This window comes from Sabethes cyaneus, chromosome 2 (assembly GCF_943734655.1).
Source record: "Sabethes cyaneus chromosome 2, idSabCyanKW18_F2, whole genome shotgun sequence".
In the NCBI taxonomy this organism is placed as follows: Eukaryota; Metazoa; Arthropoda; class Insecta; order Diptera; family Culicidae; genus Sabethes; species Sabethes cyaneus.
The window spans coordinates 171,146,158-171,203,674 of NC_071354.1; the positions used below are offsets into that span (position 1 = coordinate 171,146,158).

General features: G+C 38.9%; 1 protein-coding gene across 2 annotated transcripts; it reads left to right on the forward strand.

Moving 5' to 3' along the window:
- The first annotated feature begins 15,138 nt into the window (after positions 1 to 15,138).
- Positions 15,139 to 55,981, forward strand: LOC128733563 (protein FAM13A). 2 transcript variants are annotated; one of them, XM_053827222.1, is made up of 3 exons: positions 15,139 to 15,404; positions 43,061 to 44,731; positions 53,938 to 55,981. In XM_053827222.1, the coding sequence occupies exons 2-3, from the start codon at positions 43,067 to 43,069 to the stop codon at positions 54,595 to 54,597; spliced, it is 2,325 nt and encodes a 774-aa protein (XP_053683197.1). In that variant the 5' UTR covers positions 15,139 to 15,404; positions 43,061 to 43,066; the 3' UTR covers positions 54,598 to 55,981. The 2 variants fall into 2 exon arrangements, with proteins under 2 accessions (XP_053683197.1, XP_053683196.1); XM_053827221.1 differs by lacking the exon at positions 15,139 to 15,404 and adding an exon at positions 33,691 to 34,279.
- Positions 55,982 to 57,517: the final 1,536 nt, after the last annotated feature.

Sequence of the window (57,517 nt, forward strand, 5' to 3'; positions counted from 1 at the left end):
GCTTCCTTATGCGATGGGCTCTTTGGCACAAAGCCCGCGAAATAAGCTCTCCGAGAACCTACAGCTTTGCAGTGGGAAACAGAATGAGACTGACTGGGTACAGGTGCACCCTACAGAAGCCTGTGAGAAAATTTTTCGATTCACTCTGATCGCGCGACGTACGTGGTGAAGTTATAATCCATCTTTTCTACTTTCATTTTCAATCTAGTCCAGTGGAAAATGGTGATTAATAGCTAATCATATTAGTGGCATCAAATATTTATCGAACCATTGTATGTCGTGTTATTGCGGTAATGTTGACGTAGACCAAACAGCTGCAGATCATTGGAATGAGGTAACTTTTTTCTCTTATATTGACTGATGGATGGCGGTCGATAGAACTGGCTGGGTTGAATGTTTTTTCTTGTGCGAATCCGGAAAGTCGGATTAATTATTTTGTACGTTGATGAATGTCTCCGGCTAAACTAGCAATTACTAGCTTCGCTATGTTTATGGCATTTTAGAATGATGTAAGCAAAAGTGAAAATTTTACAGTCGGGAGCAACTCCCGTTTCAAATATTAGATTAAATTTGTAACACAAGAAAAAGTGTCGGATACATGTAAGGAAAAAAATATTTTCAATAAGTATGCAAAATCTCGAACAACTCGAACCACTGAGATGAAGATAGTCTCTGTAAACTTACGTGTAGTGCGTTTTTACTGACACCAGCAACTTTTTCAAAAATCAATAAATTGCGTGTTGCTTAGTGATTAAAACTATGAGCTAGATATAACTGTTTGACTTGAAGCAGTAAAAGTAATAAAAAAATATAATGAAATAATTTCGTTTAAATGAAATGAAATTATATTACAATGACAAAAACTAATTGCTGTCGTTTAGATAGTTGATTAAAAGTTTTTATTTATTCACGCCAGTCATTTATATTAACTGTTCTGTGAATTTGTATTGTGCTGATAGTTTTGATATAGCAAAGGAGATGCATAGTGTTTTAAGTGTTTTGTTTTCAACTGCTCAGAGAAAACCAGATAACTCCATTCTTTTGCCAATGTTCGTTTCCTTGCAGTTAAGAAAAACACAATGCGTCTCCATTGTCAATACAAAACCAATTTACAAAAAAAATTTAATTGTATCCCAAAAAATAAGAAATATACCTTTCTGAATTTTTGATGTACAGTGGTTCACCGATTTTATCTACCTTCCCGAAAATTTTTGGTTGCTTGATATATTTGAAAAGTAGACAAATTATGAAAAAAAACAAAATGCTCTAAAATAATTGAAAAAATATTGTTGATAATGATTGTTTTCTTCAAATATGTGTTACGTATTTCAGTGTAATTTCACGTTACTTTTCATTTTAATTATATCGGTCATAAACCATAATGCATGTCAATTTAGCAATTCCATGAAAAAATCTGCACCAACTTTTCAAAAGGGCCAATCTGCAAAATTTGAACAAACCGAGTGAGGGTTATTTTTTGCCGGACGAGCATAGGGAAAGCAACCCTCACTTGGTTTGTTTACATTTTGCAGAATGGCCGTTTTGAAAAGTTGGTGCCGAAATGATATCAAATTTTGTGTACTTATTCCTTTTCAGTAAATTTTAGATCCGTATTTTACTTTGGTGCTTAAAGTTCCCCTTTCTGAATCAGAATTTTCAAAAAGGAAAATATGGCGTAGAGAATCGTGCGAAAAAAAACCAAAGAGATTTTTTTAATCGAGCAAAAAAATATGCGTTTTAAGCATTTTTACTTAAACTTTAATCGTGCAAACCAAATCAATTCTTTCTTTTCACATACGCATTATTATTTTATAAAATTTCCATTATTTGCAAAATCCTACAAAAATTAAGACAAAAATGATTGAAAATTTTTTTCTGCCGATCTTCGGAAATTCTATTGTTCGAATTTCCACTTCTGTTTCGTGTTAGAAGCGTTAACTCGAACACTTATTTTTGGAGCTTTTTAGGCTCCAAAAACGAACACTCATTCCACTGGCAAGTGATTTCTTAAAAAAAATTGACGAATATCATACATATTATTTTTTGCCCCCCGATTTTTCAAGTCAAAAAACTTTAAAAATAATTTACAATGGCCTAACTATAAATGTTACATATGTGATACCGTGGACCCCCGTTCGTTTGACCGTTTTTAATCTGAACACTTTTTAATTTGAACCCCGTTGGTTTGCACGACGTGCAAATTAAAAATGGTTCAAACGTCATTCTCAATATGACATCATTTGCTTATGCAGACAATGCACATAAACATGATTCGTTTGTGCTGATCTACGTGCTTAATCTGTTTCACATTGCGTTTTCCCAACGATTATGGTAGAAATCCGATCGGAGAATGAAATATTCGCTGCTTGCAATTGCCAACTGAATCAAACCACCAAACAATAACAAAGAGTAGGGCAGCCAGATTACACAAGTTCCAGCATATTTAAGGCTACCAGTTGTTCAAATTAAAAACTAACCCCGTTAGTTTGCATGAGGAATCGTTCAAACGAACGGGGGTCCACTGTATTTTGAAAAGGTATTCCGGGGCAAGAGGGATCGCGAATCTGCCTATCAGGGTAATATAATTTTTTTTTAAATGCGTCCAAAAATTTTTGTTCCATCGGAAAAGTTGTAGAACACATCAAAATCAGTAACTTGGCCGAATAAAGTAACTATCTATCTCTTACTGTTTGCGAAATAAAATAATTTCTTTGAAAAGAGTAGGCGGGAAGTCCTGTATGGCCGGACAGGCCTCTATGCCCGGACACTAGCGATTTCTCAAAACCAAGGAATGATAACATTATTTGGAAAGAATAGGACAATTCATTATAGAAAAAAATCCTGCTACCAAAAACACCCACATACCAAATTTGATTCCATTTGCTCGATTAGTGCTCTAGTTATGCAGAAATTGGGGTTTCATTTGTATTGCAGCTTCCCTCTTAGTGGGGGAGGGGTCTCTTACCGTCCTAAGAACCTTCTTCGGCCACAAAAACCCCTTCATGCAAATTTTTACGCCGATCGGTTTAGTAGTTTTCAATTGTATAAGGAACATAGAACAGACAGGCAGATATTTGTGTTTCATTTGTATAGCAGCCCCCCCTCTTAGTGGGGGGAGGGGTCTCTAACCATCATAGGAAGCGTCCTCGGCCCCGAAAACCCCTACAAGCAAATTTTTACGCCGATCGGTTCAGTAGTTTTCGATTCTATAAGAAACATACGGGTAGAGAGACAGAAATCCCTCCCTTAGTGGGGGGAGGTGTCTCTAACCATCATAAAAATCTTCCCTGACCCCAAAAACCCATACATGCAAATTTTCACGCCGATCGGTTCAGTAGTTTTCGATTCTATAAGGAGCATACGGTTAGAGAAACAGAAATTCATTTTTATAGGTATAGATTAAAATCTTTACAATTTTTTAACTTTTGAACCACTAACAAAAGTTAAAAAATTGTAAAGAAAGAAAAATTCACTGGAAGAATAAAAGTGGACAATAGACTCATAAGTACTTGAACTATGCCATTGTACAAAATTTCATGAAATTTTGCAACCCCTTACCATAAACTGTACGATAATATTAAAAAATACTCAAATACTTATTCAATGATTTAAGATCATCATCAGATCAGATCAAGCATCATCAACTCTTTTTGGAAACGAACATATGGTAATGCAATGATTTGTTTACGTTCTTGTTGTTTTCAAAATATAATTCGTTGTCAATAACATTCGTTATCCATCTCATGACGTCCATTTCATTCAATCAGTTAGCCTTTTTGAATCGATTGACTTAGTACGTAGCAACCCTGCGCCCAATTTTGTTTTAAAAATTAATCTCTCATTGATGCCCTTTAGGTTTTAATAGTATAGTAATTTCGGATACATAATAAAACACATGGTATCTAGAGCACCGTATCTTATTGCGTCTCCGCCCACCATCCATGACATTGCGGTACGGATGGATAAGGAAAAGCATAACGAATGGCGTCGAGACCTACGTCACGTAGGCAACTCCCATTCTGTGGCGCCGCTGTTTGTTCGGTGATGTAAACACCATGATGCGATGATACCATTCTTGTTTATAGCAGCTAAGACCAAGTCCTTTACGATGAAAATGTTGTACGTTTTAGTTGACTAGACTTCCTAATTCATAATGATGTTTAAAAACTTACGTACAGTACATCAATAAATGTGCATTACTTTCCAATTCCTTTTTAAAATATGTTATATATGTAATATGTATGGCACGCACTAGAATAAATTATTATTTAGTTTTGTCAACAAACACATTCGCTAATCTTTTTTACAGATATGTTTATTTCCCTTACTGGTTACAACAATCCCCAGTTCCCCAGTATATAGGGAGTCCAAAGGCAGTTCCGTTTCTCTCACCCAGAAGGACAATCTTTGCGGTTTGGTAGACCTAGGAGATGACGCAATAACATGTATATAATTTCTATTCATCATAGCAATGATGTGGTTGTGCAAGCTCAAACCTCAAGCTTTTTCAATGCTATGGTTAAGCTTTTGAATATTTATCGACTATATTTTTTATGTAAACATATCATCATGCATTCGCAAAACTTTGAATATTTGAATATATTGCCTAAATAGGGTATTATTATACCTTTTAGTTAAAATTGGCTGAAATTATTTGGATAATGCTTTTTATTGACAAATCATAATCGGTTTTAGTGATCTTTTAAATATTTGGCGATTTTTAATCATGTGAATTTTTAGAGCATTGACTAACTAAGGAAAATTTGCTGAGTGTCAAAAAAATATGAACCTATTTAGTGCCCGCAATAATCAACGCTCGATATAGTTTGTCTCAGCAAAAGTTGCGGTGTTTGGAGCGGTAAGCGTTTGGTTTCATTTCCGCTTTCATTATTATTTATCAGTTCTTTTGCGAACGTAAACAAGCTGGTCTAACGCGATCATGTTGATTTCACTGTTTGGAAAGACCTCACGGGAAACGCTATCGTAAACATTCGAATCGCAGTGAATGAAATAAGCGATAACAGTCACCGATTAGAATGGGTTATGTATTTGTTTATAAAATAAACGGTTTAATAAATTCCTTACGATATATGTATGTAGATATACGTTTCAAAATGAAAATGAAGTGTTATTGATTTAATAATATTTTTATTTAGTGTTTAAATAAGTACAGTAATACCTCGATATAAAGCAACCTCCATTCAAAGTAACGTAATTCGATTCGATATAACGTAACTCGACATTACATAACTTTTACCTCAATATAACTAACATTCTTTTTTTAAATCATTAAAAACAACTGCATTAACTTTCATTATTGTGTAACCAGGCATTGCTACTGTTTAACAAAATCTTTTAACGCTCTTCGCTTGTTTGCCTTTCTTGATGTATCTTTCAAACTACAAAAGTAACCATCACATAATTTGAAAGTTAACGGGTTGAAAGGTTCCCCTTTCATTTGCAATCAATTCAAATAATGTTAATCAATTTCGTTCGAATAGAAATAAATTTCGGTTTTGCCTCGATATAACGTAACTTAGGTATAAACAAGTAATATCACGATAAAACTTTAGGTACGGGAATGTCCTAAGAGTCGGGTAGGGTTTTTAGTTTTGGTAACTTGTACTATTTACATATATACAAGCATTATAAATTTTTAATCAGTGACAGCTAGTTCTTCCTGACATGATGAGTTTGGATTGTGTGTCCAAAAAAAACAATTTTTGTATCCAAACCATATACAAATAGTTTGTCAGGCGTAGCAAACTTTTCCTCAAGAAATAATTTTAAAAATATAATTAGGTATTAATATAAGCAACTAGTCAACCCGGCAAACTTCGTATTCGTAACCTTCGTATTCGTAACCTTAGACGATTAATTTGGGCAGTAACGTAACTATGGAACCATCGCTACTTTGATATACAAATTTTAAATTTTAATAAACAACTCCCCCCATTCCTTAGCCAGATAAAATAAAGCGGTTAGCATTTAAATATTCGTCGTGATTGTATAATATTTCGCCGAATACCATTTTGTGGAAAACCAATTCTCGGTTGACCGTTGCGCGGAATATAGTGTTTCGCGAAATACTGTTTCGTGAAAAAACTTTTCATAGAAAGTACCTAATATTTCGCGAAAAATCTTTTTGAGGAAAGTATCATTTCGCGGACGTAACCCTTCCTCGCTCGCTGTTTCTCGTTCGGACCCAACTGAAGGAATAGAGGTCAGTTGACCTAGAGATAAACCTAGACAGAGGAGATTTCCACGAGGGGATTCCCCCCCAGTAGGGGCCGGAGCTTCCGATGGTGGGTTACCGGCAATACTCGAGGTCTGAGGCCGTCTCGCTCTGAATCATCTAGTGTTACTATAGGTAGTTTATGGTGGTATTGTTATTGACTGATATTTTATGGAAGAGTCTAAAATTTCTTGAGTTCGATTACTCTTTGAATTATGCAAAAAAAATATTTGTATAAGAGCCCGTCCCCACGTTCAAAGGGTAAGAGGTCTCAAACTTCCATAGAAAAAAAATCTTGCCTCCTAAAACCCCCACATGCCACATTTGGTTCCATTTGCTTGATTGATTCTCGAGTTATGACGTACGTTATGAGTTACGGGAGCCCCCCTTCTCAGAGGGAGGAGTCTCAATCCACCATAGAAAAAATTGCTGCCTCCGAAAACTCCCACATTTGTTTATTTGTTTATTGTATTCATCTAACATACTGTCTTAATGAATAAAAATATCACAATTTTCATATTCAGTTGGATTTCGAATTTGGCATGGTTCGATTTTGGCAACAAAAGTATTCGTTTTTGGCAACACAAGATATTTCACTTCCGAAAATATGCTTAAATATCAATCAGTTTCTGCATACATGCTTTAAATGACGAAAACATGATGCCCTCAAAAAAGTTATGTGGTTTCGAACAATAATATTTTTGTTGCCGTAGGACTACGTCTTACCGCAGGGTGTCAATAACTTATTTGCACCGAACGGATAGCTCTTGGCGGACCTTTTAAACATAAAATGATTGCTATCGTTGATTAATGATATTTAGTCAATTTCTAGAGCATTTACATTCAAGTTTTTCATATCGAAAAAAGGTCTCGATTTTGGCAACATAGGCGACACGCATTTGTTGCCAAATTCGAAATCTTACTGTAGTAAAAACGTCAGATTTAGTTATTCTACGCGAGAATGTGCTGGAACTTTCAGCAAACTCGAACGAGTCTTCAACAGAAGCGAACGCACGTATCATCGATGACATAGGCTCATTGTATCCAAACGTTGTGCGATGGAATTTTGGTTGAAGTAACGTAGCATTCCTAAGCGACCGCGTTGGAATTCTGAAATCAAGTAGCGATAGCAATCGTGGACAGTCGATCTCGTTCTTTAGAAGCTTGGCAACAAAAGTTACCTGTTGAATTTTCCGGCGTCTGGTCAAAGTGTCAAGGTTGATTAGTTTGCAGCGATCGTGATAAGGTTCAGACGGTCACGCCATGGCAAATTACGCAGAGCAACGCGAAGAGACCATTTTTGTACTCCCTCTATTCGTATGTCCCATGTTATTTGATGAGGTAGCCATATAAGTGCTGCAATCTCCAAAATGGGACGAACCAATGAGCAATATAAAGCTTTAAGGCTGTAAGGATCGTTAAAATCTTTCGCTATTTTCATTATGAAGCCTAACTGTCGGTTAGCTTTAGCGATGATAGCTTCTCGATGATTGGCAAAGGAAAGTTTCTTATCCATCGAAACTCCAAGGTCACTAATCTCTTCGACTCTGTCGAGTTTAATGCCTTCTATGCGGTAGTCGAAAATAATTGGCTGTGCAGTGCGATGAAATGTCATGACGGAGCATTTAGGAACGCTGACAATCAGTTTGTTGCGTTGACACCAATCAACGAAAGTATTTAGCAATCCTTGTAAACGATAGTAGTCGTCGATACATCTCACCAAAGAGTTTTAAATCGTCAGCATAAACGAGTTTACAGTCACCATCGAGCAAAGATGCAACATCGTTGAAAAATATTCTGAACAGCAAAGGTCCCAGGTTGCTCCCCTGAGGTACTCCACTCAAGTTACCAAACGATGACGAAATACATGTTCACGCCTAGTGTTCTATGGCTAAGGTAAGAGCTAAGCCATTCGGTCAAATTATCTGAGGCTCCTAGATGACGTAGTTATTATGCAAAAGTATGCGATGGTCAATTCTCTCAAAGGTTGCTTTGAGGTTAGTATAAACCACGTCAACCAGAGCTTTCGATTAGATTTGTGTGAAACAAGTGAACGTGAAATTCAGTAAATTCGTGGTGACGGATAGGCCAGGTATAAATATAGCATTTCACGATTGCATCCAGATTTTTGGAAACTTCCGCTGTTCGAAAGAGCTGTTAAATATCAGGCTGAGTGGATAAGCAAGCGATGTAGCGCAACGGTGATAAACGACAGCAGGGATTCCATCAGGACCAGGGGAAAAAGAATTCTTCATTTTGTTAATTGCAACCAAGATCGCGGGTTGAGTAATTTCGAATGTGTTCAAATCAACGGTGTTAGCGGGAACATCAACAATCGGTTGTCAAATTTGGTTTCATTTACTCGATTAGTTCTCAAGTTATGAGGTAATTCGTGTTTTATTTGAACGGGAGCCCGCCCCCCTCGCCCCTTAGAGTGAGGAGCGGTCTTAATCCGCCTTAGAAACTCTCGCTACACTGTGAGAAACTGATAAAAATGATATACAGAGCACAGACATTTAGGCAATTTAAATTGGACTGGCATTTATTGCAATACAGTAAATTATAAGCTTGCGCAACAAACTGCTGACAATTTTCGAACTGTCAAGATTGTCGAATTGTACCTAGATTTGTAGTTCTATGTAAACCCCCCTTTCGTGCCCCTAGGCACAGAGCTTCATTTATGTTGGTTACTGTTTTCAAGTCCTGTTTTAAGTGTGGTTCCTCGCTGTAAGAATTACTACGGCAAATTACACACAATGTTCCAATCTGTCGGCTTCGTTTACAAAGACTTCAGATTTAGTTAAATTCCAGTAATATATCGATAAAATTTGTCGAAAAGAAAGGGTGATCATGCGCTTTTACAACCCAGTTTACTTTTAGAACATCAACTTTGTTTAGGTTTAATCGAAACAATTAGTCCATGACCTGTTGGGACGAGGAGAATGTGACACTTTTTTCTGATGTTGAAGTGAATAAAATTCCACCTGTATAAACTTAACACGTGTTGATGGAGAGAAAAGTGCGCTTACATGGGATTTTTGTTATTCTATATTAGAGAGGTTTTCAGCCTGTGGCTGGTTCGCCTCTTTTAGATGGGATTGGTTGAAATATAAAAACTGCGCACTTAAAAAATTTTATCGAATACCGCAATTTTTTGACGAAATTAGTTGACTGCTCAACTTTCGGTAAAAATCTCTAATTTCTAATTTCGGTTCTAATTTCATCAAAAAATAGCGGTGTTCGGTAAAAAAATTTTAGTGTGTGAACACGGAAAATTTAGACGTTTTTCATTTTTCTATCTTTTAAACGACGAACATCAAAATTTATGGGTTTTATTGAAGCTGTTTGCGAAATAAATGAAATGGTCGTTTAGGTCGTAAACAAACAGTTACATTGTAGGTAAATAGGTTTCACCATTTCGATGGACGATGCGCATGCAATCGTTAGTGGATTGGATGATTCCCTCAACCTTTTTGTTCAATGTCAACTGTCACGTGGATAGCTGTAGAGTAGATCGATTCCATTGATTTTTCATTGTCGCTACTTTTATGATACCAATTCTAAGCATGCAATTTTTATGTCTTTGCTTAGCTGATTTTTTAGCAGGTTATAGGGTATTTTTATCTGCTAGATTTGTGATTTATCAGCAAAATAATGTACTTTTTATGGTCAAAAATATATTTTAAAGATTTTTCGTCATTAGGTATCATTATTTTTTCGCAATCAAAATATAAAACGTTTCTGAAAAGTATCAAATGCAGTTAATAATCGATAAGTTCAAATGTCGCCAATAGAAAAAGCTTCACACATAAATTTCAATTCATATTGCTGAGCCGGTTCGACCGTGCATTCTTCGCTGATGCTCTAGCGCGCAAAACTCGCTACGGTGTACCTCAGTCTAGTCTTGACTGGTTTTAGGTCACTAGCGTCACCAATCAGAAACATCCTTTTTTATAAATAACTACTCTTTAGCAACCAAAGCGAATAAATTCATTTCCTACCCTTAAAGATGTGTTTCAATTTATTCCCATTACATCCTGTAGGAGTAGTCTGCATAGTTTGCCAAAGGAAGGCCGGTCTGGTCAGTAGAATGCACAGTGCGTCCAATTCAATTGATACTGTTGTCAATTTATTTTAATATCGTGAGCTCGAACTCGTTCAATTAGTGCCAATTTCAGCGAGTTCTATTTCGATCGCAGAACCGAACTCTGCTGACTGTCAGTTTACAATCAGAAAAAGTCTTCAAACAACAGCCGTCCCACGAATCTTCACGCGTTTTGTCCCTCAGTTTGTGTGATTCCGGCGCTCTGTTCTGAGATGAGACAATGGTGTTTGTTTTTTTTCTCTTGCAGCTTCGCGGCAACGAGATCGACAGCAGACAACAGCAAAATCTCGAGCAATGGCGTCATTTTTCATTTCCTTTGGGTAAACAAGTTTTTATGTGTTTATATTTTTTTTGTTCAACTCTGGCATATTGCCGGCCGGTTTGCCAAAAAAGAAAAGATCAACCCGTGTATGCGAATCATTAAATGCTACGGTTTCAGAAAATTTTTTGTTTTGGCAGCACGTTATATTATGTGTCGGCTTTTAGATTTACAATAGTGGAGTAATTCTCGTTGAAACGGGGCCACTACTGACATGAGGTCTCCAAATATTGGAACTTTTGTACTTCGTTGGTTGAAAATGGTTTAAAAATGAGAAATACACTCTTAATATCTCAAGATAGTGGACCCCTTGTTCGCCAGGGGGCCCAACAATTTAAAAAAAGTTGAATTTTTAGCAAACGTTAAGATTTATGTCATGTGTTTTTTCCCAAATTTGCAATGAAATAATTGACAAATGACCCGGTTCTGTAAAGAAGAAGAATCGAGCTTTCAAATGCAGTAATTTTTTTTGTGGCCTTGGATTTGGTCACCATCTTGGATTTCATCAATAAATCGCCGTTTTCGCCATGAGCCCCCCAAACCGATTTTCATTTCAAGACCATCACTGGAAAGCTGACAAAAATAGCTACAGAGATACCTCGATATAAGACAACCTCGTTATAGAGCAATCTCGATATAAAACAATTTTTAGCTCGATATAAGACAAATTCCTTTGACATGGTTGGTAACGACATAAGAGTGCCGACTGTCGATCAAAACGTGGTCGATCTGCGATTCTGTCTGATTTGGTGACCTCCAGGTGTACTTGTGATGGATTCTTTGCTGGAAAAAGGTACTAGGGTACGGGAAGGTATTTTCAGCAGGTTTCTAAAGTCAGCCTATTTTCCTCTTCTTTCGCCAATAACAATACTTTGCCGGCATACAATTTTAATATGCTATAACTATTTTCTCAAGACTGTAAGTAATCTACTATTTTTTTCAAAGAACGTCAAAACCACCTGTTTTTCCACTAGAATTAGGCCATAGGCCGAAAAAATAGATGCCATCGCTTAATGGGCTGAAAATACCCTCCCGTGCCCTACGTACGGCCATGTTCTTGGAGGCGGCAAAGTCGATAGATCTTAGGCCCATTTCATTGGTCCGCTGGTGTGCATTGAACCTTCCAATCACGGGTTTGTATTCCTCCTTCTTGCCGACCTGAGCATTGAGATCCCCAATGACGATCTTGATATCATGTTTTGGGCAGCGATCGTATTCGCTCTCCAACTGCGCATAGAATTCGTCCTTGTCGTCATCGGTACTTCTGAGGTGAAGGCTGTGCACGATGATAATGCTTATATTGCAGAATTGGCCCTTGATTCTCAACCTGCACATTCGAGGATCGATTATCCACCACCCAATTACCCGTTTCCGCATCTCGCCTATCACTATGAAAGCTGTACCCAGCTCGTGTGTCTTGCCGCAGCTCTGGTAGATGGTATGTCCATCTCTGAACGTACGTACCGTTGAGCTCTTCCAGCACACCTCCTGCAGCGCTACGACGTCGAACTTGCGGCTCTTCAATACGTCGGAGAGCACTCGAGTGCTCCCTTGGAAGTTGAGAGATCGGCAGTTCCACGTCCCGAGTTTCCAATCAATAGTCCTTTTTCGTCGCGCGGGTCTATTCCGATTGTTCCAGTAAGAATATATTTGTTCTTCGTTCCATGCTTTAGTATTTTTCGTGGTGACGGCTTGCAAAGCATGCTACACCAACCCCCTGTTTCGCCGGAGGGCCAACGAAGCTCGAAAGAGCCCTCCTTTCCTGTCGCCATACTACCTTGGCTTGGCGTATTATCCGTTTACCAGCCAAAGTAGGAAGAATAGGGCTTTAAAATGAAGTAAAAACTGGTATTTTACATAAAATTTCGGTTATAGTACGCGCAAATTAGACCGTCATTGCAAAGAAAAACCACACCGTGACAATTTAATCTAATAGACAGGAAAACAGATATGCAACAAAAATAACTTAGGACATGTTATTTTAACAAAATAAAGACAATTGACAAAGGACAGACTGCATTAAATCCTTGATAAACACTACAAAATATAGTCGAATCGTCGGAGAAAGTATAAAATCTGTTTTGATTTAATGAGACTAACAGCCGGTAAAAATAACACATCAAAAAAGTGTATTTTCGCCGAAATTACAAAAAAAATGCGCAGGTACCTCCCATTCCTTTTCAGCTAATTGCGAGGAGCAGCACGCGGGCTACAGCTAGTAAAAGAATAATGGTTATTTCTGTGATGGTCTTATGCGAAAAAGAAAGGTTGCTGGAGGTTGCGAAATACTTCGGCTCTACAAAAAAAAATAAATAGGTATCGTTGAGCACCTTAAAACTAATCAAATACAAACCGGTACCACTTGTTAGTGACACAAAAACATTAAATCAAGTGGTTTTCAACAAGTTGGTGTCGTAAAACACTCGACTCACAAAGGAATCTAGAATCTAGTTCTTCTAAATCTACTTAATTGTGGGCATTAGTTCAAATCTAACGTTTAGATTTGTGGCATTTTTAACACTAGTTTAAAAATAATCACAATTTCTTAACCTGCAGCAGCCGTTGTTTTATATCATTTCCATCGGATCTAAATATTTGTATGAAAATGCGCATTTAAAAAACGCTTGTCGTAAAACAGCTCTCTTTATGTATTAACCTTCCATGCGTGATGACCTTTTGTTACACATATTTATAATATCTTTGCTGGTAGCTCGCCTGAAAATGGCTCGTTAGACTGCATTTAAATTAAATTATCTACCACCTGTGAAGCGTGAGTACAACGCAATAAAGGCGGACGTATGCTCACACGAAACATCAACCCAGGCGCCTCTTATACCAACCCATAAAATGCCGGAAAAGCCTCCAAGATAGCAATCTATTTAGCCAACGGTACAGACAACAATGGCAGTAAGTCAATTAGGAATCGATTTTTACGTTTCCATTGTTGGATTAGATTTTCGCACTGCGAGGCACGTTTTTTCGCAGGAGACAACAACCATTTCCGCCTCAAGGTCACCTAGCTTGAAAGCACCTCAAATATTATAACATGTATTTCAGCTTGATTGATTGATTTTTCCTCCTTTCTTTCTCTTTATGCTCTTTCACAGAAATATAAGCAACAATAAAGGACAACCTTCCTGAAGCATCGGAGAAGGTTCACACTAATGTCGTGCCGTGCCGTCAAGAAGACGCCGGCTATATTTACAAAGCAGTTGAACATATACGTGTACTGGAGAAGTGATTCAATGAAGGAAAACACTTTGTGTTACAGTATGTGAAAGTGTAGAACTACATTCGTGAAAATCGGCAATTTAACGACGTGACTTGAAATTCAATCTGCAAACTCTCTGCGGACATAAGTATCCGGAAGAGAGCGTGAGATTCGTTTGCTAGGTTACAAGAGAGTGCGAGAGCGAGAGGAACTGTGTACTGTTGTGATTTTTGCGATCACCCACCACCCACAAGAGTGGCGACTTGTTAAAATTCTGTTTGGTCGCGTCAACCACGAAGGCAGCGTCTGCCACTAGCCGGGAAAATCTCTCGTCGAATGTAATACTGCGTAATAAGCGTCTGGTAGTACTAGTAGTTGGCAACTCTTTACTTGGTGGCCCGTTGCTACCAATTCAGATTAGCTGCCTACGTCAGGATACAGTTTCGTGAATTCGGATATCGAGCAGCTGGTAGATTTACTTGAACAAACACCAAATAAGTCTCAGTCATCGGTCAACTGAGCGACAAAGCGGTAGAAAAGCTTTGGTTGGCCGCTGTTTTTTTGTTCAGTTCGTCGTAAGCAAACGTAGACAGATCAGAGTGGCTAATATCCGGTAGGATCTGTAATCGCAGCACCGCCCCAGAGGAAAACTTCAATCCTGGGGAATTTTAGGCGGTTCCCATGCTAAACTACCGCCTCGTGTCAACACACTTTCTGAAACAACCGTAGATTGTTTGAGGACCGGTCGTAAAAATGTGCAGAGATAGAGATATGCCACTTCGATGAATTAATTACAAATTGTTCTGTCAAAGTTTCCCAACGCACGAGCGCGTTCGAATGTGTATATGAGCATAACGCGTCAACGGATGCGTGTGTGATTTTTATGCTTGTCATCGCTGAAAAGAAAAGTGCCGTAATTTTTCATCATTATCGCTGTGTTAGTCTTGGTTCGCGCGGGAGAAAGTTTCGGTAGGCAGGGCAAGTGTTCGAGGTTAACAACGGACGATTTGTTCGCCGCTACTAACCAAACAACTGGTGCTGTCCTAATCACCCGGCAATCCGAAAGGGAGATCTCATTTTTGTATCGACAACACGTCCTCTAACCACTCATCACACCATTGCATCGATTTTCTCCACGGCCGGTCAACCTTTGATTGTTATTATTGTCGACCGTCGAGAGTAGCTCGAATAATAATTAAATAAAAAGGAAAAAATAGCCGGCTGATTAATAATTCATCGTTGTTCGGAGTGAACGAAAATTGTGTTCGGTATCGCGTGCGCCCTCCCATCACCGCTTGCCGGTTCAAAAGCGGGAAGGCTTCTTGCTGAGCTGAATAATCAGAAGTGGGTATTTTTGTGTATACCGAGTATATCAACAAGTAGTGAGGAAATCAACACACAGTCAAACAACACCGGTAGCAGCAGCGGCAGCGGCTACAACTCGGGCGCCATATCTTCGGTCCAGTTTGCGAAAATTCCACCCAAAATTGAAGTATTTGCTAAAAACGTTTGGGAAACAGTTACAGCTTGTGTGGTAAGTAGACCATCATGTTCGTTGCTATTTTTAGGTGTTATTCATTTGCGTTCTGTTGTGGTACTGGTCAGTTATTCGGTTCCCGAATAAGACATTTAAACTCTCGATTTCAAACAATAAACTGCGCTTATTGTGAGAATATGAATGAAGTCCTCTATGTTATATTTCTCATGCATTACATGTTACTTTGTGTACTTTAGGCATTTTATGAATAATGCATTGAAACTGTTTTTGTTCAAAGCGGCTCAGTCCCTGTCAAGCTTTTTCTTTACTCGAAACGACATGGTGAAGCAGCTATATTCTGCGGCTATGAGGCGAAAAATAAATAAATAACTTGGCACTTTTGCTAATGTTTTTATATGAACGCCGGATTGCCATATATGAAACTGAACTAGGATTTGTATTTCTTTTGAATTCGTTAAATGCAACAAAAATTAGCTCGGTATGTACAAAAAGCAGCAAAATTCGCGAAAAAAGTGAAGCAATAAGGAGTTAAATAATCAGTGAAAATTATTGTACTCGAAATATCCACGAACGCAAAATTTTTTCGGGAAATTTCAAATGAAATTTTCGGACATCGAACATCGATTTTTCGTCTTTTCTTTTAATTTTTAGATTAAAACAATCGATGAATTTTAAATTAATTAATGAATAGCAATTGGCGAACAAGAATAGGTTAAGAAGTTTCGGAATTTATGTAGTTGTGCTTTACGCGTCTTTTTTAACGCATAGTTTTGGAATTTGCAAGGTTTTTACGCGAATTCCGGCGTTCAAAAGCAACTTGAGTGTATTTCAAAGGAGATTCGTAAGATATAGACCCCTACAGGGCTTCGACCGATCCTTTTTTTCTACCGCAGTCACGCCAACGCGCATTCAAGTTCACACCGTCCGTTCAGAGGTGGAATACGAACGCTATGCATATCACAACTGGCAGTTTGCTCAGTCAAACGCCGATAGCACGCAGCAGAACGAACGCGTTCTAAAACTTTTTGACATTTTTGTTTCGATCAAGTTGCCTTTACCGTTTGGAGCAGCGAATGACTGCAAAACAGTCAAGTGACTGGCAATCACCACGCTAACGAAAACCAACCGCACAATCGTATGATTCAATACTACAAAAAAACAACCACTACATGTGCATGGAAGAAGTCGGTCGGACTCCGTCCAATACAAACGAATATTTTGCTTGCGTCCGACCGACGTCCGGGTGACAAACTATTACTGTGAGCAGCCGATTTGGAGACAAAAAGAGAAACGAAAAAATACGTCACCGTATGCTTCCAGTCAGTTTGCAGTTTATATTCTCAAAGCGCAAAGCAAAACGGGAGATCGACTGTTTGCTTTTGCTGAGATGCCGCATGAATTGTACGACGGCAGCAGCGCAAGCGGCAGATTGACTGGTTTAAAAAAAAACAGTCAAATGATCGTTCAAAAAGCGGAGTTTGAATGCGGAAAGTTCGCATTCACGGCAGTCACATTCAACTTGCGATCGCTTTTCAAGCCCTGGACCCCTATTCTGTATTTCGAACGAATTGGTTTTTCGAACGAAAGTGGCTGGTATTCTTCATTCCGCCGGCAACATCAGATAGGCAAAAAATTCGTTCGAAACAAAGATCCGTTCGAAATGCAGATTGGTGGTAATAATATAGGTTTTCTGACTTTTCCGTCAATTCGAAAATTTTCTACGGTGTCATTCTAAGTCTGCATAAAATTGGAAAATAAAAAACAAAAGATAAGCGTCACTGCAAAGGGGATTGATCAATCTGTATAAAACTTTTGGGAAAATTGGATTTGACGTCGGAATGAGCAATTACACTAAATTTGGTTGAAATTGGAGATATTAGATTGCAACCGGTGTGGTCACTTGAGATGGAATGAATGACCCATACCTACGTGGTTTGAAAATTGAATTCTGAAAAAATGCTAGCTTTTTCAAATTTTGAATACGGTCGGATAATGTGTGTACTATAAATTGTTCAATACATCCAATCATCATAAAAAATCATGAAAAATTTTGTAGACAGCTAAGAAAATTTACTTATATTTTTAGAGAATAGAGAGAATATTTACTCTGTAGTAAATAGTAGATAGAGATGTGACTTACTTTTTACTTCTACCAGCTTAAAGCCGGGTGGGTCTTGCTGTATCAAGAATTCTTCTCCACTATTCTCGGTCCTGGGCTATTCTTTGCCAATTCGTTGCGTGGGTTTCGACACACGCAAGTCGGCTTCAGCCTGGTCGAGCCGTCTAGCCCGTTGCGTTGGCCCCCTCTATTTTTTGTGCCTGTGGGCTTCTTGAAGAGAACGGATTTCAGTGCAGAATCGTCCGGCGTCCTTGTCGATATGACTGTAGTCGCTCAACTTTTGACAGAAGGGAATCTCTAGAAGTAGTGCCAGCAACTCGTGGTTCGCACTCCTACGCCAATCTCCGCTATCTGTTTGACCTCCGTCAAAAATAGGCCGCAACACTTTTAGTTCAAATACGGCAAGTACACGTATGTCTTCTGTAAACAGATTTACAGAATGTCTCTAATCCGTAGAGGACTACCGGGCTGATTAGTGTTTTGTACATCGTCAGCTTTGTGCGGCGGTATATGTTCCTTGATCGAAGCGTCTTGCGGAGGGAAAAGTAGCTATTTCGCAGACCTGCAAAGGCACCTTTGGCCTTCCTATTCCGTGTGACTATATCAGTCTTGGTATCACCATTAGAAATTGAAAGGCATTCACGTGCTCAACCTGTTGTCCCGCTACCTTGAAGTTGGTGAGATTGTCGGTGTTCACTACCATAGACCGCTGCTCGAGAGCTCTTCTAAGTTGCTCTGTATCTGGTCGTCGGCGTTGTGCGAGTAAGCCAATGTCGACTAGGTCGAGGTCATATAGCTACTCCATCGCTAGAGGACTCCAAGGTAATCTTCGATCTATAGTCTACTGTCAATTGCCCCAAGTAGTATCTCAACCATAATAATGAGAAACATAACGATGAGATGAACAAGCTTATCTGGAATTCCTCTACATCTACGTGCACTCCTAAGACTTTTCTTGGTTGTGTCGGCCAAACGCGTTTTTAAAGTCAACGAACACCAGCAGAAGAGAGCTCTAGGATTCAGTGATCTGCTTCAATATTCTTGGCGAAAGCTGTATTTTATATTTTTGATCGCTGCTTCAAGTTCATCTAGTGAAGATGCCTCAGAGTTGACGCGAGTAATGCGACGAACCATTGGCGTCATGCGCTGCTGGTTTTGTTGGTTGTTCAAAATGCTCGATCCATTGCCTAAATTGTACTGTACGGTTAGTCAGAAACTGACCAGCTCTGTCCTTTAGCAACATCTTAGTATTCACCCTGGTATTACTAAAGCGGCGAAATATATCGTGCAACAAACGGTTATCACCATTGGTGGCGATGGTTTTTCCTTCGGAGGCTAGGAAGTTAGTCTAGACTCTCTTGTCCCGTCTACCTTGTTTAACAACCCTCTCCAGTTCAGCGTATCGTTAAAGAGCAGCTGTCTTAGCCGCCTTGGTTCGCACTCGGTCAATGCCGGCTTTCGTCTCTTTCCGCTCGTCGATCTTTCTCCTAGGGTTATCCGAGATTCACATCCTCCGCCCGCTGCGAACTTTGCAAGGATTTCATCACTGGCCGTGAAGAAGGCATTCTTGATACCGGTCCATTGCTCTTCGCCGGCTACTCCGAGGCTCGGGATTCAAGTTGTTCGACAAAGGACCTTTTCATCTCGGCATTCTCCAATAGGCGGATGTCGTAACGACACTTCTCTCGTCGCTGAACACGTGCGAATGAAATATCGGTGCTGCGCTTCTTGCGTACATCAAAATATGGTCCATTTGGTTTTCTGTTCGGCCGTCGTGGAAAATCCACGTGACCTTATGTGCTGGTTTATGGGGAAAGAGCAATCCATCAATGATCGTGTTGTTATGTTATGACCACAAAACTCTGTAAACAGCTCTCCGTTTGCGCTCATCTCTCCTAGGTCATGACGTCCCATAACGCGTTCAAGGTACACGTTGAGCTAATCTTCGCGTTGAAGTCGCCCAAGTGGATTTGAATGTTCCGCTTCGGAATGTTCATAACCACACTGTTCAGGTGGCTACCCCTTTTCTCCTGCAAGTCGGCTGCCTCGGCAGTGGTTGATATTCGGGTACAGTAGGCCTAAGGTATAGTTAGCCTAAGGTCCCTATCCCGCTAATGGGGCTGCCGTCTTAGAGCGGGTGGAAGCCACTGGTGGTATAGCTGTGTTTGCGTACGACAACCAAGACATCTGTTCACGACCGGTTTTTGTGTGACCGATAGTATTCGCCACTTGAAGGATGAACAATCATTACCGATGAAAACCACCATTTGTAACACTGATCGGAATTTTTTCTTATCTGTACTACACTGAAGTCTTGAAAACTGCCAACTCCATGTTCCAGCAGGTCCTAGCAGTCAGACTGGGCTTAATGCACCATGATGCACTACGGCCAATTTTACTATAAAAACAAATACCTATTACACCAAATTTTAGGCATACAACTGACAAAAAGGCAGTGCTTGTGAAGATACAGAGCTTTTCCTGATCTTTAGTAGCAACAAGTATTAGGCTAGCATTCATCCCATGAGGACTGTATTCGGACGAGACTGGCGTCGGTTGATTGATTATCATTCAGGGATCTGATAAGGATGCACAATAAGAAATAGCGCGCTGTTCCAACTTCCAAGTATGCTTTTTTCAGTCATCATTTTGCAATTGCATACGAGTAGCATCCTATGCTTTTGCTTATGCTAAAAATCTCTCAAACATCATAATAATAAATAAATTAACATCAGCTGCGTTAGTTAGTAGGCATTTTAATTACTCTCAGGATTCATTTAATGAAATCAAAGCAAACAACGTAACGGAAAAACTGAATTTCGCATAATATTGCCCCAATATTTAACAGATTATTTTGATCTTCCACTTTTCTTTTGTTTTAAATGGATAGCCAAAGCAATGATATTGCTCCAAAACTTATAACCAATTTGCTTCAGCCAGCCTGATTTGCTTCAGCAACAAGATCGATTTGGGTGCTCTGTCTGGATTGCACCTGAAAAGTGCTTATAGTCTAGTTAGTTGCTATAAAAGTGTTATTTTTTGTGAAGGCGCATGGTACATAGTATAATTCTGCGAATGGAAACTCGCATAACTTTGGTCCTAAAAGATTCTAAAACGTAACAATGAGAGATTCTCTTCGCGTTTGCTCTCTTGCGCTTATTTTGGAGGTGCAATAGCACTTGAATTCGTTTGCACTAAATGCTGGCATCATTAGCTAACTAATCCATAAGAAATCTTGCGCTGAAATTCGTTCATGACGCCGTGATAATCGGAAGAGAGGGACATTGAAGAGAGTATCTCAATGTTTCATTGAACGTTTTGAAAAGTTACTCGAGAAAAGCTCATTTTGGATGATTTTCTGATAGTTTCAGTTCAATCAATTCTATTCTAAGAATAAATATTGTTGATGTAAAAAATCTTGAATAGTTTATAAAAACAGTTATTTAGTTACATCTTATTTATTCGTGTGAACATTTACTGTTAAATTACGTTCGTGTTTTTTCGAAATGTAGAGGCAGAAAAATGTTTTATTGACATTTATCTACTAAATCAGCACAGCTTGCTGATATTTCTGGCACACAACCTAAGTAGAACACAGAACTAATCTCTTTGTTTTTCATTTACAACCTGCGGCAAAATGAACCGGTTGATAATACAGTGAAGCTTTCAAGGTTATTTTTACATTTTCGCTGTACCGCACCGGTGTGAAGTAATCGCTGTTCAACCGCGCCTACGTCTGTGCGTACGTCAATGATCAAACGAGCAAAAAATGGCACGCCGACTATTTTTAGTTTTGAGCAAATTGCTAACGAATTATTCGCGCCAATTTCCTTCATCCCTCTTTTCCACCTGTTCACCAGTAGTAGTAGCAAACATGACGGGCCATATTATTATGAGCAATAACTGAGAAATGTCTGTATATCAACACTTTTTTGCCGGTTTTGTATAACTATCACCCAACCTGTTGGAACTGGAACTGTCGTCGTTGTTCAAATTAATTGACTGTTCCGTTTGTTTTTCCGTCTGACGAGCAAGCATAACTTTGAACGCAAAAATATCCAAATTGATAAATAAAAGAGCTTTTGCTTACGCTTTGTATTTGCAACATGTTTTCACAGAGGCAGTAAGTGTTAGCAAAACAGTGACAGTACTAAGCATCAATCGTCAAAACGAGTTAACGTCAGTCTTTGTATTCAAAGTTCAATCAACTAGTACAGCGTATGGTGCAGGGGCATGTGTTTGAAACGCCTACGGCAGCGGTATGGAGGGTGTCACGGCCTCATTTACCGGCCATATTTTAACATCAGCCAACAAGAGGTGTGGTTATTACTGTATGAGGGTGTGTTGTATGTGTGATGAATTCATTGTCTCGATGACTACTAGGCAACTCGTTCCGTTCGCACTCGCAGCTAAGCTAACACAGCTAAAGTTTGATTGGACTGGCGTGTTAATCGGGTGTTCTGAACAACCTTGAAGTATCCTCATCCACTTGTGTGCTGTGACAGGCGTAGTAATGTAGTATACGAGAGCGATGATTCAGAATTTACTTATTTTATGTATTCTCACCTTTTTTTCACCGAAAAAAGGCAACGATTTTGCGGTAGAAACGGGAGCGGGATATTTAGGGACCAGTTTCATTTCGTCTAGAAATGTGATATAGCTTGTTTTATTTTCTTTTGGAAATTGTGTACTAATGCATTAGTTTCCAGTGTCTTCTTTATTCAGTTATCTGTTCAAGCCTGATAACAGATATTAGGTATTCTCTTTTTTACCGTAAAATAATCCTTTTCAAAATATAGTATGGTACTGGTAAAAATAAATGTCGAATGAATTTTGGAATTCAAAATAGTCAGCCGAAATGTAACAAGTTTACGTCGTTGTATGACTTGTTTTGCTGAATAGGCTAATTCTACATTTTTGAGCGTTACAGTAAATCTATGAAATGTATAGTATGATATAGACCATATTTATAGTTCAATATTTATGATTGCACAATGTGTGATATGTGTGCTTTCCTTACTCGCTGCCGCTTATTTACGTTGAAAACCGACAGATCAGGCTTATGCAAGCAAAAGGTCACCACTTCAAACAGCGAAACTTTTCTCTAGAACTCACAAGTAATTTTTTCATCAGCTTCGAACCGTGCTCGTAAATTGAGAAAGCCTGTGCTATGCTGTGTGTGCTCTGTGGAAGAGGTTAACCTAGCAATTAAGACAATTTCCGGAAATCCTAATCCGGCCCAATAGCCTTTCGGTGTGCTGGTGGCCAACCAAATAAAACAAAAAAAATCCTAATCACCCTGCTGGATACAATAGCTAGTGAACTCAATCAAGCATCATTAACGACTGCGAACAGAAAAGCTTTTCAATGGCTATTTTTGAAAAGTAATCTCTTAATTTGTCACATTTATACTGTATTCACATTATTTAGTAAACAATTACTGCAATCTAACGTTGCTGCAAGTCAAGATTGTCTAAATTCTATCTTGACTGATTCGTTTTCTTGTTCATCAATCCCGAATTGAAATGTATTATAGATAGCGCTTGTCAAGACCATAGTAACAATCAGAACATGGTATAATATCAACATCTTGTGATGTTTTTGGAGCCTGTAGTCTTAGCTAATTTTATTGTTTTTAACCTATTTACAAACTTGTGATACAATCTAAACCCTTTTTAAATACAAATGCGTGAAAATCTTTGAGCATTTTTTATTTAATTGCGAGCTATTTTTGATCGCTTTGCCAGCTAAGAAAATATAGCTAAATACTTGACAACATCCGTTTCGTGCAATGAAATTTTCCAGTTTAACCTTTTTTTAAGATTAAAAATATACATTTTTACATCGTATATTTTTTATGTCCTCCATGCACCTCACGACTCGTGCTTGCAATTAATGTTTTTTGTATTGTCTAGTATAGAATACGAAGCTCACATTAATGTCTGGAGAACGTCATTCCGTTTTTGTTTATTAAACAGCACCAGGCTAAATTGTAGCTTCTGTCACGTTGCACAAATCGTAATTGCAGGATCCAACCGGGTTCACTTGATGCATGCAATGACGTCTACCAGATGCAGCGCTTGAAAACCAACCGTATCAGGATGAGTCAGTTCGGTTCAGATCGAGGCAGATTTTTCTCACGTATGGGGTATTATTACAAGTGCGGAACAATAATGTTTATCAGGATTTAATTTGCAAACAACAATCGTCATCTCCCAAAATGCCAGTGACCGTCTGCGAATGTTTGGAGCCGACTTGATACAGTTCTCGCTCATCCACTCCTATCTGCTGCTTTGCAGTAATGTCTTGAAATTTCTGGCAAGGTGTCCACCGCATTATGAAGATTAAATAGAAGCGTCTTCACTGACTAGTGACATTGCTACTACCTACCTACTACGTTATCTCGTTAGACCGCCAGACGAGCTCCGTTCGGTGTGAATCAGTTTGGTTCAGTTTGAGTCGGACTGTCGCCACCGGTATACAGTTTCAAGAATACGAAATACGTACGATGTAATCTATAGCTACGTTTTAAGATGATAACACATACTGTGCTAATGTGATGATCACATGCATCACCGAGAAGAATTATTTAAATTGTAAATCTAGCTGCCCATGCGGGGGATAAGAATACTCATGTTTGTCAAAGAGATTTCACGCAGTGGGATGGGCTGACTACTGACTGAAAGGCTTAATATTTTGTCTTCCATCGCTTTTAACGATTCTAGACTACATGATTAAATGGAAAACTGCTGATTTTCTGCATATCAACTAAAGGATAGACGAAAAACAAGCGTTCAATTTATGCGAGTTTCGCTCGGTACCGGCATACAATGAAATAGAGGAAACGAAACTAAAATAGAAGAAAAAAGCACCGCTCTTGATCAAAGTGTTCGTGTACTTTCCTTATATCAACATCCCGAGCAAGCATAATTTTGCTTTTTTCCTTTCTTTATCGCCACCATGCATGTTCTGCGAAAGGACTGAATTGATGTATTGTGAAATCCATTCAGTATCGTACTGGATAGATACATTCATTTCTGGTTGACAGCGTACAAATTATAGCGACAATGAATTCGGTTTGTCCTTGAAAAAATATAGGTACCTTTTGCTTCTGCTGCGAAAAACGAGGAAAATAACTCAAGTGAGCTTAAAATTGTATCGCCGATGAAAACATATTCGCATCTCCAGACCAGTATGATGGTTATATCACCTTGCTCCAGACCAAGGTTGAGAAGCAAAAACCAATGTTGATGTGAATTTTTTGTTAGCTCCTTTATCAGATTCCGAATTATGAAATAGAAAACTGATATTTTTGGAAAAGAAATGTCTCACAACTTAAAACATTTTTTTTAAACTTATATGGAAATATTATTAAATCTATATTTATAATAGCTTTACTTAAATATTGGACCAATTCCTATCATGATTTCCACTATACCTTTCATATCACCATCTTCCTATCAACACTGTCGTGGTGAGTTCATTCATTGTAAAACGATTCCCTTCTACCGATGCTGAACTCTGTTCATGAGTGTGTAACGAGTAAAAGCATTCGGGAAAAGATAAATGGCTGTAGTCCGATATCGCGGTCGCGAAGGATTCCAGCACTGTAGTGCTCTGGTGTAGTGTTGAAAACTTTGTGCAGAAGTGAAGACTGTAGAATTCATTTAATCAAGTTACAGCCAATGTTATTTTTTAAATATTTCGCATCCAAACTCGATAATTTTAGATCATAGAACCCAAACCCGATCTGATCTCGGCATTTTTCGCAAAATCCAAACTTGATTCTAATGGATTGCGTCGTGTTTGAAAACCCGGAATCCGACATCTTTAGATGCCACATACCTTTCGCTCAGAGCGGCAGAGGATCCTGCAGGCACTTCTAAGCACAGTTCGAGGTGTGGCATGTTGCTCCGTCTCGTTGAAATGCGATATTTGGCTGTGGTTGGTATTGCTGTTCAACTCACTGAAGGAAAAACCTTCGTCTGTGAATTCTCCGGATTTTTCCGCTTAAAAGAATTTGAAATATTGTGACAGCGTTCGGCTCGTAGCGAATAATTATTACGTGTTTTCTTTTTGTACACATACCTTCACCGCACAATCTTTTTTCATGATTTCCTGTACTGTAAAATCGGTGCTGAGAATTGGAGGATAATCCTCTCACGAGCTGGCGAAACGTATAGGCAGCACTACGACGAGTACCTTAACATTACTTAACATAACCTTACATTATCTCTATCAACATGTCAAAAGGTCCAATGTGCAAATGAGAGATTCTCTGTGCAACTCCTCTCCTGTTTTATGCTTATCATGGCGGTGTAAATGCATTTCAGCCTAATTTTTCTCAAGGATTAGCTATCCAATAACACAAGCAACCGTTTCGTGCAAAATAGTCGCATTTAAGTGCATTCCCAACTGTGTTGTGGACGAAATCGGTACCGCGATAGATCTAGGACCACATGTAGATGAAGACACTAATAAAACCGCTGTTTATTAATCAATCACCACGCGAGCTACTAAAATATGGTGGTGAAGGCGCGTTTATTGGAAGAATGGATCGAAGGGTCATGTGTCCATAGGGGGCCCATGGTGCTATTAATCACCATTTACAAAGCACATACTGAAAATTTTGTAGAAATTTATGAGTACCTGAGCACCCAAGGGCCAAGTACTGCTGAGATGACACGAATACTACGTAGTCACACAATACATTGATTTTAAATCAATGATACAATCGATGGGGATCAGCTATGACAGATTATGTCCGAACACGGATTTCCGGATAAGCAGGCGCGATCGATCAAGGCGACAATAATCGAGTAGTGTACGTAGTATTGAGTCGCTTCGAATGTGGATATGGGTGTGGCGAGGTGATGATACTTCGTGCATTTCGCAATATAAGGTGTGATCAAATGAGTGGGAATAGACACGAGTGCTACGATTTTTCAGAAGTCAGTCAAGCTCTACGCCTTCTCGGGCTACATTATTATTGTGGCACGTGGCTTTAGAATAATAACGGAAAGTCGCATCAGACTCAAGGTTGAGCCTGAGACCAGTGAAGTTGGACTTGTCATCAATACATTGAAGACAAAAATTGTACGAGTAACAGGTTCTAATGAGATAAATATTAGCTTTCCTGTAAGAAATCCGATTCACGATTGTGGTGGGCTGGGCATGTCGTACGAATGTTGGTTCGGCGAAAATCGTTCTCAACAATGGCTAGACAGGATCGTGGAAAAGAGGTGCACAGCGGACAAAATTGATAGTTAACTCGAGCGGCCATATCGATTGAAATATTTGGAAGTCCCGAGACTTACGCTCAATTAGACTTGCCTAACTGCCGTTTTTATAAGAAAAAAAACTACAATGCCAACAACCACCTGAACAATGGTGCGGGGAAAAACCATTTTTCTTTGGTATGAGAATTTGAAGAGCAGTCGAACAGCCACAGAAGGATACCTAAGTAACAATTCCAAGTTTTATTACGTTTCTGTAGTAGTTTTTATGACCAATTAAAAACCGCTAATAAAACTATGAGCTCCACCAGACCTTTCTGATGACCGCTATAAAACTGCCTTCCGACCAAAGGACCCACTCTGCGGAAGGTTTTTATAAACCTTTTCATGAATCAGGTCATAAGCTCAAGTAGTCTTATCACGCTCTGCAAAGAGCAGCAATAGAACCGGTTGTGCTTTTCGCTACTTGACGCTACCGCCATAATTTAATCAAGCTTTTTGCTGCAAAACTATAAAGTCTAAATCATTAGCATGCTTTGTTAATTTGAAAATACATTCGTAAGCAGAAAAGTTAAAATTTTACTGTCAGACCATTTTGATCGATTTGGTTTATAGCAACCATAATGAAATATCCCATAGAATTAGTAAATTTTCAGCAGTCTCCGTAGTTGTGCGGCATATGCGCATACAAATTTATCGTAATTGCAGACGTGATAGGTGGATAAAATCAAATCGCCATCCTCTTTCGGACGTTACTCCCCATTTGTCAGCTCCCACTCTTTTTTCTACCCGGCCACCTGCATATCTATTTTCTTTACGGAAATCCCTATAAAAACCCTACAAAGAAAGAAAAACAGAGCCATTTTTCCTATTTGCACCTTCCACTTTTAACAATGGCCACCCCACCCATAGGAAATGCTGTCCTATTCCAACAAACCTGTCATTCCTTTCATCTCACTTCAAGACAAAACTTGTTTGTAAATAATGTTTTTAGTGTCACCATCAGGAGCAAGTATGCACAAATTATTGGCTGAGCCCACTATGGAGCATGCCACATGAAGTTTACCATGGGAAAAACATGGTGTTCTCAGATGAACTCCACGCTGTTTGAATGATTGCCCCTGTGGCTCAAACAGAGTCGGTCAACAACAATTAGCACTAATGATCGAACACATTTAATGCAGGTCACTTTGATTCGATGCATAATTACACTTGACAAATCTACAGCTGCGAGCATTGCAGTTTAGTGTTTCGTATTCTAATTTTTTCTATTGTCCGGATAAATTGTTACAGTCATATGGGGCTTACTCCCCCCTTCTCGTCAGCAGCCTCCGGTCATTAACTCCTCCTTTTGTCCCACCGTCACTTATGGGAGAACCGTCCAAACATTTCGGTCCCCCTGTTGTCAACCCTTCAGTTCTGATTCTCTTATGTCAAAGACCATATGTGCCAAATTTGATAAAGAACGGTCACGCCGTTTCGAAGTTATGGCCTCCCCCTATTAGAGACCCTCCCCCACCTATTAGGAAATTCCCCCCTTTTTGCTGACCCCCACTGCTGATTCTCTTATTTCAAGGAACATGTGTGCCAAGTTTAATGAAGAACGGTCAAGCCGTTTCGGAGCTTTGGCCTCCCCCCTATTAGGGACCCTCCCCCACCTATTAGGGAACCTCCCCTTCTTTTTGTTGACCCCCCGGTGCTGATTCTCTTATGTCAAGGAACATGTGTGCCAAGTTTGATAAAAAATTGTCAAGGCGTTTCGGAGTTAAGGGCTCCCCCTGTAATGAGCCCCCCCCCCTCTTTTGCCAACCCCCCAGTGCTGATTCTCTTATATCAAGGAACATGTGTGCCAAGTTTGGTGGAGATCGGTCAAGGCGTTCTGGTGTTATGGGGGAACATACAAACAAACATACTCACGCTCACTTTTATATATATACATAGATAGATAGATAGATAGATAGATAGATAGATAGATAGATAGATAGATAGATAGATAGATAGATAGATAGATAGATAGATAGATAGATAGATAGATAGATAGATAGATAGATAGATAGATAGATAGATAGATAGATAGATAGATAGATAGATAGATAGATAGATAGATAGATAGATAGATAGATAGATAGATAGATAGATAGATAGATAGATAGATAGATAGATAGATAGATAGATAGATAGATAGATAGATAGATAGATAGATAGATAGATAGATAGATAGATAGATAGATAGATAGATAGATAGATAGATAGATAGATAGATAGATAGATAGATAGATAGATAGATAGATAGATAGATAGATAGATAGATAGATAGATAGATAGATAGATAGATAGATAGATAGATAGATAGATAGATAGATAGATAGATAGATAGATAGATAGATAGATAGATAGATAGATAGATAGATAGATAGATAGATAGATAGATAGATAGATAGATAGATAGATAGATAGATAGATAGATAGATAGATAGATAGATAGATAGATAGATAGATAGATAGATAGATAGATAGATAGATAGATAGATAGATAGATAGATAGATAGATAGATAGATAGATAGATAGATAGATAGATAGATAGATAGATAGATAGATAGATAGATAGATAGATAGATAGATAGATAGATAGATAGATAGATAGATAGATAGATAGATAGATAGATAGATAGATAGATAGATAGATAGATAGATAGATAGATAGATAGATAGATAGATAGATAGATAGATAGATAGATAGATAGATAGATAGATAGATAGATAGATAGATAGATAGATAGATAGATAGATAGATAGATAGATAGATAGATAGATAGATAGATAGATAGATAGATAGATAGATAGATAGATAGATAGATAGATAGATAGATAGATAGATAGATAGATAGATAGATAGATAGATAGATAGATAGATAGATAGATAGATAGATAGATAGATAGATAGATAGATAGATAGATAGATAGATAGATAGATAGATAGATAGATAGATAGATAGATAGATAGATAGATAGATAGATAGATAGATAGATAGATAGATAGATAGATAGATAGATAGATAGATAGATAGATAGATAGATAGATAGATAGATAGATAGATAGATAGATAGATAGATAGATAGATAGATAGATAGATAGATAGATAGATAGATAGATAGATAGATAGATAGATAGATAGATAGATAGATAGATAGATAGATAGATAGATAGATAGATAGATAGATAGATAGATAGATAGATAGATAGATAGATAGATAGATAGATAGATAGATAGATAGATAGATAGATAGATAGATAGATAGATAGATAGATAGATAGATAGATAGATAGATAGATAGATAGATAGATAGATAGATAGATAGATAGATAGATAGATAGATAGATAGATAGATAGATAGATAGATAGAATATGGCCTCGCATAAAAAATAATTTCGGTGTTGGAATCCAATAGTCTTCATGGTGAATGACCAAATGGTTAAATACCACATAAAATAATAATTTTCTTCATAATAGTAAACATAAAAGATTCATTGCGACTTGATAAGCAATCGATCAATTTTGATTGGTGCGCCATATTGTATTGCTAGGACTCACGTATAATAAGTTTATAAGAGATGTGATGCAGCCAACTAGTTTTATCGTGGTAAAATAAACAACCACAATAAATTTGAATTATTAACTGTTTTATTGTGGTACATATAACTAGTTTTCGACTTGTATCATCTTGGTATTGCGTCATACCATGATAAAACCAGAGGTAATGACTAATACCGCTATAAAGCCTGTTTGTTTTTGTTAGATTATAGTCACTTTAACAGCATAGGTCATTCGTGACTTACAGTTACAGTTTTGTCGTTCCGTCAATGAAACGGGTTAGATTAAACTTCTCATTTGGTTGACTACAACAGATGAAGGAAGAGACACAAATTGTGCCTAAAAAAACAAAACCCGGCAATATTGGAAAAGTTTAAAATACGTCGCACGCTTGATAAAGAAGTTGTATCCAGGCAGCAATGGCTCAATGATTTGCCACTGGTTATAATTCGCTCCCATTATAGCTTGATTCGATCCGCGAATTCGCCAGCTTGCCCAGCAAACATATTTGTTGTATAATAGCTTATTAAGCGCGTGTTACACGGTAATTAGCCATTCAATGGTTGAATAAGCTATTATTAAACGAAAATTCTTGTTGGTTGGGTAACGAGGAACGTTATACAAACTTAGTAAGCATTGCTGCAATGACCGTTATTTACCTAATTTCCCGCTTTTTTCGCTTCACGCCTTGTCTTGCCTTGGAGACACTATCAACATTTTTGACGTAGGACTACGTCTTACGGCAAGTTTTGAGATAGGGTGTCATTCCAAAAAATCGAAAAATGCCGAGCGTCACGAAAAATGAAAGGTTTTGGGCGCTAATAGCTCAGCGGTTTTTCGATCGATTTTTAATATTCCTACACCAATCGCTCGGAAAATCTTCTAAGAATTGACCCAAATGAACAAAAGTATGGATTCTTGATGTTGAACTATTGAAAAATTGAAAATAATGAACCTATGTTTTACCAGAATTCTCGCTTCGTGATTGGTTGGAAGATTCTTTACGATGATCTAAACCTATACCAATTTGATATCTGTGCTTGGGAAGTAAGCCAAAACAAGTGACAAAGTTTCCTCATTTCAACAAGATTTCTTAACACCGCGGTTAAACCTAGACCATTTTGATGTCCTTGCTTGGGAAGTACGCCAGAGAGAGTGACAAAGCCCCCTCGTGCCAACAGATTTCTTACGAACGCGATTAAACCTAGTCCAATTTGATGTCTGTGTTAGGAAAGTGTGCCAGAAAAAATGACACAAGTTTGTTGTTCCAACAGATCGCACATTCTTTACTGCGACTGCGAGATGATTAAATCTCGGCGAATTTGATATCTGTGTTGGAAAAATGTGCTAAAGCTGTAGTGTACGGTTATAATACAACTCTGTATGAATACGCTACGCATGCTTGCCGTTTCATTAGAAGTGTAGTGAAAAGATGTGCTGTTGATAAAATAGGATTGAATTGGTAAAAACCCTTCAACGTGGGGAACCATGGATAATAAAAACAATCTTTACTTTCAGTAAGGTAGCAGGAAAGCAATAGTTTGTGTTCTTGATTGTGTTAAATTGTTTTCAAATTCACAATCTTTTGAGAATTGAACGTATGCAATGTTTTACTTCGATAAATGTTACATACAACGCATGCAGCATGTATATATGTTGCATATAGCATGTATACATGAAGAATCGAATGATTACAAGCATGAATACATGCTACTATTACTACAAAGAGACTTACGTAGTCCTGCGTCACCTATATATGCGGTCGTGTCTTGTACACAACCCCTCCGATTTTTGTTTCTTCACTCTCTTTTACCGTTCCCTCCGTCGATTGTAAAAAATGTACCATTCCAAAAAATTAATTAATGCCTGACCTAAAGGTAAAGCAAAAAAACATGAGGTTGTTCTAAAAACATGGAGAAAATTCAAATCTTCAACATAAAATATTTGTGACAATAATATAAACCGTTACTTGATATGACTATAAAATTCAAATAGCTCTGCATTAAACGTACCTTTGTACGCACTGGTGATGACCATAAGGCAAGCTCGTTGTTTTGATACTATCCAATCCTATTTGGTTCCGTCCAAATGTGTTCTGTCCTGTCGGTGCTCCTATTCCTGAGCAGCAGTGCAAATTGCTTCACAGCATCCAGTCAGTGCTCATGTCGCCCTTGTTTGGAAAGTTGAAAAATTATGCAGTAGAAAACGTCAAAAACTCCTCAAAAAGAATTTTAAGAAAAGAATTTTAAGAAAACCTTCTGAAAATTTCAACTAAATAAAAATAATTTTATTAGCCTGCATTTATCCGTATTTAATCCGTATCATTGAATAACTATTATAACAATTGAATCCGTCATCATTGAATAACTACTGATAATTTTTTAAGATAGGGGAATGTCCCCGGTTGTGAAACAGGTTTTATTTTTAGTCATAGCTTTTGATCGGATTATTTAATTTAATCTTTTTGAAGCATTTGAAAGATTGAAGACGTACGTATCTTTTTGCTAAAGATAACATATATTTTTCGCCTGTAACAAAACAGTTATGGTGAAATTGGGAGACATAGTATTTTCTGACAAAAAAAAATGTCCCCGGTTGTGACATACTTCGAAAAATTCATAAAAGAAAATAAAAATGCAGAAGAAATATAAATGAAAGAAAAATACTACATTTATTTATTAACGGAAAACACCTTAAATGCAAAGTAATTTATCAGTTTCTTAATTTAATCATCCAAATCTGAATTGTAATCAATGCATGTAAAACAGGAAGTTTGAGGTCTCGAATATGCGGATTTCGATCTGCAGGCACATGAGATCGAAAGTGTGTTGAAAATGTTTGTGATCATTGTATTGAGTATTGAATAATCGCTTTTCTGGATTTTTCATAACCGGAGAACTTAACTGTTTCACAACCGGGGCGGACGTCAAATAAATATTACATAAGAGATCAAATTCTTGTGAAAAATGGTTGCGTGCATCACTGAGAATCATTAATTAGCTAGCATAGATTTGTTTTGTTGAACGTCAACCATAATTTGTTTCAATCTGCAGACAATGTTTTCTATTTAGAAAAAGGCTATGTTTTCGAACCCAATCAAACATATCCGGAAAACAAACAAGTGCTCATCTCATAAGGCAGCAGCCCACGGTTTCATTATAGGGTTCATTTTTTTCCTATAGCTGATAAGATACCCTAGCAATGAAAGCGATAGGAAAGACAATCGTGGACCTATATTTTGCCGATTGATAAGAAAATACCCTCACACGCCGGCCGGTTGTGTTTCTTGTGTGTGGGTCAGTGAAAATGCCGATCAAAATGTTATAAATGCAAACGGAATGTGGCACAGTATTTCACTATAGCGTGAAAAAGCCGCTAGGACGGATCTTCCAATCGATTCCTCATCCCTTCGCGGGCGTGTGCTGTGCTCGGGCGAATACTATACAATTCAGTTTGTTGTTTCGGTCAGCCCAGCTTGAGGCAAGCAATCTCGGCTGTTCATTGCACTTGAAAGCTGTTCCTATGCCGGTGTGTGTAGACGTTAGATCTCCATACCAGTAACGGTGGAAGTGATAGCCCCAGCAGGAGTGAGGGGGTTGAATGCTAGCTTCATTCCCTTAACAGTTCTCGGGCGATAAAGACGTATAAGCGAACGCGGGTGTTACGAATCCGAGCGAATGCTGGAAAGATCACCATATCAATTGAATACATTATTGTGGAATTATTATGCATATGGAAGCTGGGTTTAAAACATTCAGAATAAAGGGTATATGAAAAGCGATATAAAAATTGTGATTTGATTTAAAACTGTGCTAACCTAACTTGGGTGTTATTATCTAAGTGGTGTTAAGTGGAATTATTACAAAATGTTATGTGTACAGCCAACAGAGCTTCGAAACGGTTCTTCTGATTTGATTCAACGATTCATTTATGCCTGCCAACTTAAGAACTGGGAGACTAGGGTAAGTTTGTTACAGCTTGTTTACTACTCATTTGCCTTCGGTAGTAGGGAAACCTTCCTAGAATAATATTGCTGTTGCAGTTGAAAACTGTAATAATCGACTCGCGACATTCGGTTTCATTCTTGTTCTGTGTGTCGCAACTACGTCGCACGTGGTGCGCTGTATAGCGCATCAATGTGCGATCACAGCGCACCACGTGCGACGTAGTTGCGACACACAGAACAAGAATAAAAGCGAATGTCGCGAGTCGATTATTACGGTTTTCAACTGCAACAGCAATAAGACTATTTTTAAATCCGTCGCTTAGTGTTCTACGCCTACCGAGGCGGAAGACTTTTTCACTCTGAGTATTACTCGTACGTTGTAGCGGTCAAGCTAGCTTGAAAACATACGGGATTACACAACATGTTTACCGAATGTTTTATAGGCTGCACCTAATCGCCACACATGATTTATTTTATGTGGCGATATAAAAGCGACCTAGTCGTAATATCTGATCATTACCTACTGTTCGATTATTTGTTCAATGACAAATGTATCTTTACGGCCAGAAAGACGAAGTGCTTTGCTGAATGTTTTATGCAATTGTTAAACCTTTCATGAAGTATTTTTTAGCATTAAAGAAAGCGTATATAAGGTATGAAATTACAGAATGTAGCTTCGTCATCGTATTTCATCGAGGCTGATAAGTTGTCGCAGTCTGCCTAAACATGTCTCTATAATTGCCGACTTCCGTATGAAATTAGTCAAAATTTGAAAACTAATCTAATTACCAAAATGATGCCATGAGAAACTGTATTATTTTTAGATTTAATGACATAATGAAGCCATCGCAGCTGCTAACGATAAGCCAACAAACAATATTGTCATGCAATTAGGAAAATTGCCTTGAATACATTATGGCTGTAGAAGACATTCAAAAAAGTCAACCGAAATGTTATTGGATAACCTTTTCAAAATACGAATGTCACTCTGAGGAAGACGCAACTTTTTCCTTTTAGTATTGTTTTACTATTCTGACTACGATGGTCGTTGAGTTTGTTTATTCGGTGGTCGTGTGACTTTTCTGTCAAATTCTTTTTTGAAGTCTGTGTAAAGTACTTCTACGTACGTAGCTGTCATTGTCAATCTCAGCGTGAAAATTGCAGGTCGAGCAACTTGATTGTCTATAATTTAATTTTTTTATATGCTTTTAATTCAAATAATTTTGGAATGCTTGAGATAATGGCAATTTAACGATAGTTGCAGATGTCGATATTTCGATTGAAGACTGGCAATAAATAGGAAGATTACTGGGAGTTGCCACCACTGTTCATCGACTTACTTACTCTACCTACTAAATCTTTCGCACTTTTTACCATAAGAATTACCGTATGGTTTAAGTTGTTATCAACTGCGTAACATACAATTGACGAAACCTAATGTAACGCGCGATCTGGTCATAAGTTGCTAAGGCACTGCTAAGATACTAACAATTTTGCGAGATAGTGCTATCATTCATTGACAGGCAAAATAAACTGTCCACCTCCTTATTTTTTCGAATTTCTTTAATTAATTTGTATCAAAGGAAAAAAAAATTTATGTAAAAAAAATCAATTTGTAATGAAACAACCAGTGACAAAAACAGTGTCCACTACATTTTTCGTCCAAAAAAGGTAAATTAAAGTAAAAGAAAAGCAATTGAATAATTGATGTGCACGCGTTTGGTCTTCAACAGAGCTTGAAAAGGTATCGCAAGTTGAATGTGACTGCGTGAATGCGTACGATTTCTGCATTCAACTTGCGCTTCACAAACGATAATTTGACTGTTTTTTTAATCTGCCGCTTGCGAGACTGCAGCCTACAATCCATATATGGCCTCTGAAGAGAATCCAACGTTGTTTTCCCGCTTTGCGTTCAAATTGAACAGTGTAAACTGCAAACTGACTGGGAGCATTTTTCATTTTCTTTTTGTCTCCAAATCGGCCTGCTACCCACAGTAAAAGTTTGTCGCCCGGCGTCGCCGTCGGACCGTCGGTCGAAACATTTGTTCGTTTTGTGTCGGACGGCTTCCGACCGGCTTCTTCCATGCACATGTAGTGGTTGTTTTTTGTAGTATTCAATCATACGATAGCGCGGTTGCTTTTCGTTAGTGTGGATACTGCCAGTCAATTGACTGTATTGCAGTCATTCGCTACTTCAAACGGTAAAGGAACCTTGATCAAAACTGAAATGGAGGCCATTCCAGCGGACCTTCTGACAAGACTGGTAAAACTGATTGGGTCTTTTTGGTGGTATTCTTCGTGTCGTTGACCTACTGGAATGCGAACTCTTCAAGGTCCGCCTGGAACATCGAAAGTTTCGAATTTTCCCGGAGGATGTTAATATAAGAATGTACTGTCATTTTTCCGTCGATTTTCACAAGGTTTCCCACATGAACTTACAAAAAAACACACCCTGACCATCACATCTTTTCTTGCTTCACCGTGTCTTAGATGTGGCGCTCCTGGAGCTCCTCGCCTGATTTACAAACACACGAATTCGCCGCTTCCAGCAAAACAGCGAACCGTGTCCCATAAAAAAAAGCAAAGCCTTGGGCTTAAGCCGTCATTAGACATTACCCTTCTTTATCAACAGACTTCGCAGCCGGCTGTTAGAGTACAGGAAAATTACGGGGCCAGTGTAACGATCCTACTGACTATCTAGCAAGCACCGCCTAGCCAAGATTCGAACATATGACGACAGGCTTTGTTAGACCTGCATCATACCTCGCTCACTGGGCGGTACCGTTTTCCAGAATTCAAGGGTTTATCACCATGCTACTTAGCAAACTTAAAATGTTTGGGTTTGTTTTCCTTGTTGATGAATTGCATGCATCTTTGCTATTCAAAGTTTACTGTGCTACGAGACGTCGACGAAGCGGATCGACTGAAAACTGATAGTTGAATGGTTTCTTGGATCTCGCGTACAGTTACCTTCGGGTTCTTCTTGACTTCGCGTATGATCTTGGTGTCCGTTCTCAAGTCCGTTTTGCGCTTCCTGCCTGCCAGGACGATCCATTTTCCCAACGAAAATATGAAAACTTTTGAACGTTAATAGCTCTGCCAACTATGAATGGCTTTTCATGGTTTAGATACCGATCGATTCATAACAGATGTAGCAATGATGTAGTTTCTGTTATAATTTTCTTTTTTAATTACGCATAAGTGAAAATTAACGAAAAGTTTCAAGGTCAAATATCCCTATACATTTTCTTCGTGATCCCTTGCTTCACTGGCAGGGACAACAGTTAAACACACCTTCTGTTTACTGTGACGAAATAACAAAAAAACCCCTCGTCCCAACCGGTCGAAGATTCTTTACGACGTTCAGACTTATACTAATTTGATGTCTGTGCTTGGGAAGTACACCAGAAAAAGTGATAAGTCTCCTCATCTCAAAAAGATTTCTTAGGACCGCGATAAACCTAGTCCAATTTGATGTCCTGAAAGTGAACAGTTATAAAAAAGTGAGTGACCAACCCTATCTACCCTATCTAATATCTTATATGAAAAATGGGTTGACGGAATATTCATGCATGTGACGTGATGCAGCAATTTTCAAAGTGACGAAGAGTTTGATCCGAAAATGGGTTTTAGGCGTTTAATTTGTTGCTTTACAATTAGTTGGAAAATCAGAAATTTTGATCAAACCTGTGAATTATCGCCACACGCACAGGTCATGATCTGTACAGTTCATGACAACCAGCAAATCTTTAGTTTTAATCTCAAGATTTTGTTCTCTGTTTGTCTGTCGATCACAGTTACGCGTGTTGTTTGTATTAAGATTCACACATTGCACACAACCGATCGTCTGTATCTGTTATACTTATTTCTCATCGCAATCAAGCAATAAACATGATCTGATATGAGGTTTGTCATAATCTGTACAGATCGCGACAAAGTATTTGTCGCTTACAAATGGTGATCTCAACCACGGAGTACCTACAAACGACAACAGCGTACCGCCTCCCGATCTCGAAGAACAATAGAGCCGCCGGAAAGGACCGACTTCCGGCAGAACTCCATAAAAATGGCCAAGAACCGCTAGCAACGGCACTTCACTGGCTGATTTCAAGGATTTGGGAAGAAGAGAAACTACCGGAGGAGTGGATGGAAGGCGTAGTCTGTTCCATCTACAAAAAGGGCGACCGGCTAGACTGCTGTAACTACCACGGCATTACGCTGGTCAACGCCGCCTACAAGGTGCTCTCCCAGATTTTGTTGCGTCGTCTATCCCCAATAGCGAGAGATTTCGTAGGGCAGTATCAGGCGGGCTTTATGGGGGCCCGTGCTACTACGGATCAAATTTTTACTCTCCGACAAATCCTTCAGAAATGTCGAGAGTACAACGTGCCCACGCGTCATATTTTCGTGGATTTCAGAGCAGCCTACGATGCCGTTGAACGCTATGGCAGATAAATCACGAGTATGGTTTTCCGGACAAACTGACCCGGCTGATCAAAGCTACTCTGGAACGAGTGATGTGCTACGTGCGCGTTTCGGGGACACTCTCAAGTCCTTTCGAATCGCGCAGAGGGTTACGGCAAGGGGATGGACTGTCCTGTATGTTATTCAATATCGCTATTGAAGGTGTGATCCGGCGAGCGGGCATCGAATCGAGAGGAACGATCTTCAGCAAGAATAGTCAACTCCTAGCCTTTGCAGACGACCTCTACATCATTACTAGAAACCGTGGGACGGCGGAGGCAATTTACGCCAGACTAAAAACGGAGGCTAGGAGGATAGGGTTACAAATTAATGCGTTGAAAACCAAATATATGGTAGGAAGAGGCTCCCGAGAAAGTAACGTTTGCCTCCCACGGACAGTGACTATTGACGACGATGAACTGGAAGTGGTTGATGAGTTCGTATATTTGGGGCCTCTGGTTACCGCCGACAATAATACGAGTAAGGAGATCCAACGACGCATTCAAGCTGGAAATCGAGCCTACTTTTCCCTTTGCAAGATGTTTCGATCAAGGAGCGTACGCCGCAGCACAAAGCTGACGATGTACAAAACGCAAATCAGACCGGTAGTCCTCTACGGACTTGAGACAGTAACTTTACTTACGGAAGACATACGTGCACTTGCCGTATTTGAACGAAAGGTGTTGCAGACTATTTTTGGCGGAGTACAAACGAAAAGCGGAGAGTGGCGGACTCGTATGAATCACGAGCTACAGGCACTACTTGGAGAGATTCCCATCGTACACCTGGCGAAAGTTGGGAGACTACGGTTGGCCGGCCACGTTGCAAGGATGTCGGACGACTGTGTAGTGAAATCCGTTCTCATCAAGAACCCCACCGGCACCAGGAATAGAGGGGCTCAACGTGCTAGAATGCTCGACCAGGTTGAAGCCGACTTGCGTGTGGAGACGCGCAACGTATTGGCGACGAGTAGCCCAGGAACAAGTACAATGGAGAAGAATTCTTGATACGGCAAGAGCCACCTCGGCTCTCAGCTGAATAAGTAAATATGTAAATGGTGATCTCAATAAATCTGAATGTGATGCTCCTATGTTCTAATAACTAATAACTAACAGAGGACGTTAACTAATTGGCGATTTTTTAACTGTCATAATTGTAACTCGTTGTTTGTTCCATTCAACCTTTCAACCAACCTAATTTTTCCATTCATCCATTAGTTGTGCGTCCAATGGCAAATATTTTATGTTTTAAGCAAGGTCCTTAAACCAGTTAACGTTCGTTTCAAGTCAGTTACCTAAAGGTGACTAGTTGTACGTCATACAAAAATTTTCAAAATGCAATATCGTCCTAATCAGCAGAAGAAGCGTGATTCTGGCCTAATGTAAATCTTAGAAAATTTAAAAGTATTTGCAAAATGTCAAGCTTTTTCAAATTGAAACTGCATTCGTAGTCCTACGTGAGCTTCTCGTTCGTGCCCCTAGGCCTTCATCCTTTTTTCCAACTGAATCAAATGTGATCATGTGCACAAATGCAACAGATCGAGTTGTTTGCTTCAAAATATATCAAAATATAAACATACGACGATAAACGAGGGGTCTTTCGATGGAAACTTATCAAAAATGCAAAAAGTGCGTACACGTTTATTCGCCCTTCGTGTTTAAATGTTCCGATGAAGAAATTTCAATTTTAGTTCTGGTTACATATTCGCTGGCACTTTTTAAATGTTCAGCACCATTAGCAACTCTGGAGTGTTTTAGAATTATGACCAGTGCGTTCTGTATTCTAAAGATTTGGAAACTATTTTCGAGACAAAACTTGAACAATTTCATTTTTATCACTTAATCTCTGATCTTCTGGGGAACACTATAGATATACCTCAAGGAAGTGTATTAAGACCCATTATATTTATTATGTATATTAATGAAATAAGATCAGCTTTGCGTTTCTGCGACGCAAATCGGTTGCAGTCAACTAAAATTGAACATTAGTAAAACAAATTGTTTTAATAATAGCACGAAACCAATATTAGATCGGTAAATCTTGAAAGTTTCTGCTGTTATTGGTCGCGTACATGATATTATGTAATAGATTCGTTACCGCTTGCAGGATTCTGTCATATGAAGATATTAGATTCTGCAATGGTTATCGGTGAAGTAACAAAAGGTTACCTGGATGATGATTTTGAGTATGTAAAAAATTGTTTTGGGAATGAATAAAGGCAATAATTTGTTTAGGTATCATGTTCTTTTATGTTTTATTTTAAACTAATCTGTAACAAGACAGACAAATAGCTTTCTTTGGAAATCTACCAAAATAGTCTCCAGCAATTAATACAAGGCAAGGATTATGCTTAAACACAAATGCCATAACACTGGTAAAGTTGGAAATTAAATAAAAATAAAACGTATGCTATTTAATCTACAATGAAAACAGGCGCTGAGGAAGCCTGCAAGTCGTAGACGGAATACGTATCTGTCAAGCATAAAATATACATAGTAGAATAAAATTGGATAAATTTTCTCTTAATTTAATTTCCAGGTTTCGTATTCTACTAAAACGCTCCAAAAACTTCAAACTGGTTAAGTGCTTGCAATATAATTAATAAAAAGTAAACAAAAATAATGAGAGACTGTTTTCTTTAATCATTTGGGGTATTTGAAGAACAGAAATCTAGATCAAATCCAATAATTCTTCAGAGTAGTTGATTAATAATAACGTCACATGTGATTGTGCGTAATTCCCTTTAGCGTTGATATTAGTACTCATTATAATCAAATTTACGTTTCTCTGTCGATCCACTTGAAACCATCACCAAAATTAGCACAATCATCAGAAGCGCAATGGACGTAAGATAATTCGCTTCAGAAGTACTCGGAACGATTATCGCGTCCAATTTTATTGTTTTTCTTCCATGATAATTTCGTATATAATGATAATCTGCTGACGTGCATTGGACATATGACGACGAGCCTGTTGAAATTCACATCATATTGCTTGATTGGACATTCGTGAGATAATCGTGATGGTTGCTGGATATCATTATCAGGAGGTATCAGCAATTTAGCTAGTGTGGCAGATTTTCAAAACCTGCAGCTAATTTTCCTATTTCTCAATCAAGCACTGCTTGTCATTTTGATGGATTGTAATGATTAACTGTTAAATATTGCCAACGTGTATTGTCTAAACCAGGGAAAAGGTTGCCAAATCGGTTACCTATTTGTAAAAACCAGGAGACGAAGCGTATTCGTAGGACTGTTGGATACAGTCGTAAACAACAAATGGTCTTGGCAAGCAAATATGCTCTTTTTCGGCGTTTTTACTAGTTTGGCAAGTGTTTCAGTCGGTGTAGCACCTATTTAATTTCATTTCGAATGTTGACTTTGAGTTGAGATTAGTTTCTTAGCTCAATTACGTTTTAATTTAATAAAAATCCACAAATAAGTGGCTTAAATCCGGTGAAATCCGGCAGTGGGTAATCAAAATCATACTTTTTGTGCTAATTGACTGCGGGAAGAATTGGTATACAAATAATCTTTTGAGTAGCATGCAAGTGGTATGTGGTAAGCCATCGTGCAGAAAACAAAAATTCATGTCATTGTTCTTGTTCTTTTATTGTTCGGTATCAGTATTCTATATTTAAAATTTTCATTTATTTTTTGGTATTCATTTCTTTTTTCATGAATTACAATGATAAAAAACCATTCGAAATTAAAATTCTGCTATTAAAAAAGGCCAACACTAACTTTACTTACGAAGATTTGATCTTTTGTAGTAACAAACAGCAAATCAATGCCCCGATAAAGTTTCATGAACACATTCATGGAAATCATAAAAGCTCATAAAGTGGTGATTGATATATGGCTACCGAACGTTTTGTTTCGGCGGTGAGTTTCAAATAAATCGCCGCCGATATTGCCTATCGCTACTGCTGTTGAAATGATGCAACAATAAATCAGCTGATCCTGGTGAATCATGTGCGTATATTATTCGGTCTCTGCCGTCGTTTACGTATAATATGCTAATCGTACCGATGGCATTATATTTTTTCCATTGCTACTATAGCTTGAAAGTACATACTTGAACCTAATAAGTGCATTTCATTAAATAAATAATGCAACGGATGTACTTCATATTCTCTATTGCCTGCATAACAATATGTAGAGCGCAAGGCATTGTTTTTTTAAGTACACACTTGAACTTGATTTATTATATCTGTTTGTTTTACATGTCAAGAGAATAACAATAGAAATTCTACGCAAAATTCTATTCGTCAGTGTGTATGAAGAATAGACTTAGTTATTCATTTTATTTTATTTTACCTTTTCCATTACAGTGCGGCATGCGTCGCCCATCACTGGGACAGAATGAAGACGACCTTAGTCGTCTCACAACCGTAATCTCCCCAACGACAGCCAGTTTATCTTCGACGCAAACGGAACATGAAGAGGACGATAGCAGTAGCGACAAGAGTATTCATAAAATCAACAACCATCAGCATCAATTGGAGCAGCAACATAGTAACACAGGAAACGGTAGCAGTCCCCATCATGGCGACGGATGCGGCAGCAACGGCAGTAGCAGAAATGGCACTAACAGTGGAACTATTGGCGCATCCACATCCCAGTATCTGCCTAATTTGATTAATTCATCCGAGTGGCAAAACTGTAGAAAACGCAAAGAACGACAAGACAGCACCTCCTCGATCAGTCAGGATCGTAAACTGATCCGATCGAACAGTGAAGAGCATCTGCCCAACTGTCAGGAGGTGATCCGTCGTGTAGCCTCGCATGAGGATTTTAAGAAACCTTCACCGTTAATTGAAATTAGCGTCGATAAGGAAAATATTATCGAGGAAGATGCTGAAGAACAGCACCAGCTAGAGGTTCAGCAAACGTTCGAAAAAAATTTGAAGAACAGTTCGGAAAACCTAAAGAAGTTCTTCATCGGTAGCGAGAGTCAGTGTGTGTCTGGCAAGGATTCTTCCGAAGCCCTACATATTAAGGTTGGTGACCCTAACCTTCTCTACCAACATTCTCACAGCAATCATATACATCATTACAACCATTCCGCTAAGAACCGACTATCACCTTGTCGTGATGTGCTGAAAAACCGCAAGGATTCCGACAGCGAATTGGATGGAGAACACGAACGCCGTCGCCACTGCGAGCGGTTTTCCAAAACTCGGCCACCTCCTGGGCGCAAGTCGGTTTCACCACGAAATCGCACCAAGCAAATCAAGCATGTTTCCTCCGGTAAGGACAAAAGCGGAAATGAACACTTCTATTCCAAGCATGACACCCACCACTCGGTCAAACACGAGCGCCGCGCCTACAGCAAGCAACGCGATAAAGCATCGGAATCGACGAAAAGTCCCGAGCCGGAAGTTTTTGCTGACTACAATGACAATACGGTTTTGGAGAAAGGAAACGTCGAGTCACCTCGTGAGAAGCAGCTGCCATGGGACCAATCCTTCCAGGATGACACACCGGTTGTCTGTCAGCGATTTGCGGAGCACAATTTCGAGCACGCCAATACCATGGGAACATTTGGCGAGGTACGCAGTCTACCTCCGAATGCCACCATGAAACATTACGGAAACTATCGTAGTGCGGAATTGCATCAAACCGCTCTCCAGAAGCCGATACCGCAAGCCAACAATATGTTTGATGAACGAATCAAAACAATTAATCGCAAATTGAGTACTCTGAAGAAAAAGTTGACACAGTACGAGGATCGGTTCGAGCGAGAGAACGGTTACCGGCCGGCACATGGCGACAAGACTAGCGATAGCGCCATCCGGGCGGTAGTCGTCGAGATACACAAACTGCGCAAGGAGAAAAATCAAATCAAGGCTGACCTGGCGGTGTTCAATGCGAAGACAAACAAGGGAACGTCGGGCGACAACAACAGCTCCTCGGGTCTCAGCGGGTCCGCGGGACAGGGACCGACCGAAGATGAGAACAAATTGGTGCAGATGCAGGAAACCATCGCCGATATCGAGAAGGTAAGTCTATTCTTATCACTATTATTTGCGAGGGATGGGCTCTGTGTACCGTTGTTGTTGTGAATTGTAGTACGAAGTTGACAAGAAAATCTGTTTATTTGGTTAGGTGAAATTGATGGACAAGTTTACGATAAGCAGTAGGAGTGTTATGTTCTGATAAGCGAAACCTTTGTTGTTGATGCGTTGTATAGAGAAATGTTTTAATTTTAGGTAGCACCTTGCTAAGTTGAAATAATTTAGTATCTAACAAGCATCAAACCCACAAACATTCATCCCTTAAGTCGAATGCTAAGATCACACAAAAATTTCGGGAAAAGATAATGATTATTTTAATATTGTTAATTGTCTGTTAAGAAAAAGCATTTTTACACCCAATACATATTGTTTTATATAGTTGCCACTTACCAGTGGTATTGTAATTAGACAGTATCGTTTCTAAAATCATTATTTTTGAAAACACACTGTCACATACACCGCGCAGTGGCTGATTTACTGGCGCACTTAATAAATATACCGATTGGTCCTGTTTGTGCGAAATGAACTTTAATAATAATAATAATTTAAATGTTTGAATATACTCATCCCAAATCTATGATGAAAACATCAACCAAATATTAACATTCTAAATAGTTATGCAAATTGGTTTGTTTTGTATAAATGTTAATATCATAATTTATTAGCTACAGAGTGGGCAACTACTAGCGCCGTTTTGGCAAAACTAAAATAAATGCATCAATATCATTTGTCTGGATGAAATTTGATTAAAAAATACTCAGGTGAAATGCATTCGTACTTCTAGCAGTTTTGCCTATTTCTAGTTTTAATTGCACAAACATGTCTCTCTAGGCATAGAGCATCGAAGTGCTGTTGTATGACATTCAACAAAGTGTAGCTTGTTCCGTTATTGTGTCCGATTATAATTACAGGGTGGTAAAGCAGGAAGCGGCGAATGTCAGGGTCTCACTTTCCACGTTTGCGCTGAGTAAATGCGCTTTGTTTTCCAATATAAACCACCCGCGATTGCTGCCGAGATTGTATACAAAGCAATTCTCTATTCGAATGTAGGTTGAGTCAAATTGAATGCACCTTTCAGGTTCCATTAAGACTACATCGTCTACTGTTATTTCAAGTGCAAATCTAACACTATAAACGTTTTATGGTTGTTTTTTGTTCGCAAAAGTAATACTGAATCCAGTCACTGTACATTATGCTAAAAACGAACGTTTTCTGTCATTTCGAACTTTGCACCATGTACGGACGCAGTCTACTAACACAAACCGGCATATCCGTTGACCGGTCGAAACGTGTCGCACAAATTGCCATAAACAAGTGGTCAACCACTTCAGAGTTCTGCGCCAGCTGACGTCAATATCGACCAGCAGCCTCCATCACCGGCGCCGAGTGGAATCGAAAAATTTCCATGCACGAATATGAATAAATAAGTTCGCCGCTTTTTCTACCGATTTGTTTTACCGGTGATGATGTAACGTCTCGTTTACGTTTTACAGAATGCGGCCTTGAGGGTCGTGACTTGATTGAAACTAATGCGGAGTGCCATTTTATGGAGTATGCAACGGAAAGGAGAAACTGAAAGTCTAACATTAGATTGGCTTATTAATAGCGCAAAATCACAATTGAGTGTTTGGTCGATATCAAGCGGCTCTCGGTTCGTTTTGCTCTGGTTATATTCAACCCAATGCACTGGAACGGTACACCAGATTGGCGTGCAATGCATCGGTTGAAGGACATGTGACTGATGGAGCTGAGCTCGAAATTGATGACAAATTGTACTTAAATTGCTTCGATTGGTCGGCAAACTATGAATCCTAGTTGGTCCTTCGCAGAGCTGTTAATAAAGAGAGATATTTATTATTTCACCGCAAAAGCCTTAATTTAGATTCATAAGTATTTATAATGATAATGAATCATTTCGAATATCAAGGAGTTGTTAGAAAACTTTTTTCTTGTCCTATCATATCGTTACATCAAGACAGTTGAAATTGGAATAGATAGTAGAGATACGCAAAGATGTGGACGGTCTAAAAAACAATGATGCAACTACATACCTTTAGAGGAGAATAGAAATCTTCAAAGAGGATTTAAAGAGGGTAGACTCTTTTCCATATTGGGTCTAAAATAGCAGAAATCTTTCAGCAGAAATGTTTGCGTTCTTGCTCATTCTTCCGAAATTCGCTCAAGGTAATTCCATCGAATTTAAAATATGGAGACTTGCCCGCAGTGTATCTTACTTTACTTAAAATGAGAAGTTCGAGAGTATCTGCTGCTATTGGGAGCTATCCGATTTCCTTTGATCGATTAGAATACGATGATCTTAGCTGCCAATGCAAGCTTAGGATCTGAGTAGATGCATTTGTTTCTGCTTTTGCATTAATTTTCTTCTGACTGTTACCGAATGCAGGTCAATCAGTTTGCGTACAGTGTTTCTCATAGGATGGTAGACCGTTAGGCTTAGAAGACCGTTGCAGGGCAGAAAACGCAGAACGATTTTTTGAATGGTCTCCATCCTATTGATATGCACAGCATAATATGGTGCTCACACAACAACAGCGTATTCCAGAATGCTGCGAAAACTTGCACAGTACAACGATTTTTCTATATCCTAGAATGCGTTGGTGTTTTTTTCACGAAGCCTAGAATTGCGAAATCCTTAGCTGTTCACGTATAGATATGCTTTGGAATCAATAACAGTGCTTTGATCTTTAATAGCCTGTACGCGGCGTAGACAACCCAGCCCGATAGTGTAAGTGTTTTGCAGGAGATTGCGTAAACAACTAAAGGATATGGCGCAACATTTCGTGATGTTAACTTGCATGCCACTTTGTGTACACCTTCGTGAGAGAGAATCTATCTATAATGCTTTGGAGAGAGTAACGTAATTTCATGGAATATCTTTAGGGCCTTGGCGAACATAAGTTTAGGAGCTGCACAGCTCGTTAACGAAAAGTATAAATATCCAAAACCCTAGATGTTTACCTAGTGTCACGCCAGATGGCATCTCGAACCAAACCGAATGCAGACAAAAGCGGAGCGTTCAGTAAGGCATTACTGGATTCATTGTGTCGTCCAATTCGGTAACCCCATGCACCTCATGTTTTCTACTTTCAGTGCATGTGCATACACTTTGTCGAATGCCTTGCTGAAGTCCATGTATATCGCATCAACCTATCTTCTCCTTTCAATACACTTGATCAGTAAGTTTGACGAAAATTACCAAATTCGTGATTGTAAGCCGTTTAGTCTTAAAACTATATTGTTGCTTGTAAATTATTGTGTTTCCTGTATGATACACAACATCGTAGACGATCTTGTTAAGATCCTTGGAGAGACAGCTTATTTTTGTGTGCCAGAAAGGCATTGGGTTAAAAGGTCACTGCGACAGTGTTAATGATCGTCTTTTGTGGCCGGCCCCGATTGCTGTACACAGTTTACGGACTGCTCATACCCATTGATGGAGTTGAGCTGAAGAGATGTAATCCTGTGCCCCAATTCGGTACTACATGGTTAATAAAACCAGTGGGTTTTAGGCTCCATACTTGATATGGATTAAGAAGGAAACTTCCGAAGAAGTTGTGCCTTGATAATGCAAAAGACCCGTAATTGCAGGGCAGATGCGCTGAACTTTCAGGCTAAGAGTTACAAAAGCGGCAGGTATCGGATGATTCCTATATTCTTTAAATGATAAACAGCGGGACTGTGTCCGATTAGAAGTTCCGTGTTTGTGCGTAGTTCGCAACGATTTAAATTGAGTAGTTTTTTTGGTTACTGCAGGATTTGGGTAGATACACATGGGTAGTCTCCAACCCTGTGTTTGATTCCTACGGGATATTATTTCCAGCTTTTCCCATGTCATCATTTCGCCTTTCACGGCGGGTGTGGAGGTGTCCAGAAGCGGTTCAGGGTCAATAAATTGCTGAGCCGATACTTGTGTTGCTAGGTTGTCAGCAAATTCATTGCCCACGATTCCGCAGTGACCGGGCACCCAAAGTAGCCCAAAGCTTCCTCAATGCTGTGCTGCACTCCCATACTAATTTGGACTCGCATTTGGCGGACTTGAGTGTCAGTCGGGCTGCTTGGCTGTCCGTGAAAATACCGATTTTTGCCTGCCCGTACTTTCGTTTCAAGCATATTGCTGCATATACTCCTTGTGGCAAGTTTGTCTTGCCAGCTTGAAAAACGGTGGGTCACTGAGAGGCAGCTTAGAGCTGAAATTCCGCAATAGTTTTCAATGTCCTGAATATTTCATGGATTTTGGAGTAATATATGCGACTTTCTAATGTTCCCCAAGGTTGGCGGTGTTTGCACTCGGGGAAGCCATTGTTCTAATTGAGGTATACTCACCGAAAATCACATCATAAACCGCAGAACAGCGTAGTCTCCATTACAATCTCTAGAAAAGCTGCCCAGTCTAAGGCTTGTAGGCGTGCCATTAACTGCACGTTCATCGTAGGTTTTATAGCCATAATAATATAGTGAACTTATATGATAGCCTGAATGTAGTCAAGTTTAATTATGAAAAGTCTATGATAAACGTCGAATTATAAAATTCCACAGGGCGATTGGAAAAGTTTGATTTTGGCACGACTTGCTCTAAACTGTTCGCGCTAACCAAGGGAACCAATTTACATCGTAGGTGCTTTTGAATTCCTACCAACATTTGTTGGTGGTTGGTTGGAGCTTGTTGTCGATTCGTCAAATGGTTGAGCTCGTACCTACGCGGTAGAGTCTTACGCGTTAAGCTTGGTACTTGTATATCTTCGCAATTTACTAATAATTCTGGAGTTCCACAAGGAAGCAACATGGAGCCATTATTATTCATGCTGTTTTTTAACGACGTCACTCTGTTATTAGCATCTGACAGTAAGTTAGTATACGCTGATGATTTAAAATTGTACCTGACAGTTCGAACTGTTGAAGATTGCCGCCGTTTGCAAACTTTACTCGATAGTTTTGTTGGCTGTTGCCGGAAAAATTGGCTCGTTATCAGCATCGCGAAATGTGAGGTTATGACATTTCACCGTATTTTGAAGCCAGTTTTATTCGATTATTATGTCGACGGATTAAAACTAAAAAGTGTCGACCATATAAGTGATCTCGTTGTTCTTCTGGATTTTAAGCTCACATGTCACCTACACTACGCCGCCTTGATATCGAAAGCTACATGTCAGCTGGGCTTCATCTCCAAAATTGCGAGTGATTTTAAGGGCCCACACTGCTTGAAAGCCCTTTATTGCTCCTTGGTCCGCTCATTACTGGAGAATTGCAACTTGGTTTGGTTTCCAATTCACTAATCGTGGAATTTACGGATTGAACGAATGCAGAAAAGGTTCGTCCGACTTGCACTACGCGATCTCCCATGGCGAGGCCCTGTTAGCCTACCACCGTATCCTGATCGATGCAGTCTACTCGGTATCGACACGCTGGAGCGTCGTCGTAAAATGCACCAAGCAATATTTATAGCGAAACTGGTAAATTGTGATATTGACTCACCGACGCTGGATTGCTACAAACTGCCTACCACGTACGTCGTTTGGTTGCCTATCCAAACCTATCACCGCTTCTATCAGGACCTTCGAAATGACTGAAGAATTATTTGATTTTAATGAACCAACACAGAGATACGTGACGAAATTGAAGAAATCGAATATTTTACAAATCTGATGCTTGTTTGTAGCATTTATTTAGGACTTTGTTCAGATAAATCTTTGAAATAAACAATAATAATAATAATAACACTCCATCGCCCCGTAACAGTAGAAATGTAGAAGGATTAAGGTCCAGTCTGTAGGGTAACCAACCTATTTCGGACCCCGTCAGCAGCTGTACATAATTTGGGCACTTCCACTTGATTTTGTTGTAAGTGTCCGAATTATGTACAGTTGCTGATGGGGTCTAAAATACGTTGGTTACCCTAGATCTCGTAGTAGGAAGAAAGCTTAAAGTTTAACACGCCATTGCTAAGCCAGTAGCCAGGTTTCAGTCAACGCAATGCAATGACGTCATAGTCGCTGGACCAGAGTGCCAAGCGAAGATCTTTGGTTTTCGATCTTTTTCCACGAAGAAACGAACTTTACGCAAGATTTGGAGTTTATTCGTTTTTGTTTACACGAACTCTAGAATCTCTCTATTTTGGAACATACTCCATTTTTATTTACGCGGAACGTATCCTTCACGCAAAAAGGGACTAGTATAATATTCTTCCAGACCATATCGATTTGCATTTCGCAAATGAAAAACAAGAAATAAGTTGATGTTATCCACACCAAATTAGAAGCATCTTTCGATTAAATTGACCACCCAATTCTTTTGCAGAAGCTTTCTTTGATTTAGTAAAACTGTGTTTTTCTTGCTTTAAATTTTTTTAACAAAATTGTGGTGTTAACTGCAAGTTAATATGCGCTAATGTCAGGAAATTGTATGCTGCGATAGGAAATAAAGATGGCTGCCACCTCTTTTCGTAAAATTTGCTTGATTTATTTGCAGAATGTTGCAAACAGAACTGGTATATTGTGAGAGTTGTCAAATAGTAGCTGGTGATTAGTTCTGGCCGCTTTGAAGCCACGGATCACTTTAATTATACCATCGATGGTATTGAGCAGCTTAGAGTGTATCTTAGTAACCTTGGTGTCTTGCTGGATATTTGCCGGAGTGTATCGTGCCGTATAAAAAACTCGTCTTTACACCCCTCGGTGCTAGCTATTCGTCACCAATTTCTTTACCGTTTCGACACTAGCAAATGACTTTCAACCTTGTCCAGCCAGAAGAAATTTCGCCGCACTATCGTCCACCAACGTCCTCATGACGTGACCATCCCACCGTAATATACAGACTTTCACCAAGTGTACAATAAGAATCTCTTCAACTGGTACGAGGTACGTTTTATGCTTTCCGCTTGTTAACCGCCACTGCTGGACTGCTGGATACTAAACTGACATTTAAAATACACCTTGAATCAAGCATCTCTAAAGCGTTTACGCAGCTTGGATTTGTTTCTATGATTGGGAGAAACTTCAAGAATTCCAACTGTTATATTGTCCATCCGCAGCTGGAGAATTACGTATTCTGGTTTGATTTTTGAGACAACTTGCTTGGATCCAATGGATCAAACATGTACAAAGGAGATCTGTTAGACTAGTTTTATGTAAGCGTCCTTAATACCCTGATAATTTGCCACCTTGTCGTCTACTTGACTTTGAGGCACTCGAACACAGACGAAAAATACAACAGGTGATATTTGCGGCTAAAGTTATCAATGGTTGAATTGATTTTTTAAACCTATTTAAATTCGGGTTTTTAAAGAGCCAATTCGATAATATGCTAAAACGTTTTCAAAGGTAGATGAACTGTTGGACTTCTGCGGATCTTCGTACTGTTTGCGCGGAAATTCCGGTTGATTGAGTCGGAATTGCCGGGACTTACTTCCAACTTCTGCCATCAGAATCTGTTTAGTCACGTCATCTATTTCATTCGCCTCAGAGCATCAGTTTTTCTTGCTTCCAACGGTTTTGTTTTGGGTGTTCTTCAGGTTCCGCTTGACCTTAAAGTGTTGAGTAGGTTCTTGTTCCTGAGCATCACATGCCAATTGTTGGCAGCATTCCACTGCATTGCTTTTGCTCCTTAATAGCAAGGGTGCCAAATCCAGCCAACACAGTAGGGGAACACTCGTATTGCTTCAGGAAAGACAGTAGACAATAGATATTTTCCACGTTCACGTGAATTTCCAATGGTTACACTGAAAATGTCAAACTAGATATATATTTCCTAGGAAATTTTGACGGTCTCATATGCTTGAAAATGTCTGCAATCTTTCCCGTTCAGGGTGCCCTATGTGACTCCTGCCCAGGAAGCTGTTTGTTGTCCGGGCCGTCGGTTTCGTCATCCATCATCACCAAGTAATCAAACTTTGCCAGCATCGTCCTGCACAGCTTCTGCCATCATCTTTTGCTGTTCATCTTGTTTTATTTATTGTTGCGATTTAGAATTACTTCCTTCTTATAAGTCTGCAATTCGATTTGTTTTTTAACTCGATTTGCGTAGTTTTAAACGATACTCACACTCGGGCGGAGAGAAGGTTGGGGTGTTCCGCTTGAAAACGTTGGCCACTCTTTTTGTCATCACTTTCAGCTTTAGATTATCCCCCGATCCAAATGTCTTGGCTGTTGACAAACGTTCCTTAAACACTTTATTACTTTGATGACAGTTGATTTGCCCATTTGACATTGGCTAACTCGCCAAATGAAAATAGAGGCATTATTCTCCACGTACGAACCTACAAAATTGGGGGCGTTCAGCTTTTATAAATGCACAATTTAAATGTCAAGTTTGAAACGGTCAACTTTTGATCTTAAAATAGTTCCAATCTACTCTAGTTTCATCAAAATTAAAATTTGCCACTCGTCTCTAAACACGTAGATATCTTAGTTCCACTCTATCGTTGTAAAACAAATGTGGTCTTTTATCAGTACTTAATCATTTGCACAGCAGGTTTGCAGGCCACAAAAACATTTTGTAAAGTGTTCGGTCAGCCAAATGGCATTTTGTATTGCGTTGTAGTAACATAGGTTTTCCCTGCGACCGTGGCCTGTGAAATTCTCAGCTGTTTCGTGCAGCTTTACAAAGGTTTATTATTTTCCCACTATAGGCCTAATACAATTGCTTAGCGTTCGGCCATAAAAAGTGCACACAGCTGCTAGAGTCTTTTCTGTACTGAGTATTCATTTGGAGTAAATTGCCCACGGATGTGTAATTATCATTCTGTATCTGTCAAATCAAAAAGTAGGAAGAGGAAGGGAAGCTTTGCATTGAATGCGCGGAAAACATTTAAAGTCGAGTATGTTTAATTTTAGATTATCAGGTTATGTAACATCAGGCAGCGTTGGAATTTGATCTATTGTATAACAAGCTGAGTATTCTGATTTTTAGTCTATTTATAGACTTTGATTTACATTGTTGATTTGCTGTTGCTCGCAACTTAGCTTATCATTTAAGGAAGTAGCGTTAAAATCTGATCTCACTCCCAGAGTAATTAAAACAACGCGATTCATGTATTTGCTTTTCCGAACTTACCATTTTACGGGTTTCATCACAATTGACAACGCATTCTTTTGTCATAAAATAGGAAAACATGATGATGTTCATGTTAAAAAAAATTGAGTTTTAATAAAATCGTTGTTTCTGTTTGTTTTTAGCGTCTCCAAGAGAAACGTACTACGGAACAGCGCAGCGAAAATCTGGACAAACTTTCTAGCGATCAGCTGGTTGAGGAGAAAGCATCGGTCCAACGTGCTCTGCTCTATCTGGAATCCATCTACGGACGTCCCACCAGTCGTGATGAACGTGATGCCGCCCGACCTCTGTACGATCGCTACAGGCTCATTAAACGATTGGTTAATCGCGCGAACTCAATTAGCGGACCGTGTGGGGCCAACTCTCAGATGCCAACCATTTTGGAGCATGAAGCTCTGGCCATCGTAGGTACTCCGACGCCTTCGACCGATATTTCTCCTCCCTCAGCAACCTCGATGATTCAGTCGCCGGCAGACACATCGGTTGCATCGACTGCTGCACCGTCGACCGACGAATCGGAAACGACTACTAGCTCGATCACGGAAAACATTCACTCGATGACCGTCGAGGAGCTGTGGGAGCATTATGATGCAGCCCGGGAGGAAAAGAAAGAGCTGCGGCGCACCATTAAGGAGTTTGAGCAAAAGTTCGAGGAAACCACCGGTCGTAAAATGCTGAAATCAGATCGGAAGACCATCGAGGATACCTACGCTCTGTACAAGCAAAAGAAGGCAAAACTTCGGTTGATTGATGCTCTGTTCAAGAAACAGATGTCGGTTTAAAGTGATCTCCTCCCAGTCGTCCTTTATCACTAACCCTTCTCACCCAGATACTAACTCTTTTCCGTCTCCCAAAGTTGTAACCGATTCTTCCTTATCACTCTTTGTTATACGCCTGATTCTCGTCATACCGGTGGTTCCTTGACGTCATTATATTTATTTCATATTTTCTCATCGCATTAATCACTCGACAAAATCAACCTTTTTTTCCTGCATACTTTGAAACCCCTTACCTCGCGTCTTCATTTTGTGGAGCCTAAAATTAGTTGTTTCTTGAATAAAAAGCCAAACTTAAAAATACGCTGTCGACAAAAAAGCAAATGACACTAATCAAATGATGAATCTTTGTTCAAAATGTTGCTGATTGAATGCAATGAGATTTAATATGTGTACAGATCTACGGAACAGATAATAGAGCTGAATACTATGTTAAGGCTTGTTTACCTGTTTTTCAGTTTTCACTTCTGGTGTCTATTTATCTGTTATTAATTATGTATCTCTATTGATTTTTTTTATCTAAATACTAATACAAGACATTGTCTCCTCGAGCTGAGAGTTAAATAAAAGATAAAGCGGTTTTTTGCCGTAGAGTACGAAAACGGTATATATACAAAATGATCAAATAAGCACACATAATAAATATGCAGGCTGAGCAGATGAGAAAAAAAACTATTTGCAAACAAATTGACTTTTCCGTTTGATCTAGTGCAACACAATGTAAAGAATATTTACCTTTCAAAATGTGACCTAAGCAAATACATTTAATGTATGGAACTTTTGATTTAGCCTTTAAATATACATTCGGGAAAAAGAAGTGCAAACTTATAATCATTTAACTTTTGGAGCACGAAGTGAAAATTTTACAGTGTAATTGTACTACTCATAATTAATCACTCTATAGGAACGATCAAAACAAGCTACTTAATGTTAAGAAACTGATTATGTTTTCCAAAAACAGCTACCAGCGTAAAGTAAATCTTCGTACTAGACACATAACGATATTTATCAGTAAAACAAAACAAACAACAGAGAATCCATACAATACCGAAGCGGCATAATACAGAAAAAAATACAGTACACACATTAACAGATTACACACACGATTTGTAGCTCTTTAAGACTATGATTACGACGATTATTATTATTGCTGATGAAACTGAGTAAAAGCGATATGTTCTCAAAGAACGATTTATTATGATTATTATATTATTACTATATAATTATTATTATTATTATTGGTGGTGCATGAACTGCAAATTGAAAATGAGACGCTAAATGAAAAAAGCAATGCCGGAACACAAATGTGGAATGTTCGAAAATGGTATCGAGTGAATATGAACACACCTAGGTTTAATTCTTGGTAAATATATAAACAGCAAAGTTAAGCTATGTGCAAAACGATTCATTTCAGTTCGTTAATTTCCGAAAGGGACCCGTCCGATTGTGCGGTCTTCTGATAGTTTGAAATAGCGTCCTGGCCAAAACTTTTACTTTTACCATGGTTTAGTTTAATGTATCGATCCTATGCCGAATTCAAAAATTCGATTCCATATCACCACGGTCTTCATTCATTCGCTTGACAACATCTTTACCTATAAGTTTACCCGTGGTTCATATGGCTGCGCCACAATCCGTCCTTCAGTTCATCGTTCACGGCAAACCCAATTCTCGCAGCTTGCTGGAAAGCAAGGTTCAAGCATAATCCGCCGTAACGCATTTTGTTCTAATAAATCGTACGCTGCCTTGAAGTCCATAAAAAGATGCTGAGTCAGCAAGCTGAATCTTTGTGGTTGAATTCCCGAAATTTTGAGAGGATCTGTCACAAAATGAATATTTGGTCCGCTGTTGAGCGTACCAGTCGAAACCTATATTGGTATTCGTCAACAAAGGGTTCCTGTAGTGAAACAAAGTGAGAGAATTTAGAATGCCGAGATCACGACGTAAATATACTTAAATATATTTTAGTCGTGACCGAGATGAGAAATGTCCTACCGCTATAATTACTGCATGCTGATATTAGCCTTTTTGGAGAGGTCGAAGTAGCCTACGCGTGCAAACGGATGTTATTTTCTCTAATATCTTGGAAAGTTTTAAATTACTCACTTCTTCAACTGTCTGGACGTGCATTTAGTCAAAACTAAGTTTTCAAACTGTAGTGTAAAATATATACCTAGCTGTTGCATGAAAACTGAACCAATAAGTAAAAAAGTACTGTGCATTTTTGGAGATGGAAGTACCGTCATCCGGGGCGAGGTTGTGCCAAAAAAGCATATGTTTTTGTTCTTTAGCTCAGTATACACACAATTTAGGAACTAAGTTGATTTCAAACCTGTCAATATGTACTAAATTGTTCAATTAACAACTACCGTAGAGATGGTTTAGTTACAATGCAACCTAATTTTGCTGGAAATGCATGAACTTTGGCACAATCTCACCCCTTCTAGGGGGTGACATTGTGCCAAAAACAAAGTTAAGCTAAAAACCTAAACAGTGAACGTTAGCATGTTTATCAACAATACACATAAATATCAGTATCAAGTAGTTCATATGGGGCCGTCCATGAACTGAGTGGACTATCAGGGGCAGGGGGTCGACCAAAAACAACGCATCACACTAAAAGTATTAACGAAAATAACCCGGGGAGGTCTGATATAAATAAAAATGAGTTCGTAGTCAATGGACAGCTTTTATATAGCCAGTAGCGTTTCTAGGGTTAACAAGGAGGAGATATATGAAGGGGAGTATTCTAAGGGGGCACCTATATGATCATTTAACAAAAGTAACCATTACTTCGTTCAAGAACCCGCGGCCACAGAACATGTAGTCCATCCCACCACACTCCCCCGTCCTTAAAACTGGCAGTTTATATACGGTATAATATATTCGTCTTATATTAGAGTGTTTATTCAAAGCATCTGAAATT

Bases quoted from the DNA above. Each gene is read 5' to 3' on its own strand.
- LOC128733563 (XM_053827221.1), top strand. From the start codon at position 34,184: ATGTTATGTGTACAGCCAACAGAGCTTCGAAACGGTTCTTCTGATTTG. The intron at 34,280-43,060 runs GTAAGTTTGTTA...TTTCCATTACAG, and splicing joins TTAAGAACTGGGAGACTAGG to TGCGGCATGCGTCGCCCATC. The intron at 44,732-53,937 runs GTAAGTCTATTC...GTTTGTTTTTAG, and splicing joins CCATCGCCGATATCGAGAAG to CGTCTCCAAGAGAAACGTAC.